At 39.2% G+C, this 61,771-nt stretch overlaps 2 long non-coding RNA genes and 1 other non-coding gene across 4 annotated transcripts; 1 reads left to right on the top strand and 2 right to left on the bottom strand.

The window, feature by feature from the left end:
* The first annotated feature begins 16,596 nt into the window (after positions 1 to 16,596).
* LOC117274424 (small nucleolar RNA R71) lies at positions 16,597 to 16,703 on the top strand. The gene has a single exon (XR_004504525.1). It is a non-coding gene; the product is annotated as a small nucleolar RNA R71 (small nucleolar RNA).
* Positions 16,704 to 41,497: 24,794 nt separating this feature from the next.
* LOC138896549 (uncharacterized) lies at positions 41,498 to 42,654 on the bottom strand. The gene is made up of 3 exons (XR_011409932.1): positions 42,521 to 42,654; positions 41,793 to 42,445; positions 41,498 to 41,674 (listed from the first exon to the last, which is right to left on the bottom strand). It is a non-coding gene; the product is annotated as an uncharacterized lncRNA (long non-coding RNA).
* Positions 42,655 to 52,798: 10,144 nt separating this feature from the next.
* On the bottom strand, positions 52,799 to 54,777 carry LOC108948653 (uncharacterized). Of its 2 annotated transcripts, XR_001973395.3 has the most exons (4): positions 54,633 to 54,777; positions 54,285 to 54,353; positions 53,032 to 53,128; positions 52,799 to 52,944 (listed from the first exon to the last, which is right to left on the bottom strand). It is a non-coding gene; the product is annotated as an uncharacterized lncRNA (long non-coding RNA). The 2 variants fall into 2 exon arrangements; XR_004512300.2 differs by lacking the exon at positions 54,285 to 54,353 and having other exon boundaries at positions 54,633 to 54,771.
* Positions 54,778 to 61,771: the final 6,994 nt, after the last annotated feature.

Below are 61,771 nucleotides of genomic sequence, written 5' to 3' on the forward strand. Positions count from 1 at the left end.
TGCTGTAGGCAGGCAGCCCCGATCCTCACTCATCCTCACAAATCAGGCCCTCGGCCTCACTCAGTCATAAACCTCTCAAGCCACTCGGGCATTTCAGTAAAACAGGGCATTCGGCCCAAAACAACATTTATATGCATCAAAATAGAGTCATAAAACTGAGTTATGTGGTAAACAAGTATAAACATGATTGAGTATAGATTTTCAATCGAAAACAGTGAGAGGATGGTAAGAAACAACCCCTAAGGGTCCAAATAGCATTGGCACAAGGCCCAAACATGGCATTCAGCCCAATTTACAGAAATTCTTTCTAAAACATATAAGTATCAAATGGTTTCAACAAAGTATGCAACTTTACAGTTGCTACCGGACGGACCAAGTCATAATTTCCCAATAGTGCATGCCCACATGCCCGTCACCTAGCATGTGCGTCACTTCAAAATAGTAGAATGATACAAAATTCGGGGTTTCATACCCTCAGGGCCAGATTTACAATCGTTACTTACCTCAAACCGCGAAATTCTTATTCTGCAATGTCCTTTCCTCGTGAATTGGTCTCCAAATGCCTCGAATCTGGTCATAAATAATTCGTTTCAGCCAATAAAATTCATTGGAATTAATTCCACAAGATAATAATGATTTTCCATAGAAATCCGAAAATTAGCTCAAAAATTGCCTGTGGGGCCCACGTCTCGGAACTCGACAAAAGTTACAAAATTCGGAAGCCCATTCAACCACGAGTCTAACCATACCAATTTTACCAAAATCCGACCCCAACTCGACCCTCAAATCTTCAATTTAAACCAAGAGGGTTTTCAAATTTTCCCAACTCGATTCACCAATTAAATGATAAAAACAACCATGGATTCGGGTAATTTAACCAATATTGAGTTAAGAACACTTACCCCGTTGTTTCCTCTTAAAATCACCCAAAAATTGCCTCACTTCCGAGCTCCAAATCGCCAAAAACTGAAAATGGGACGAAGTCCCATTTTCAGAACTTAAACTCACTGCCCAGACTTTTCTTCTTCGTGAACGCGGTCAATGCCTCGCGTTCGCGAAGCACAAAATAGCTCCCGTCCAAATTCCTCCTTTGCGAACGTGACATCACCCTCGCGTTCGCGAAGCACAAAAATGTCTCTGCCTCAATGCCTTCTATGCGAACGCGTTCAACCCATCGCGAACTCGATGCTTCGTTCCCTCTCACTACGCGAACATGACACCCCCCCCCCTACGCGAACGCGTAGACCAATTGCTTGAGGTCTTCGGCTGCTTCCTCTCTTCTTCGCGAACGCGTAACACCTCTCGGGTTCGCGATGCACACCAAGTCCACCCTTCGCGAATGCGTGCTTCTCTTCACGAACGCGAAGAGCAAATATGCCAGCCTCTCAGTTCCTCTTCGCGAACGCGAGGCTCCACTTGCGAATGCGATGAAGGAAACGAGATGGTGCATCAGAAAAATTCCAGCAGAGTTCCAAATCACAAATCCAACCCGTTAACCATCCAAAACTCACCCGAGCCCCTCGGGACCTCAACCAAATATACCAACAAGTCCTAAAACATCGTACGGACTTAGTAGAACCCTCAAATTACCTCAAACAACACTAAAATCATGAATTACACCCCAATTCAAGCCTAATGAACTTTGAAATTTTTAATTTCTACAAACAACTCCGGAGCCTATCAAATCACGTCCGATTGATCTCAAATTTTGCACACAAGTCATAAATGACATAACAGAGGTATTCCAATTTTCATAATCAGATTCCGACCCCGATATCAAAAAGTCAACCCCCCGGTCAAACTTCTCAAAAATAAAACGTTCGGCATTTCATGCTTAATTCCTCTACGGACTTCCAAATAATATTCCGGACATGCTTCTAAGCCCAAAATCACCATATGGGGCTGTTGGAATTATCAGAATTCGAATCCGAGATCGTTTACATATAGGTCCATATCCGGTCCACTTTTCTAACTCAAATTTTTAATTATGAGACTAAGTGTCTCATTTCACTCCGAGTTCCTCCCGGACCCGAACCAACTAACCCGATATAACATAATATAGCTGAATAACACAAAAGAAGTAGAAATGGGAAAATGGAGCTATAACTCCCGAAACGACCGGTCGGGTCGTTACAGTAACGCAACAAGGAACAACACCCCCTTTAAACACAAGTTCAATTAAAATAAAGTAATGACTTTTGATAACTTCAATTCCAATTAATTGTTTTAGGGACAACCTCGATAGTGAAAGTTCTTCCATAAAATGGCAAACTTTAGGCTAACAATAAAAGAGATGGCACGAATTAGTACTACATCTAAATGCATGAGAATAACCGGACAACAAAAGGATATCATGTGATGATAAATTTCAACTAAGAGTAGCTCCACAATAAAAGAAATCACATAATGATAAAAGTGATAACAACTCCAAATAAAGCATATAAGAGCAAACTCGGCAAGTAAAGAATGTGACATGTAACGACAAATTCAAATAAAGCATGTGATAGTTGACACAACGAATAAAAAATATAACATGTGCAAACAATTCCAAATAAGTACTTGAAAGATGCCTAAGAGTCTAAACCGGTTAATTTTCACATATAAGCCCCAGTACGTATTCGTCACCTCGCGTATATGTCTTTCACATGACACAAATAGCACAAACGACTCAATCCTAAGGGTTAGTTCCCCCATACGAAGTTAGGCACGATACTTACCTCAAAGAAGCTAAACCGATACTCTAAAATGACCTTCTCATGTGAAACAATCTCCGGACGGCTCAAATCTAGCCAAAATAACTTAATATCATAAATAAAAACCATAGGAAACAATTTCGGATAATAAAGTTTCGATCTTTAATGAAACATAAAAGGTCAACCCTGGGCCCGCACCTCGGAACTCGATAAAAATCACAAAATCCTAACATCCATTCCGATACAAGTCCAACCATACAAAAATTATCCCATTCCGACATCAAATCACCCTTCAAATCATCATTTTACATTTTTGAAAGTTTATACAAAAATTCTCATTTTCTCCCATTCAAATCACTAATTTAATGTTAAAAACAAATATGGAATCATGGAATATAATCAAATCTGGATAAAGAACACTTACCCCAATCCAACACGTGAATAACCTTTCAAAATTCGGTCAAATCCGAGGTGTACAACTCAACATATGATAAAATGGCCAAACCCTCGAATTATAAACAGTCTGCCAGAGATTCCGCTTTTGGGGACCAAGAAGCGCACCTGTGAGCCCGCATTTGCGAGCGATGACTCGCATCTGCAAAAATAGCTTACCATACAAGGATCTACATTTGCGGAAAATCAGTCGCACCTGCAACAGCGCAGAAGCGGCCTTCCTCGCACCTGCGACACAATACACGCAAATGTGACGATCGCCCCCGCGATCCTTCACTCGTAGAAGCGAAACTCCCGCCCAGGCCCCTACATCACAAAAGAGACACAAAGTTCGCGGAAGCAATCCCGCACCTGCACTCCAAAATGCACAGATGCGACACACCATAAGCAGACCTGCCCAAAAATATGAAAAACATCTGAAACTTGTCTAAAACACCGGGGACCCCGTCCAAACATACCAACAAGTTCCATAATATAAAGCGGACCTGCTCGAGGCCTAAAATTACATCAAATAACATCAAAACTACGAATCGCGCCTCAAATCGAACTTAATGAACTTATGAACTTTTAACCTCTACAAGTTGTGCCGAAACATATCAAATCAACCCGGAATAACGTCAAATTTTGCATGCAAGTTCCATATGATATAACGGAGCTATAACAACTCCCGAAATCAAAATCCGAACCCGATATCAACAAAGTCAACTCGCGGTCAAATCTATCAACCTTCCAAACATTCAACTTTTCTAAATTTTGCCAAAATGCATCAAATTAACCTCCGGACCTCCAAATACAAATCCGGACACACGCCTAAGTCCAATCACTATACGAAGCTATTGTAATCATCAAAATAATATTCCGGAGTCATCTACATAAAAGTCAAACTCCGGCCAACTCTAATCGTTTAAGCTTCCAAAATAAGAATCATCCTTCCGAATCCTGAATCATTTGGAAACTGAACCCGACCACACACGTAAGTCATAATACATTATACGAAGCTTCCCGATACCTTAAGCCACCGAACAAGACGCTAATTCTTGAAACGGCCGGTTGGGTCGTTACAAAAATATTTTTGTTGTACAATAACTTGGATATTAACTAGATCAATTACTTAAGCAATTTTATTATGCAAATTTATACGGGCTTATAAGGCGCCATTTCTTCACCCTCAATGGATACATGTAGGAAAATGTAGTTCTGAGTTTAATGTCGCCAGCTCGAATTATTTTCTGCATGATTCTTCATTTAATTAGAGTAACTGATGGTTGTATCTCAAATTGCCCTCCAAAATATAATTTTAGTCTGTGACCATTTACTTTAAACTTGTCTCCACCACTAATCTTCTGAATCTCAATAGCACCATATGAAAAAACATTTGTAACAATGTAAGGACCTGTCCATCTAGATTTTAATTTTTTAGGGAATAGCCTGAGTCGACTATTGTAAAGAAGTACTTTATCTCCAATTTTGAAACTCTTTTGTTAGATCAAATTGTCATGCCATATTTAAATTTTTTCTTTGAAAATTCTAGCATTTTCATAGGCTTCCAACCTCAACTCTTCTAATTCATTAACTTGAAAAAACCTTTTTTTACCAGCAGAGGTCAAATCAAAGTTTAGTGCTTCTAATGCCAAAAACGTTTTGTGTTCTAATTCAACTGGCAAATGACAAGCTTTTCCAAAGACTAGTCTATATGGGGATTTTCCAATCGGCGTTTTGAACGTCGTTTGGTAATCCCATAATGTATCATCTAATTTTAAAGACCAGAATTTCCTAGAAATTTCAACTTTCTTCTCAAGAATTTTTCTTAACTCGCGGTTAAACTTCAGCTTGCCCTTGAGATTGAGCATGATATGGTGTTCCTATTTTATGAGTCACACCATATTTTGATAGCAAAGTAGAGAATTGCCTATTCATGAAATGAGTTCCTTGGTCACTAATGATGATTCGGCGTACCAAATCTAGTAAAACTATTCTTTCTAAGAAACTTGTACATTGTACGAGCATTATTCTTTCTTGTGGAAATTGCTTCAACCTATCTTGACACATAATCCCCGGCCACAAGAATATATTCAAAAGAGTGAGAAGAAGGAAAAGGTCCCATGAAATCTATTCCCCAAACATCAAATATTTCACATACCTGTATCAATTGCAATGGAATTTCATCTCTCTTAGTGGTTTTACCTATTCTCTGACACCTATCACATTATACAACGTATATTCGGGCATCTTTGAAGAGTGTCGGCCAGAAGAATCCAGCTTCCAAAACCTTAAAAGTTATTCGATTTGTTGCATAAAAACCTCCAATTGCTCCATCATGGCAGTGATATAAAATTTTGGTCATCTCTTCTTCAGGTACACATCTTCTAATGATATTCTGCACAAAATTTAAACAAGTAAGGTTCATTCTATAGATAATACTTAGCATCAGATATATGTTTTTTCCTTTGTTGGTACGAGAGATCTTGGGATGTGCACTTTCCAACCAAGTAGTTTGCAATATCTGCAAACCAGGGTGGTTGAGTCACTACTGAGTTGATTGAAAAAATATGTCCATCAGAAAATTCTTCCTTTATCTCACTGAACTCAAAGGGAGAATTTTCTAATCTAGATAAATGGTCAGTTACCTGATTCTCTGTCCTTTTTTTTAATCTTTTATCACAAGATCAAAATCTTGCATAAGTAAACTCCATCTTAACAATCTAGTTCTAGCATCTTTCTTTGCCAAGAGGTATTTCAAAGCTGCACGATCAGTGAAAACAGTGACCTTGGTTCCTATCAAATATGAATAAAAATTATCAAATGCAAATACTATTGATACTAACTCTTTTTCTGTTGTGGCATAATTCAGTTGAGCCTCATTCATTGTTCTACTAGCATAGTAAATGGGACGAAAACTCTTATCCTTTCTCTGGCCTAAAATAACTCCTACTGCTATATCACTAGCATCACACATAACCTCAAAAGGTTGATTCCAGTCAGGGGATATAACTACAAGGGAAGTTGATAACTTTTCCTTAAGGGTCTCAAATGAATCTAGGCAATCACCTGAAAAATTAAACTTAGTATCTTTCATCATGAGATCTTTGAAAAGTCTTTTATGAACCGTTTGAAAAAACTTGCATGACCTAGAAAGCTTCTAATGCCTTTAACAGTTGTGGGAGGGGGTAATCCTGCTATAAGATTAATTTTAGCATTATCAACTTCTATGCCTTTAGCAGTGAATTTATGTCCTAAAATAATTACCTCAGTAACCATAAAATGACATTTTTTCCAATTAAGAATCAAGTTCATCTTTTCACATCTCTCAAGAACTAAAGTCAAGTGATACAGACAATCCTCAAATGTCTTTCTAAATGGTGTAAAATCATCCATAAAAATCTCGAGAAATTTCTTGGTCATGTCAGAGAAAATAGCTGACATGCAACAGTGAAATATAGCAGGGGCATTGCCCAAACCAAATGGCATTCTCCTATAAGCATATGTTCCATGAGGACATGTGAAGGTTGTATTATCATGATCTTCTAGTGCAAGTGGTATCTGGTTATACCCTGAATAGCCATCAAGAAAACAATAAAACCCATATCCTACAAGTCTTTCCAACATTTGATCAATAAATGGCAAAAGAAGATGATATTTTCTAGTAGCATCATTAAGATGTCTTTGGCACTCCCTAAATAAATTGCAAAGGAAGATGATCAATACAAACTCACCGTTCTGTGACAGTCCTAGTAATGAGTTCATTATTTTTATTTTTAATAATTTCCATACCTCTTTTCTTTGGCACTACTTAAACAGGACTTACCCAAGGACTGTCTGAAATAGGATAAATGATACCTGCCGCCAGAAGTTTTACATTCTCCTTTTTACCACTTCTTGTGTTACTGGATTCAATCTCCTTTGGGGTTGGACTATTGGCCCGTAGCAATCCTCCATGAGGAATATGTGAGTACAAACAGCTGGATTAATCCCTTTGATATCTGCTATAGTCCACCCTAAGGCTCCTTTGTGTCTTTTCAAGACTTCAATTAATCTTTCTTCTTGTTCTGCAGTCAAAGAAGATTAAATAATTACTAGACATTGTTTTTTCTCAAGATAACCATATTTTAAATGAGATGGGAGAATTTTGAGTTCGATATTTGGTTGAACTTCTTCTGGTTGCATCTCTTGATCCTCAGAATCTTTTTCCAATATTCCAGCTTCTCTTCTGATGGTGGGATCATCATCCTGTATGGTGCTTGATTTGGCCAAGCATCTTTCCATTGAGTTTGAAATTAATTGATCATCTCTAAATTCATTTATAAGATAACTAATCATGCAATTGAAAAGCATGAAGATGATGATTCATCTCCTAAAAATCTTATTATCTTTTGCATGTCAAAAATGACCCTTTCTTCATTAACTCTAAGAATTAGTTGTCCTTGACTGAAATATATAATTGCTCTACCTGCAGCAAGAAATGGTCTACCCTAATTAATTGGTTCATAAAGGCACTCTTTCATTTCAAGCACTATGAAATCTACAGGGAAAACAAATTTATCTATTTTTACAAGTACATTTTCAATTATTCCCTTAGGTTTCTTAGTACTTTGATCTGCAAACTAAAGAGAGAAACCTATATCTTTCAACTCACCAAGATTTAATTTTCTAGAAATAGAAAATGGCATAAAGTTTATTGAAGCTCCAGAATCGCAGAGTGCTTTTTCAAAATACATTCCGCCCAAAGTGCATGAAATTGTAATGGCATTGATTGTTATGACGATTTGTGCGTTGTTATCGCACCGTGTTTGTGTAATGGTAGGATGCGTGTCTATGCGTCGAAGTAGTGAATGACTTGGAAAAGAGGTTTACTCAATACATGATTCAGAGATCCAATATTTTATTTCTGGCGAAGCAAAGGCAATCGGACTATGAATGTTCAAGTTTGGATTGACGGAGTAACGAGACTTGGTATTTTGAGCATGGTGGAATTTTCGTCTGTGATGTGGTGTCGTCGCCCTGGATTGAATGTGTTATGTTCGCCGGTGTTATGTTCTTCATCAATTTGCCTTCGGGTAGGGTGGTGTGAAACAGTGCCGGGGAAGCGGCTGTTAGAGATCGCAGTGTGCGGTGGTTCAGGACTTAATCGGTGGTCCGGGTGTTGAGGGCTCAAGGAAGATGATCTTTGGGGAGGTTTAAAGTTGGTAGCGATCTATTGGTTCAAGTGCTACAGAGATAGATATTGAGTTAAGGCAACAACTGGGTAGCGAAGGATGAGGAAGGACATGTGAGAGGTGTCTTGCTGTAGTTAAATTTCTAGAAGGCCAAGTATGAGAAACAGAAGTCGGGTAGTCGCTTAAAGGAGAGGGTTTGACCAAAGTGGGAGAGTGGTAGGGTAGCATATGGGTTCTGTGATAGGATAGCTACACGTCTTGAGGAAAGTTTAGAGTGATTTGGGATTCATGATGGATAGTGACCAGGTCTATGGGCTTAATTTGGAATATTGACTACTATAAGGAGGAAGGTTGGATACGACGGAAAGGAGTTGCTTGATATGAAAAAGGATACAACATGACTTTGGATAGGGATATATTGTCGCATGTTTAGTTGATGTCAATGGGTAGTGAATGGGCTTGTACATATGGTGAATGAGCACGAACTCGGGAGGGTTTATTGGTTTCGTAGTAATTGTACTCGGTGCAGCACTGTTGGGAGATGTCGGCATGTAATTTCCATAGGTGGGTTATCTCCTGTGAGCAGGTTAGCGGTCGTGTGGTGTTGGCGAAGCCTCTATGAAGGATTTTACTGGCTATCCAGTAAGATGTCGAATATGTAAATGTGGCTAGTGATTCAGAGCGTTCATGAGATGGTTAACATAAGGATTTTGAGGAATTTGGCGGGTCGATTGCGTAAGGTCATGTCAGTAAGGAAGAAGGAATAATCTTGGTAGGTTCCAAGGTCATGTAATGGTAGCTTCAAGCTTAAGTGGGAGAGCCCCACCGCCTATAATTTGATTGCATGGTTATCTACTTATGAGGGTTTCGGTTAGCAGCATATTGATAGGTTACTAAGACTAAGGAAAGAAAACATCAGTGGCAATTTGAGCAAAGGATTTGAGGAATGTACTCTATAATTGGCCTTATCGATTCATGTTCAGGCTTTGGGAAGACTCAGGATTTATGCTTCATGTAGAGGTGAATTACAAGGAACGTGATTCAGCCGGGTGAATCTTTGAGAGGGTGTTCATATGCTAGTAGGGCATTAGAGTTTGATTATATTCGGGACCAAATCAGAGTGGGTGACTCTCATCAACGGTCCTAGCGGATTCAAAGGATAAAGTATGGTGCCTAAAGATTTTGAGTCTGTAGTGTGGCTAAGTATCGAGCTTTTGTAGTGGGTTATGAAAGGGGCTTAGAGTGTTCCATGTTATGTTTGGTCTGTTGTGTAGCATTGGAGGAATGAGGGAAGGTAACTTCGGATCTATGGAGGGATTTATCAGAATAAGTATACCAGTTGAAGATGCGAGTGCCGCACAAGGAGGGTATGAGATAGTTCATGGGTTTTAGGGACAGAGTGGTCTCGTGAAATAAGGTCACTCGGGATGAGTGCGGATTTGAGTTCGTTATATTTGAATGGAGCTACTGATATTCCTAAGGCAAGTACAGAGTAAATTAGAAGAAGTCGGATTCGGTTAGCAATGGTTGAATTGGCATGATGGTGGCAATGATCAGTTCCTTCAGAGTGTTAAGTATACATGTGATTTGTGGAAGTACGTGCGAGGTTTGACGACCATCGTAATTGATCTTATTTGGAGGCATGCGAGTATTATGGCATGTTATGTGTAGATGGAGCCCGGAAGAATTATGGTGGTTTAGACCACCACGCGAGGTTTGTATTTTCTGCGGTTATGGGAATTCAGTCACGTGGGGCAATGACTCTCCTGAAATGAGTTAAGTGAAAAGTTTCTATATGATGAAGTGTGTACCCTATTAGTGGTTCGGGAGTTATGATGAAATTCTTGTACTCTTGCGTATTGGCATGATTAGGTGCAGTGAGTAGCATGAGAATTGGAAGTTGAGGATCAAGGTTGCGATTCAGTGTTGACAAGAATGTCACGAGCTCAGATGATCAGGGAGGAATTAAGATGTTTAGAGTGAGCTGGTATTATCTTTAGCGTCATCTGAGATCGGTGTCCTGTGTAAGAGGCTTGGTGTACTGAATTGCTGCTTCTTGATTTGCTTTACAGCATTAGTGTGGCCGGTGGTATGGATGTGCAGACTTGTTACCTGGTGCGGAAGGCCGTGGGAGAGTATCCCACGGGAAGATTGAATAAGTGTGACATGTAGTCACTTGATTGATTAAAGATTGGAACCAAGTATGGCGATTTGGTACTATCGCTAATGTGAGAGTTTAGGCCTGAAAGGCGCTTTATTCAGTTCGTTATGAATTGTGAAAGTTTGTTCCAAATTTTACGGTTGTTCTTATGCATCATGGGAAAAAGGGTTGTTGTGGATCCTTGAAAGGTTATTAGCTAGTGCAGTACGATCAGAATCGACTTGAGGTCTGTGGATGGATCTAAATGTAAATGTGGGCTCTATATCAGGCCGGATGTGTTCATTTTAGCATAGCGCTGTTTTCGGAGGGGTTTTCGGGCCTTGGATGTTATTTCTGTTGCCGGCCTTTTCGTGTAGTCTCTATTGTGCCATATGGGTTGTGAGGCGTTTTGTGAGGCGGTTTGATTATTCGCACTCATATTGAGATCCCGTATAGTTTGTGGTGTTATATGAGCAGGATGGTTCTCGAGATGCAGGTCATTTTTTGCACCTTAGTTGTGCTTGAGTTTTATAGCGTATGACGCTACCCGTCTCCCCAGGATTTGTATTATGCACTTGGCGTGCTTATGGTTGATATTTGGGCATTTTGTGAGTATAAGCATTTCTTTTGATTATCATGTGTGGATCGGGTGGCACGCCGCCACAGGTATATGGTTGGATCGGGTGGCACACCGCCACAGGTATATGGTTGGATCGGGTGGCGCGCCGCCACGGATATGTTGTTTGGATTGGGTGGCATGCCGCCACAGGTATCATGATTGGATCGGGTTGCACGTGCAACAGTATCATATGTGGATCAGGTTACACGCCGCAACCGTGTGATGTTGAGCACAGTTCCCTATATCTATTCTTGTGTGTTTTGTCCCGCATTTTCTGAGAAAGATTCATGACACCTTTTCGGTTGTTTAATTAGTTACGTGGGTTGAGAAGTTCTTTCCATAGTTCGTTCTCCTTATGTACCACATTCGAGTTTGTGGATTGTTGGCACATAGTGGCATAATATGAGACCTTTGGTGATGTTTGTGGTGGCTTATTGCCGGAACAACTTGTACTGGGTGAGACGCGATTTTTGGGCCTGGGATCAGTGTGATCAGATTTATATGAAGCATATTAGAGAGCAAATATCGTTATTTGGTTCATAATAAGGTAATGATTCTAGTCAAGCGAAGAAACCCAATGATTTGTTGACTCGGCAGTGGGTTATGAATTTCTGCACATCTCTTCTGTCATGGTAGCATTTCAAGAGTTGGAACAGGACTTATACGTGTCATGAAGTGTATTGTAGGCATCAAATTCGTCAAATTTCGGCCATTATTATCGGAGGATGTTATTATGGTCATGTGAATTATGCGGTTCATGGTAAGAATTTAGTAAGGGTACACAATCGTGTTTGGTTCAGTGTGTAGTGATTGATACGGTGTTCGTATGATGGAAACAGGCCTGGTGGAGAATTCTGTATGTTGGAATTTGACTCTAAGACTTACTTGACTAAATAAAGAGGAAGCTTTTCAGGTTTGCTCGAGCAAATGTTCTCAACTGGGTTATAGTAGCACGGGTAGGAGCACGAGGTGTTAATCACTGATTTCAGACAACTCTAGAGCAGTTCTTAGCACGTTTGCGGATGAACGTATGTTTAAGTAGGAGAGAATGTAATGACCCGATCGGTCGTTTTGAGATCTAGCACGTCATTCAGCTGTTTGAGACCCCGAGCAGCTTCACTTTAGGTATTATGACTTGTGCGCATAGTCGGAATTGCATTTCGGGAAGTTCGGAGTTGATTTGGAAAGAAAATTCTAATTTCGGAAGCTTTAAGTTGGGAGAATTGACTAAGTTTTGATTTTTGAGGAAACGACCTCGGAATCGGGATTGGAAGGTTCCAACAGGTTCGTATGATGATTTTATACTTGGGCGTAGGCCGGGATGAGGTTTTGGATGACCCAGGAGCGTTTCGGCGCCTATTGTGGAAAGTTGGCATTTTGGAAGAATTTCATAAATTTGGGTTGAAGTGCATTTCAATGATATCGAAGTCCGTTTGGGATTCCGAGTCTGGGAATAGCTCCGTATGATGATTCCGGTCTTAGGAACGCGTCCGAAAGTGGATTTGGAGGTCCGTAGGTCATTTTGGGGTCATTTAGGCGAAAGTTGGAAATTTGGATAATTTTAAGAAGTTTGACCGGGAGTGGACTTTTGATGTCGGAGTCGGATTCCAATTCTGGAAGTTGGAATAGGTCTGTAATGTCGAATGTGACTTGTGTGCGAAATTTGAGGTCAATCGGACGTGATTTGATAGGTTTCGGCATCGATTGTAGAAGTTTGAAGTTTCAAACTTCATTAAGTTTGAATTGGAGGGTGATTCATGTTTTTAATGTTGTTTGATGTGAATTGGAGGCTCGACTAAGTTCGTAATGTGATTTGGGACGTGTTGGTATAATTGGTTGAGGTCCCGAGGGGCCTCGGGTGGATTCCGGAGGGTTAACGGATTGAATTTGGCCTTATGAAGGTGCTGAGGCTGCTGTCTTTTGGTGTAACCGTACCTGCGAGGTTAGGGCCACAGGTGCGGAGCCGTAGAAGCGGCCATGAGGGTCGCAGAAGCGGCTTAGGAGCCGGTGATGGAACTTCGGAGCGAGGTAAGTCTCTTTTCTAACCTTGTAAGAGGGATTAACCCCATAGGTGAATTAAGTTAATATGTGCTATTATTTGTGGGCGTTACGTACGTACGAGGTGACGAGAGTCCGTTTGTAGCAACTATTATGCTTAAGTCTGGGTAGTCTAGGACCCAAATTATGTTGTACTTGCGATGTTTGCAACCTTATTGTTAATTTAAATTGCTTAAATCATATTGAACTTGGTAAAGGAATTGTTTTTTAAAAAAAGGTTAAACTTTGTTTTCTTGACCGTTAAATGAAAATTGGCATTTCCTTGGATAATTGCTCCGTAATGAATTCATGATTTGCCTGTTTGCATGTGTTTTTCTTTTGTGGAGTGGGCCAAATGCCTCGACAGATTAAATATATATATTTATGGTTCATGTCGCTCGACCCTCGGCAGTACACAGTTTAAATATTATGTTGGCTCGGGCCGTACGACCTCGGCATGATTTGTGCATGATTGAATTGGTTGCTTTGAAATTTTCGATAATTAATATTGCTTCATTGTCCAGAGATACAAATTGATAAACGATGAAAAATAAATTTGGAAATTTCTTATGAACAAAAGAACTGTTTACATATTTTATGATATTGAACTTACAGTCGTTCTACGTAATCCATGCCTAATTATATCATTGATATTTTATTTATATCCTATAGTAAGTGTCAAAGTCGACCCCTCGTTACTACTTCTTCGAGGTTAGGCAGGATACTTACTGGGTACGCGTTGATTTACGTACTCATACTACACTTGCTGCATATTTTTGTGTAGGTGCGTATATGTCTAGAGGCCTTGTGGGCGAAGAGGCGCGGTTATTGCGAGGATTTAGGTGAGATGCATTCTATGTTACGAGTCCGCAGCCAGCAGAGTCTCCTTCAACAACAACAATAACAACAACAACAATCCAGTAAAATCCCACTAATAGGGTCTGGGGAGGGTAGTGTGCACGCAGACCTTATCTCTACCCCAAAGGAGTAGAGAGGTTGTTTCCGAAAGACCCTCGGCTTAAGAAAATAAAAAGACAAAAGGACAAAAGGAGACAATATTAGTACCACCACAGCAATCATAGGAAAAATAGGAAAATCATGAAATACAGAAGAAAGATGCAAAGCAAAAGCGATAGCTAGTAAATAGGACATGCACTGAAAAGAGAAGTAGTAAAACACAACATTGTCACTAGCTATCTTAGACAAAAACCCTACCTGGCTAGTCCTACAATGGTACGAAGTAAGTCAAGACTCAACTACATCCTAACCTACAACTCTAATACTCGACCTCCACATCTTCCTATCAAGCGTCATGTCCTCGGAAATCTGGACCTCGCCATATCCTATCTGATCACCTCTCCCTAATACTTCTTAGGCCGCCCTCTACCGCTTCTCATTCCCTCTACAACCAGCTGCTCACACCTCTGTACCGGAGCATCTGGCCTTCTCCTTTGAACATGTCTGAACCATCTAAGCCTCGCTTCCCGCATCTTGTCATCAATGGGAGCCACATGCACCTTCTCCCAAATAATATCATTCCTAATCTTATCTATCCTAGTGTGCCTGCATATCCGCCTCAACATCCTTATTTCTGCTACTTTCATCTTCTGGATATGTGAGTTCTTAACGGGCCAACACTCAGCCCCATACATCATGGCCGGTCTAACCACCGCTTTATAGAACTTACCTTTGAGTATTGGTGGCACTCTTTTGTCACACATGACTCCATATGTTAACCTCCACTTCATCCATCCTACCCCAATATGGTGTGTGACATCCTCGTCGATCTCCCCTCCTCCTGGATAATCGAACCAAGGTACTTAAAGCTACTTCTACTCGGGGTGACCTGTGATTCAAGCCTCACATCCACGCCCACTTCCCCCGGCTCAGTGTTGAATTTACACTTCGGGTATTCCGTCTTCGTCCTGCTCAGCTTGAAACCCTTAGACCCAAGAGACTGTCTCCAAACCTCCAGCCTCTCGTTAACACCGGCTCGCGACTCATCAATCAGAACTATGCCATCGGCGAATAGCATGCACCATGGCACCTCCCATTGAATATGGTATGTTAACCCGTCGATCACCAGGACGAATAAGAAGGGATTGAGCACAGAACCTTGGTGTAACCCCATTACAACCGAAAAATGCTCAGAGTCGCCTCCTACTGTCCTAACCCGGGTCTTAGCCCCATCATACATGTCCTTAATCGCCATAATGTAGGGAACCGACACACCTTTTGCCTCCAGGCATCTCCAGAGAACTTCTCTTGGAACCTTGTCATATGCTTTCTCTAGGTCAATAAAGACCATGTGCAGATCCTTCTTCCTCTCTCTATACAGTTCCACCAGCCTCCTAACAAGATGTATAGCTTCTGTAGTCGAACAACCCGGCATAAACCCGAACTGGTTATCGGATACAGACACTATCATCCTCACCCTCACTTCAACTACCCTCTCCCACACTTTCATAGTATGACTCAGTAATTTGATACCCCTATAATTGTTACAACTCTGGATATCACCTTTGTTCTTATACAATGGGACCACCGTACTCTACTCCACTCATCCGGCATCCTCTTCGCCTTAAAAATAATATTAAACAACCTAGTCAACCACTCCAAACCTGCTCTCCCCACACATTTCCAAAATTCCACCGGAATCTCGTCTGGCCCGATCGCTCTGCCCCTACTCATCTAACGCATAGCTCTCACGACCTCCTCAACCTCGATATGCCTACAGTACCCAAAGTCACGGTGACTCTCGGAATGCTCCAATTTGCCTAGCACAATATTCCGATCCCCTTCTTCATTCAGAAGTTTATGAAAGTAAGTCTGCCCTCTCCTCTTAATCTGGGCATCTTCCATTAATACTCTACCATCTTCGTCCTTGATGTATCTCACTTGGTCCAAATCCCGAGCCTTCCTCTCTCTCAACTTGGCCAGCCGGAATAACTTCATCTCCCCGCCTTTTTTACCCAGTTCCTCATACATACGACTATAAGCTGCAGTCTTAGCCTTTGTGACCGCCAGCTTAGCCTCTTTCCTAGCTGTCTTATACCTCTCCATGCAGTCTTGCCTCTCCTCCTCATCTATGCTCCCTACTAACTTCAGGTACGCCGCCTTCTTCACTTTCACTTTACCTTGAACCACTTCATTCCACCACCAGATTGATACTGAGTCTCCTTCAGAGTATTTATATTTCTCCTGTCCGAATTTGTATTCCGGACAAATATTGTATTTTATTTTACATTCTTAGTTGAGGCTCATGCACTTGTGACACAGGTTTTGGGGTGGTTATGGGTTGTCCTGTATTGAAATTGTTAAAAATATTATTATTTATTTTGTAAATTCCATATTATACTATTTAATTGAAGGAAATATGATTTCAGAAATATTAAAATGAGAACCAAATTAAGTATTTATCTTTGGGTTTCCTGACAACGGGATCCGGCGCCATCACGACCCTAAATGGATTTTGGATCGTGACAATGCATGTGTTCTAGAATATCATGGTGCGGGCATTTTCTTAACATTGCTTTTAATCTTTTCCAAACTTGATAAACTAACTCAGTATCAGTCAGTAAGAAATTAGATATGTCTTGCCTTAACTTTGTTGTTGTTGCAGGAGAAAAATATTTATTCAAAAACTTCTGAGCCATCTGGTCTCATGTGGTAATTGAACCTTGAGGCAAACTTCGCAACCACGTCTTGGCATCTCCTTTTAAAGAAAAAGGAAATAGCCTTAACTTGATTGCTTCAGGAGGAACTCCATTTATACTTAGCATTTTCAACAAGTTCTAGAAAATTAATTAAATAATTGTGTGGATATATCTTCACTTGAATCTCGTGTGAAGAAACAAGATTGTTGAATTGTTTGAATTAGGCCGATCCTGATTTCAAAGTTGTTGGCTGCTACTAGGGATTTTCTGATACTAGATTCACAGTTAAAGCGGTCAGACCCAGTATAATCCCTTAGGATTCCGTTTGATGGTCTTGGCACCACTGATCTTCTAAATGGACTGGTGGTGGTACTTTAGGTGGATTGGTATCTTCTACTCCCTAGTTTTTCATTCCTTCACAAGCTATGCTCTGAGAAGATGATGTTTGATCTTTCCCGCGTAATTGAAGAGATCTTTCAATTTCAGGATCATAACGCATCGACTCTTTTGTAGAAGAGCGGGTCATAAACTAAATGAAAATTTTAAAGTAAAGAAAATTAAAGCCCTTTTTTAAAGACAATTAAACTTAATTCCTAAAATAATAGTAGCACTAAAAGAAAATAGTAAAAGAAAAATAGTTGTAGTGATTAGGACACTTAGTGATAATAAATATATCAATAGTAAAGGAAAAGATAGCTGGTACTAATACTATGGTACAGCGATGAAAGTACTATGATGTGAAGTAGCTGACAATAGTATAAGAATTATAGATATACACGTTAATTATAGCTACACACGTTAATGATAAAAACAGTAGGTAATAGTTATAAGAATGAGAAAGGAAAAACAAACTTTTATATTACTAAGAAAAACGCTAGAATGGATATAATAGCAATAGTTATAGTATTATTTAGTAGGTGGTGATAATACTAACAAAAATAAAGATAACAATACATATAATAATAAATTCTTAAATTAATAATAAAATTTTTAATTTGAAGTAGATGTATGCCAATCCCCGACAACGACACCAAAATTTGACGAGCTCTTAGTGCATAGGAAATATTCGCTCGTTCATCGTCAAATTCTAGTATAATTTAAGATACCATCCCACGGAAATTGAAAAATCTATGCTACAAATTGTAATATTTTAGCTACTATTTAAGAGAACCAAATTGATGAAAAGAGAGTAGTATTTTAAATTTGTAAATTACTTAAACAAAAAAAACTTCTGAAAAATTTCTATTTAAAAAGTGTTGGAGATCAATGAATTCACTTGAAGATATTTTTATAATGAAATCTCAATTTCTACATATATTACACTAATGGATAATTTTTTATTGCTAATATAATTATACTTTGTTCACTAGAAAGTAAACAATTAATAATACTCCTTGAGATTATATTATTAACTGACTTATGACTAGTGACGATAACACCGAAATATATGTCTTGCATGAATTATTCCAAGAAGTAATAAAGACCTCTTGAAATTATCTTTACGAAGAAATCAATGATATTGCTTATAACAAATCCTTCGTGAGAACTAAAATTGAAGTAAGCAAAAAGAATTGGAATGTTAGATTGCTGAAAATTACCCTCTATCTACTATTCACACTAGTCAATATGTATCTATTTTGCTTCGCGAGAATTACAAAATCAATATAAGTAATTTTAAAAATAATTAGATAGATGTGATTTGGGAAAATTTTCCGAAAAGTTTTTATGTGAAAAATGGATTAAAATGTGAATTAGAGCTTTAAAACTCGATTGAGTTTTACTTTTGTAAATATTTTGAGCAAACGAACTCGGATCAGTGTTTTGACAGTTTCGTAGGTCCGTATCGTGATTTGGGACTTAGACGTATGCCCGAAATCAAATTTCGAGGTCCCTAACCCGAGATATAAAATTTTGATGAAAACTTAAAGGGTTTTAAAAGCTTAAGTCAAATAGTGACCGGATGTCGAATTATGTACAAACGACCCCGAAATAGAATTTTGATGATTCCAACAGCTCTGTATGGTGATTTTGGACTTAGGAGCGTGATCGAAATTTTATTTGGAAGTCCGTAGTGAAATTAGGCTTGAAATGGCTAAAACAGGAATTTAAGTTTGGAAGTTTGACCGGGGAGTTGAGTTTTTGATATCGGAATCAGGATCCAGTTCCAAAAATTTTCATAGCTCTGTTATGTCATTTAAGTCTGTTGCGGCGTGCGACCCGATCTTTCAATATTGACTTTTTAATAAGTCTGTTGCGGCGTGCAACCCGATCCTCCAATATTGACCTTTAATAAGTCTGTTGCGGCGTGCAACCCGATCCTCCAATATTGACTTTTAATAAGTCTGTTGCGGCGTGCAACCCGATCCTCCAATATTTTCATTTACCAATCAATTCTTATAGAAGAAATTCCCCAATAAACGCAATAATTAATATAAAAATCATAAGACAACAAGCATACAATAATTATGATTTAATTATGAAGCAACCAATGACAAATAACAATTATTATGGAAATCAGGGAGCAAATAGGCAGTTTATTATTTAATATGCTAAATGTCAAATAATAATTAAGGTACATAATTCAAATAACATGTAACAATTAATGCAGGAATTCAAGAATTAATATTTGACAAAGAATGAAAGAGAAATAATTATTATAATAATTAATTTATGATTAAAAATTATTTATGATTTTTCAAGTAAGCAGGCAAATAATTAATTTGACGACGTATAAACACTCGTCACCTCGGCTATACGTCGTTTACATGCAATTCACATAACAAACAATCTAAGGGTTCTATTCCCTCAAGTCAAGGTTAACCCCGACACTTACCTCGCTTTGCAAATTTCAATCAATTATTCAACCACAGCTTTTTCTTTTAAATTTGCCTCCGAAAGCTTCAAATCTATTCAAAAACAATTCAATATATTCAATACTAATCATAGGAATTAATTTCATATGAATTTCTAAATTTTTCGGATAAAAATCTGAAATTCATTAAAATATTCGGCAGTAGGACCCACGTCTCAAATCCCGGAAACACTCACGAAATTCGAACACCCGTTCTGATACAAGTTCAACCATACCAAATTTGTCCAATTCCGATATCAAATGGACCTTCAAATCTAAATTTTTCGTTTTTGAAAAGTTTTACAAAAATTTCAATTTCTTCCATCTAAATCCGAAATAAATGATGAATTTAGACATGGATTTGTGAAATATAATCACTTTTGGTTATAGAACACTTACCCAATCCAAAGTCGTGAAAATCCCCCTTGAAATCGCCCAAATCCGAGACTCAAAACTCAAAAATGAGTAAAAATGGCTAAGATCAGATTTTATGTATTCTGCCCAGCATTTTCGCATCTGCGGTGCTTGGGCTCGCACATGCGAGCTCGCATATGCGAGAAAAATCTCGCATCTGCGAATAGGGCCTGCCAGGCGAGGTTCCTTATCTGCGGACAAAATGTCCCACCTGCGACGTCCGCTTCTGCGCAAAAGGACCGCATCTGCGATGGAAGTCTCGCTTCTACGAGCTCTCACCTATGGTCAAAATTTCGCAGGTGCGATTATTCCAGAACCCAAATTTCAGATTTTTGCTTAAGTCCAATTCTTGTTCCGATTTCAATCTGTTTTACTCTCGGGGTACTCGGGACCCCGCTCGAATATACCAACAAGTCCCGTAACATAATACGAATTGGCTCGGGGTCTAAAATCACATCAAACAATACTGAAATTACAATTCACACCCCGATTCGAACTTTGAGTTTTAAACTTTTAATTTGCAAATCTCGTGCCAAAATATATTAAATGAATCCGGAATGACTTTAAATTTGGCACACAAGTCATAAATGATATAACGGAGCTGTTCAAATTTCCAGAATCGAATTCCGGCTCCGATATCAAAAAGTCAACCCCGTGGTCAAACTTGGAATATATAGCCTTTAAATTGCTAGTTCCGTCAAATGGTCATAACTTGAGCTAGGGACCTCCAAATTAAATTTCGGGCATACGCCCAAGTCCCAAATCACGATACGGAGCTACCAAAATTTTCAAAATACTGATCCGGATCCGTTTACTCAAAATGTTGACCAAAGTCAACTTAGTTGAGTTTTAAAGCTCTATTTCCCATTTTAATCCATTTTTCACATGAAAACGTTCTGGAAAATTTTACGGACTGCGCACGCAAGTCGAGGAATGATAAATGGTACTTTTCAATGTCTTAGAACACATAATTACTTATTAAATTTAAAGATGACATTTTGGGTCATCACAAATTTTGCCAAGTAGTATGTTTTTTCCTCAATTTTTCGGCTCCGATCGACTCAAATTTAGTCATAATTAATTCGATACAATCAAAAAAAATTATAGAAATCAATTTATAAGGAAATACTATATTTTTTAATAAAATTCGAAATCAGCTCAAAAATCGCCCGTAGGGCCCACGTCTCGGAATCCGGAGAAACTCACAAAATACGACAACTCATTCAATTACTAGTCCAACTATACCAGTTTCATTCAAATCCGACTCCGAAACGATACCGAAATCTCGAAAATTCGTTTCTTTGAGATTTCAAAATTTTCCCAAATTTCAATCTCAAAACACTAATTAAATGGTGAAAACAATGATATATTTGTGTATATAGACCAAATCTGAGTTAGAATCACTTACCCCAATGTCTTTCCTTGAAAATCTATCAAAAATCGCCTCTGCTCAAGCTCCAGTTTGTTAAAAATGGTGAATGGGACGGATGCCCTCTTTTATAAATCTGCCCAGGTAGCCTTCGGAACTGGGCCCCGATCGTGGCTTCGATCATGGCCCTCGAGCCTTGACCTCGATCGCGGGTTCAATTAAAGGCTCGAGCCTGGTCTTTCGATCATAGCCTCGATCCTGGCATCAAGCCTGGGCCTTTGATCATGGCATCGAGCCTGGGCCTTCAATCATGGCCTCGATCATGGCATCGATCCTGAGCCTCGTCTCTGGATTCGACCCTGGCCGTCGACCCTGGGCTCGATATCTGGGCTCGATCATAGCCCATAATATCTAGCAGAAGAGAAAAATTGCAACAACTTTTTAAGTATAATTTTTGATCCGTTAACCATCCAAAACTCACCCGAGGCCCTCGGGACCTCAACCAAATATACCAACAAGTCCTAAAATATCATACGAACCTATTTAAAACTTCAAATCACATAAAATGACGCTAAAATCACGAATCATGTTCCAATTCAAGCTTAATGAAACTTAGAATTTCCAACTTCTACATTCGATGTTGAAACCTACAAATCAAGTCTGATTGAGCTCAAATTTTGCACACAAGTCAAAAGTCAATATTGGAGAATCGGGTTGCACGCCGCAACAAACTTATTAAAAGTCAATATTCGAGGATCGGGTTGCACGCCGCAACAGACTTATTAAAAAGTTAATATTGGAGGATCGGGTTGCACGCCGCAACAAACTTATTAAAAAGTCAATATTGGAGGATCGGGTTGCACGCCGCAACAGACTTGATTGAATGTGAATATATTGTGAGAGCGGGTTGCACGCTGCAACATAAATAATGGAAATGATAATTGGTTATGACTGCTGAGTTGCATTCAATTATTATAAATGAATTACCTCATTTATTCCTATTATTGTTGTTGTTACTAATATTGCGTACAGGTTAATGTAAGTGAACCGCCTTAGCCTCGTCACTACTTCGTCGAGGTTAGGCTCAGCACTTACCAGTACATGGGGTCGGTTGTACTGATACTACACTCTGCACTTCTTGTGCAAATTTTTGAGTTTGTTCTATCGGCGTAACATAGTTTTGCTCGGATTTTGAGGTATAACTGCATGGCGTCTGCAGTTCTGAAGTCCCCGTCTATTGTACTTTAGCTGTGTGTTTATTTCCAGACAGCTTTATATTATTCAGACCTTTATTTGTATTTATTCTAGAAGCTCGTGCACTTGTGACACCAATTCTGGGATGGTATTTAGACATTGTTATTATTATGGATTATTTCAAAATTGCTTCCTTATTATTAATAAACTTAAAATTGTTTTAAAAATGGATAATATTATTCTAACGTTGGCTTGCCTAGCAAGTGAAATGTTAGGCGCCATCACGGTCCGAAGGTGGGAATTTCGGGTCGTGACAGTTGGTATCAGAGCACTAGGTTACATAGGTCTCACGAGTCACGAGCAAGCTTAGTAGAGTTTGAAGGATCGGTACAAAAACGTCTGTACTTATCTCTCAGAGGCGGAGAGTAAGGGTAGTTTGGCTTTCATTATAGCAAAGGAGAAGCCATTAACTTTGGATATCCAATCCTTGGCTAACCGACTTGTGAGATTGGACATTTTAGAGCCCAGTCGAGTTCTTGCATGCGTTGTAGCTCAGTCTTCACTAATTGAACAGATCAAGGCTCACCAGTATGATGACCCACACTTAACGGTTCTTCAAGAAATGGTACTACGGGGTGGTGCCAAGGAAGTTACTATTGGAGCGAATGGCGTTCTGCGACTCCAGGATCGTCTATGTGTTCCTAATGTGGATGGACTGAGGAAGAAAATCCTAGAGGAAGAACACAGTTCTCGGTATTCTATTCATCCAGGTGGTACGAAGATATATCATGACCTGAGACTGCATTATTGGTGGCGACAAATGAAAAAGGACATTGTTGAGCATGTAGCTAGGTGTCTAAATTGTCAGTAAGTTAAATATGAGCACCAGAGGCCAGGTGGCCTACTTCAGCAGATGACTATACCAGAGTGGAAATGGGAAAGCATCACTATAGACTTTGTAGATGGGTTGCCGCAGACCTTGCGGAAGTTTGATGCAGTTTGGGTCATTGTTGACAGGTTGACCAAGTCGGCACATTTTATTCCTGTTGTGACTACGTATACTTCAGAGAGGTTGGCCCAAATTTATATTCAGCAGATAGTTCGGTTGCATGGCATGCCAATTTCCATCATATCAGATAGAGGCCCTCAGTTTACTTCACATTTTTGGAGAGCAGTACAAAATGAATTGGGGACCCGTGTAGAGCTCAGCACAGCCTTTCATCCGCAGACCGACGGGCAGTTAGAGCGGACAATTCAGATTTTGGAGGATATGCTCAGGGCATGTGTGATTGACTTTGGAGGTCAGTGGGATCATTTCTTACCTTTGGCCGAGTTTGCTTATAATAACAGTTACCAAGCCAGCATCAAGATGGCTCCATTTGAGGCTTTATATGGTCGGCGATGTCGTTCGCCCATCGGGTGGTTTGAGCCCAGTGAGGCTAAATTATATGGTACCGATTTAGTGAAAGATGCCTTGAAAAAGGTAAAGTTGATTCAGGAGCGACTTCGTATAGCACAGTTTAGACAGAAGAGTTACGCGGATCAGAAAGCACGTGATTTATCATTTATGGTAGGTGAAACAATTCTCTTGAAAGTTTCACCGATGAAAGGAATCATGAGATTCGGGAAGAATGGCAAGTTGAGCCGAAGGTTTATAGGCCCATTTGAGGTGTTGAGACGAGTTGGGGAGGTTGCTTATGAGCTTGCATTGCCTCTCATTCTATCAAGAGTTCATCCGATTTTCCATATATCTATGCTCCAGAAGTATCATGCCGACCTATCACTTGTGTTAGACTTCAGCACAGTTCAGCTAGATAAGAATTTGGGTTATGAAGAGGAGCCAGTTGCCATTGGTGATAAACAGGTTCACCAGTTAAGGTCCAAGAGGATTTCTGCAGTAAAAGTCCAGTGGAGGGGCCAACCAGTTGAAGAAGCGACTTAGGAGGTCGTGGAAGACATGCGGAGCAGATATCCACACTTATTCAGCACTCCAGGTACAATTCTAAACCCCTTCGAGGGCGAACGTTGTTTAAGAGGTGGAGAATGTAATGACCTAACCGGTCATTTTAACTTTTAGAACCTCGTTCCCTAAAATAAAACTTTTTGTATGTGCTTTTAATGATTTATGACTTGTGGGGATGGTTGGTTCGGGATTTGGAAGTGTTTGGGTTGAAATCTAAATACTTGGTTCCTTAAGTTGGCCTTAAAGTGCTAAGTTAAACTTCGGTCAACATTTTGAGAAAATGACCCCGGAATAGAATTTGACGATTCCAACAGCTCTGTATGGTGATTTTGGACTTAGAAGCGTGTTCTAAATTTTATTTGGAAGTCTATAGTTAAATTAGGCTTGAAATGGCTAAAATAGGAATTTAAGTTTGGAAGTTTTTTGATATCGGAGTTGGAATCCAATTCTGAAAACTCCGTTATGTCATTTATGACTTGTGTGCAAAATTTGAGGTCAATCGGACTTGATTTGATAGGTTTCAACATCGAATGTAGAAGTTGAAAAATCTTATGTTTCATTAAGCTTGAATTGGAGGATGATTCGTGGTTTTAGCGTTGTTTGGTGTAATTTCAGGGTTCGACTAAGTTCGTATGATGTTTTGGGACTTGTTGATATAATTGGTTGAGGTCCTGAGGGGCTAGGGTGAGTTTCGGACAGCTAACGGATCATTTTTGGCTTTTGGAACATTGCTAATAGCTGCTGGAAATTTTTTGATTTCCCTATACGCGATCACGTGGATTGGGTTGCGATCGCGTAGACTTAATTGGGCAGTTGAGAATTTGTTCTATGCGATCACGTGGGCATGTCCGCGATCGCATAGGTTAGATTCAGTTGTGCTATGCGAACGCGTGGCTAAGGCCGCGTTCGCTAAGAGGAAACAAAGCAAAAGCTGACCACACGCTTAATGATTCGCGATCGCGTGAGGAGGCTCGCGATTGCTTAGGGTTGCGGAGTCAGTGCATCGCGATCGCGTGGTTCTTTATGCGATCGCGTAGGGTTATTTTTTGGGCAGTAAAATTTGAGCTACGCGATCGCGTGAGGAAGCAGAAATCGTGCTTAATAATAATAATTACACGATACTTTGATAATTTATTTCAGCTTGTGAAGCTAATTGATAAATTGAAAATCTTTGGAATTTAAAGAATTATTATCCCTTCTTGTTAAGGAATTATTGTTATTCCTGTGAATGAGACAAATTTATAAATTGGAAATTTATTGGAATTGAAGGAATTTTAATTATTTCTGCTGGTTAAGTAAATTATTATTATATTCTGTGAATCATGCTGATTTAGATATTCTAGTTTGATTTCAATTATTATTATTGACTCATAGTGAGTGTCAAAGTCGGTCATCTCGTCTCTACCACTTCGAGATTAGGCTTGATACTTACTGGGTACACGTTGTTTACGTACTCATACTACACTTGTTGCAGTTTTTGTGCAGGACCTTAGGTAAGTACTAGTGGCGGACCTATCATCTTACACCCGCATTATCCAGGGGCATAGTGGTGAGCTGACTTCCTGAGCCGTTCCGCAACTATGAGTGTCTCTTCTTATGTTTACATTTTGTCTATTTTATTTCAGACAGTATTTGGAGTTTTGTAAAATCTAATAGACGCTCATACACTTGTGACACGAGGTCTTGGCACACACATTGGTAGAATTCGGTGTCTTATTATTTCCTTGGATTTGAATTTTATCGCTATATATTTAATTTATTAGTTGGCTTACCTAGCTATAGTGTTGGGCGCCATCACGACCTATAGGTGAAATTGGGTTGTGAAAACCAGGCTCGATGCCATAATCAAGGACATGACCGAGGTCCAGGCTCGACCCTGTGATCGAAGCCACGATCGAGGCCTAGGCTCGAGGGCCATGATCGAAGCCACGATCGAGTCCTAGTTCCGAAGGCTGCCTTTGCAGATTTATAAAAGAGGGCATTCGTCCCATTCGCCATTTTTAACAAACTGGAGCTTGAGCAGAGGCGATGTTTAATAGATTTTCAAGGAAAGACATTGGGGTAAGTGATTCTAATTCGGATTTGGTCAATATACACGAATATATCATTATTTTCACCATTTAATTAGTGTTTTGAGATTGAAATTTGGAAAATTTTTGAAATTTCATAGAAACGAATTTTCGAGATTTCGGTATCGATTCGGAGTCGGATTTGAGTGAAACTGGTATGGTTGGACTCGTAATTGAATGGATTTTCGGATTTTTTGAGTTTCACCGGATTCCGAGACGTGGGCCCCGCGGGCAATTTTTGAGCTAATTTCGGATTTTATTGAAAAATGTAGTATTTCCTTATGAAATTGATTCCTATAATTTTTGTTGACTGTATCGAATTAATTATGACTAGATTCGAGTCGATCGGAGTCGGAAAATCGAGGAAAAACCGTACTACTTGGTGAAATTGGAGGAAGTCGAGGTAAGTGACTTGTCTAACCTTATGTGGGGAAAATCTCCACTAGGATTGTATTAAAGTGATAAATTATAATGTATTGAAAGTCGTGTACACGAGGTGACGAGTATGTACACGGAATAAATATGAAAGATTATATTTTTAAATTGTGTAGATCAGTGTTGCGCATTAATTAAACTATTTTGTTCTAATATATTCTTCATCATTGATTTAATGTTTATATTTTAAAGTTGCTTGACTTTTTCCTGCTAATTGTTTTACATGTTTAGTTAAAACTTGGTTTCTTTTATTTTATGCATTATTTGAAGTTGTTTTTCTTTAAATTAAATATTATTAATATGAAGTACTTGACATTTTTAAATTTAGTATTGAAGCAACGTATTAAAGATTTTGAAATATTATTTTGCTGAATTATTTATTCCTGAATATTTTTGTAAAATTTTCGTACTCATTGTGATGGAGCCGTGAGCTATTTATTATGGAAAAATATTATTGATGATTTATGTTGGCATGAGCCGTGAGTTCTTTATTGTGAAAAAATATTTTTGTTGAAGTATTTTGGCAAGTTCAATTATTTGAGCACTTGAGGTGCAAATTGTGATATATTGTGATGTTGATACGCATACGGTGGTATAAGGTCTGGGTATTGAAACGCATGCGGTGAGATAAGGGTGGCTTGATATGCGTGGCTAGTAGGACTACTAGAAGTCATGCGGTGTGATAAGGACGGCTAAAATGCGAGATGCTATTTCGGAAAAAAAAATGTTTTCTTTAAAATAAATTGTGAAGGCTCCGCGGTGAGATAAGGAAATAAGATATTATGAATTTATTTATGATTTGGTACTACGAGGCGGTACCTCGGGAGTGCCCTTGTTGATATCGATTTATGGTCGTAGTTGCCTTTGATTATTTATTGTGATTTTCTTAAAGTTGAAAGGAATTCTGTTTTGATTCCACGAGATATTATTTGCCATTATTTTGTATAATTAAATGGTGACATGCTACTTGATTCATTTCCATTGTCATTTTATTTTATTATATTGTTAAACATTTTACCATGAAATTATTATTTTCCAGTAGTGCCTGACCTGACCTCGTCACTACTCTACCGAGGTTATGCTTGACACTTAGTGGGTACCGCTGTGGTGCTCATACAATGCTTCTGCACATCTTTTTGTGCAGATCCAGGTACTCCTTACCAGTCCCGATATCAGTGAGTTACCTGTACATGGAGACTTCGAAGTATATCTGTCAGCGTCTGCAGACTCCGGAGTCCCCTTGTATCATTATTATGTTGCTTCTTTATTTTCTTTAGACCTTGATATATATAGAGACATTGAGGATTCCCACAACATCATACGAACTTAGACAAATCATCAAATCACTCAAAACAATATAAAAACACCAAATTACACTCGGATTCAAGCCTAAGGACTTCTAAACATTTGAATTCCACAAACGATGCCGAAACCCGTAAAACCACGTCCGAATGACCTCAAATTTTACACACAAGTCAAAAATAACACCACGAACCTATTCCAACTCCGGCATTCCATTCTGACCCCGATATCAAAATTTTCACTACCGACCAAAATCGCCAAAATTCTAACTTTTGTCAATTCAATCCTAATTCTACCACGGGCCTCCAAATCTCATTCCGAACGCGCTCCCAAGTCCAACTTCACCTAACGGAGCTAACGGAATCATCAAAATTCAAATTCGAGGTCATTTACACATAAGTCAACGTCCGGTTGACCTTTCCAACTTAAGCTTCTACTTTAGAGACTAAGTGTCCCAATTCACTCTGAAACCACTCTGGACCCGACCCAACTAACCCGATATATCATAATATAGATGAAAAGCACAAACAAAAGCAGAAATGGGGAAAACGGGGCTATAACTCTCAAAACAACCGGCCGGGTCGTTACATCCTCCCCCTCTTAAACAACCATTTGTCCTCGAACGGGGTCTAGAAACATACCTGGAGTCTCAAATAGGTGTGGATATCTGCTCCGTGTCTCCCGCTCGGTCTCTCAGTTGGCCTCCTCCACAAGCTGACCTCTCCACTGCACTTTCACTGAAGCTATATCCTTTGACCTCAACTTTTGAATCTGCCGATCCAAAATAGACACTGGCTCGACATCATAAGTTATATCACCCTCCAACTGAACCGTGCTGAAGTCCAAAGCATAGGACGGATAGCCAACATACTTCCAGAGCATGGAAACATGAAATACTGGATGCACACTCGACAAGATGGGTGGCAAGGCAAGCTTATAAGCCACATCCCCTATCCTTTGAAGCACCTCAAAAGGCCTAATAAACCGGGGGCTCAACTTGCCCCTCTTACCAAACCTCATAACACCCTTCATGGGTGATACCTTTAGCAAAGCCTTCTCCCCAACCATAAAAGACACATCACAGACCTTCATGTCCGCGTAGCTCTTCTGCCTAGACTGTGTCGTGCGAAGCCGCTCCTGAATCAATTTCACCTTATCTAATGCATCCTGAACCAAGTCTGTACCCAAGAGCCTAGCCTCACCCGGCTCAAACCATCCTACTGGAGATCTACACCTCTTCTCATATAAAGATGCGTACGGAGCCATCTGAATGCTCGACTGATAACTGTTGTTATATGCAAACTCTGCGAGCGGCAGAAATTGATCCCATGAACCCCCAAAGTCAATGACACAAGCGCGCAAAATGTTCTCCAATATCTGAATAATGCGCTCGGACTTCCCGTTCATCTGAGGGTGAAAAGTTGTGCTCAACTCAACCTGAGTACCCAACTCTCACTACACGGCCCTGCAAAACTGCGATGTAAACTGAATGCCCCTATCTGAAATGATGGAAACTGGGACACCATGCAGGCGAACAGTCTCTCGGATGTAAATTTCCGCCAACCGCTCTGAAGAGTAATTAGTACCAACTGGAATGAAGTGCGCAGACATGATCAGCCAATCCACAATCACCCAAATAGCATCGAACTTCCTCGAAGTCCGTGGGAGCCCAACTACGAAATCCATGGTGATTCGCTCCCACTTCCACTATGGGATCTCTAACCTCTTAAGCAAGCCACCCGGTCTCTGATGTTCATACTTAACCTGCTAATAGTTGAGACACCGAGCCACAAACCCAACTATATCATTCTTCATCCTCCTCCACCAATAGTGCTGCCTCAAATCCTAGTACATCTTCGCGGCACCCGGATGGATGGAATACCGCGAGCTATGGGCCTCCTCAAGAATCAACTCCCTGAGCCCACTACATTAGGCATACATATCCGTCCCTGCATCCTCAACATGCCGTCATCACCAATGGTCACATCACTGGCATCACCTCGATGAACCCTGTCCTGAAGAACGAGCATGTGGGGGTCATCATACTAATGCTCCCTGACACGGTCATAAAGAGAAAACCTGGATACCACACAAGCCAATACCCGACTCGGCTCCGAAATATTCAATATGACAAGCTGGCCTACTAGGGCCTGAACATCCAATGCCAAGGGTCTCTCTGCTGCTGGGAGATACGCTAAACTCCCCAAACTCTCCGCCCGGCGACTCAAGGCATCGGCCACCACATTGGCCTTCCCTGAATGGTTCAAAATAGTGATATCATAGTCCTTGAGAAGCTCTAACCATTTCTGCTGATGCAAATTAAGATCCTTCTGCTTAAACAGATGCTGCAAACTCCGTTGATCAGAATAGATCTCACAATGAACCCCATACAAATAATAACACCAAATCTTCAAGGCGTGAACAATGGCTGCTAACTCAAGATCGTGGACAGGATAGTTCTTCTCATGGGTCTTCAACTGGCACGAGGCATAGGCAATCACCCTACCCTCCTGCATCATAACACATCCAATACCTACCCTCGAGGCATCATAATACACGGTGTAAGAACCTGAAGCTGATGGCAGAGCTAACACTGGAGCTGTGGTCAAAGCAGTCTTGAGCTTCTGAAAGCTCTCCTCACAATCATCCGACCACCTGAATGGAGCACCTTTTTGGGTCAATTTTGTCAAGGGCGATGCAATAGATGAAAATCCCTCCACAAAGTGACGGTAATAGCCCGCCAAACCAAGGAAGCTCCTAATCTCCGTGGCTGAGGAAGGTCTAGTCCAACTCTGCACCGCATCTATCTTCTTTGGATCCACCTGAATACCCTTACTGGACACCACGTGCCCCAAGAATGCTACTGAACCGAGCCAAAACTCACACTTGAAGAACTTTGCATTAAGTTTCTCCTCCCTCAATCTCTATAATACAATCCTCAAATGCTGAGCATGCTCCTTCTGGCTACGAGGGTACACCAGGATGTCATCAATGAATACAATAACGAATGAGTCCAAATAGGGCTGGAATACACCGTTCATAAAATGCATGAATGTTGTTGGGGAATTGGTCAGCCCAAAAGACATCACTAAGAACTCATAATGGCCATATCGGGTCCCGAAAGTTGTCTTAAGAATATCCGAATCCCGAATCTTCAGCTGATGATACCTGGACCTCAAATCAATCTTGGAGAACACCCTCGCTCCCTGAAGCTGGTCAAATAAATCATCAATACGAGGCAAAGGATACTTGTTCTTTACTGTGACCTTGTTCAACTGCCTGTAATAAATGCACATCCTTATGGAACCATCCTTCTTCTTTACAAATAGAACTGATGCACCCCAAGGTGACACGCTAGGCCGAATAAACCCCTTATCAAGGAGTTCTTGAAGTTGTTCCTTCAACTCCTTTAATGCCGCTGGTGCCATACGATACCGTGGAATAGAAATGGGCTGAGTGCCCGGTACCAAATCAATACCGAGGTCAATATCCCTATCAGGCGGCATGCCCGGCAGGTCTACAGGAAACACATCCGAAAAATCATGTACCACCGGAACAGAATTAATGGCAGAAGTCTTTGCACTAACATCTCTCACAAACGCCAAATAAGATAGGCAACCCTTCTTAACCATACGATGAGACTTCAAATATGAAATTACCCTACTAGGTACATAATCTATAGAACCGCTCCACTCAGCCCTCGAAAATTTCGGCATCGCCAACATCACAGTCTTAGCGTGACAATCTAGAACAGCATGACATGGAGATAACCAATCCATACCCAATATCATATTAAAGTCAACCATACTGAGTAGCAAAAGGTCAACTCGTGTCTCCAGACCCCCAATAGACACCACACATGACCGATACACGTGGTCCACAATAATAGTATCGCCTATCGAGTAGATACAAGAACAGATGAAACTAAAGACTCACGGGGCATATCCAGAAAATGAGCGAAATACGAGGAAACATATGAATAAGTGGAACCAGGGTCAAATAATACAGAGGAATCTCTGTGACAAACTGAGATAATACCTATAATCACAGCATCTGAAGCACTAATATCTGGTATGGAAGGGAGGGCATAGAAACGGGCCTGACCACCGCCTAATCGGCCTCCCCCTCTAGGGCGACCCCTGGCTGACTGACCTTTACCCCGAGCTAACTAGGCGGGTGGTGAAGTAACTGGTGCTGAAGTCGAAGGCTGACTCATCTGCTGAGATAGACCTGCATGATGAAGAGGACACTGCCTCCATATATGCCCAAACTCCCCACACTTAAAACAACTCCCTGGTGCTGGTAGTGGGGACTAAAGGGAGCACCTAGCACCGGAATAACTGGTAGAAGAACCTGGCATGGAGGAGCCATAAACTGACGGAGCGCGGGACGAACTCTTGGCTGGGAGGGAACTAAATGATGAGTGGCCCTGATGAGAACTGTGAGAACTATGACGCTGTGATGCACCACGGTGAACTGGGCGGGATGGCTGAGCATGCCTGAATGGACGGCCTCTGCCGTGCTGGAACTGACCCCCATAAGGAGCACCACTAAATCCTCCCTATCCTCGAGTCCTATTAGCCTCCCTCTCAACCCTCTCCTGACCGCGAACCATCTCAATCTGCCGAGCAATGTCGACAACCTCATCAAAAGTAGCACCATGCACTCTCTCTCTGGTCATAAGCAATCGCAACTGATAAGTGAGGTCATCTATAAACCTCCTGATCCTCTCCCTGTCTGTGGGAACCAACCAGATAGAATGACAGGCCAACTCCGAGAATCGCACCTCATACTGTATCACAGACATATCACCCTGGCGAAGTTGCTTAAACTGTATGTATAGCCCCTCTCTGCGGGACTAAGGCATGAACTTCTCCAAAAAGACCATAGAGAACTGCTGCCAAGTAAGGGGTGTTGCGCCTACAGGCCTACGCCTCTCGTAAGTCTCCCACCATCTGAGTGAAGCCCCAGAAAACTAAAAAGTAGTGAATGATACCCCACAAGTCTCCAGAATACTAGCCGTACGGAGTATCTTCTGACACCTATCCAAGAAGTCATGGGCATCCTCTCACTCTGTGCCACTGAAGGGTGGAGGTTGGAGTCTCCCAAACCTCTCTAACCTACGCTGATCATCCTCAGGCATAGCCGGAACCACATAGTCCTGAGCAGCTACAACCGACTGGGCTGGTGGTGCCCCTGGTGTCTGGAGTCCCTGAACAACCTGCTCGGGTATGCGATCGACGGGAGTCTGAATGCCTCTCCTATCTTGAGAAGTGGTTGCGGCCATCAAGATAGAGACCACCTGAGCAAGGCCAGTACACGCTGCCAGAATCAGAGCTGGGCCTCCTGAAGGCCTGGAATCACAATAGGCACATGTGGTGCCTGAGCTGGTGCATCAACAACTGGAATCTGATCCTGATCTGGGGCAACAGGTGGGTCTGCAGGTACTGCCCCAACTGTTGTGCAGGCTGCACCTTTGCCCCTACCGCGGCCTCTACTAAGAACCTCGGCCTCTCGCGGCCTTGGCTAGTGGTATTGGTGGTTGTCCATCCTGACCGGTAGTACGAGTCCTTACCATCTGTGAGAGAATGAAACAACAGGAGTTTAGTTACCAGAATTAATATATTCGCACGACAAGAATTCAAGAATGTGAGATCTCCTAAAGGTTCTGCAGCCTCGCGAAGATAAGTACAGATGTCTCCGTATCGATCCGCAAGACTCTACTAAACCCGCTCAAGACTCGTGAGACCTATGTAACCTAGGCACTGATACCAACTTGTCACGACCCAAAACTTAACCCATCGTGATGGCGCTTATCGTGGTACTAGGCAAGCCGACACATTTCCAAAACACATCGATATTTCATTTAAAAGATAAGTCAAAGCTTTACTTTACTAGAATCTTCATTAAAGAGTTCAAACCAAAATAAAAATAAAATGCGAAAAAGATAGCCCGATATCGGGGTGTCACTAAGTCATGAGCAACTACTACAAACTGTCTGATAACATCAAGACTAGCATAGTCCGGGAAAAACCAATACAACTAAGGGGAACATAAGGAAGGAGAAAAATAGGGATGCGATCGCCAGGCAACTACCTTGCTATCTCCGATGATCCGCTATTGAATATATCAACAACCGCTACCGTGGCCAAAAATGCCTGGATCTGCACACAAGATGCAGGGAGTAACGTGAGTACACCAACTCAGTAAGTAACAGCAGTAAATAAAGTCTGAGAAGTAGTGACGAGCTAGATGTAAGTATAGTTCATATCAAAATATTTCTGTAAAGTACAACATGTTTTAAAAATCAATGTTTAAGTCAAATCGGCTTATTTAAATCCAGTTCAGGTAAAACCAATAAAAATATCTTTGAACAGTTCTCAAACAAGGACTCAAAGTCGCTATGAGCACACCGAATGAAATCATATACCGCCCCTTGGGCAAAACATCACTCAGTCTTCCCAATCACTCCAATCTCACAATCGCTCATGCCTCCCAATCAATCGACACTCGGCACTCGGCACTCGCACTCATTAGGTACCTGCGCTCACTGGGGGTGTGTACAGACTCCGAAGGGGCTCCTACAGCCCAAGCGCTATAATCTGCACAGACAACTCATGTGCTGCACAGACAGCTCACGTGCTATAATATCATATCAGAATCCGCACGGACAACTCACGTGCTAAGGTACAATACCTCACAAACAGGCCCTCCGCCTCACTCAGTCATAAACCTCTCCAGTCTCTCGGGCTTTCAGAAATCAAAGAAATCAGCCCAAACAACATTAACATGATGCAACAAATAGAATAATACAGACTAAACTATGATGTAAGAATGCATGAACATGACTGAGTACGGGATATCAACTAAAGTAGTGAGAGGATAGCAATAAACGACCTCTAAGTGTCCAAACAATACTAGCATAAGGCCTAAACATGGTATCTAGCATGATTTACAGTAAATCTTTACAAAGCACATAAAGAGTATGTAGCAACAACAGGTTGTTCAGCTTTACAGTTGCTACGGGACGGACCAAGTCACAAGTCCCTATTGGTGCACGCCCACACGCCCATCACCTAGCATGTGTGTTACCTCCAAATAGTCACATGACACAAAAATACGGAGTTTCATACCTTCGGGACTAGATTTACAACCGTTACTTACCTCAATCCGAGCAAATCTCTACTCCGCAATGCCCTTGCCTCTTGAATCGACCTCCGAACGTCCCGAATCTAGCCACAAGTAGTACAATACCATTTATATATGCTAAAGGAATCAATTCCACAAGAAAACTACTAAATTAGACTCAAAATCCGAAATCGACTCAAATCCGACCCCCGTGCCCACGTCTCAAAATCTGACAAAAGTCACAAAACCCGAAAGTCCATTCACTCACGAGTCTAACCATACGAAATTCATCAAGATCCAACATCATTTGGTCCCTCAAATTACACTCTCCAAAATTCCAAGCCCTAACCCCCAATTTTTACTTCAAAACCCCACTAATTAGGTGAGAAATCAACGAAAAAATACCATAACTAAGGATAATTAGGCTCAAGGAACTTACCTCAGCGAGAACCCTCAAATTCCTTCCAAAAATCACTCCAAAAGTTCCAAAGTCTGTGTTAAAAATGGTGAAAATGAGCAAAAATCACGAAGTCCTCAATTTATAACATTCTGCCCAGTGAAACCGCACCTGCGGTCCCTTTTTCCGCTTCTGCGATGCCGCACCTGCGGAATTTCCATCGCAGGGGCGGAACTCACTTAAGATCCCAGGTCCCACATCTGCGGCCAAATCTCGCACCTGCGTAAGCGCACCTGCGTATCTCCCTCCGCTTCTGCGAAGCCAGCCAAATTCCTCCCTTCCGCATCTATGGCCAAATCTCGCACTTGCGGGCTCGCAGATGCGACAACCTTCTCGCACCTACGGTTCCAGTCCACCTTAGCCTTGCCCGCACCTGCGACTTCCCCAAGCGCTTCTGTGCCCTCGCACCTGCGACTCCCTCTCCGCAGGTGCGGCAAAACACCAGCAGCAGCAGTTCAGCTGCATTTCCAAATTCCAAACCTCTCGTTAACCACACAGAACCATCTCGAGGCTCTCGGGACCTCGACCAAACATACCAACATATCCCACAATATCATACGAACTTAGACAAATTATCAAATCACTCAAAACAACATCAAAACACCAAATTACACTCGAATTTAAGCCTAAGGACTTCTAAACTTCTGAATTCCACCAACGATGCCGAAACCCGCTAAACCACGTCCGAATGACCTAAAATTTTACACACAAGTCAAAAATAACACCACGAACCTATTTTAACTTTCGAAATTCCATTCTGACCCCGATATCAAAATTTTTACTACCGACCAAAATCGCCAAAATTCTAACTTTCGCCAATTCAAGCCTAATTCTTTCATTGGCCTCCAAATCTAATTCTGAATGCGCTCCCAAGTCCAAAATTACCTAACGGAGCTAACGGAACCATCAAAATTCAAATCCGAGGTCATTTACACATAAGTCAACGTCCGATTGACTTTTCCAACTTAAGCTTCTACTTTAGAGACTAAGTGTCTCAATTCACTCTGAAACCACTCCGGACCTGACCCAACTAACCCGATATATCATAATATAGCTGAAAAGCACAAAAAAAGCAGAAATGGGAAAAACGGGGCTATAACTCTCGAAATGACCGGTCGGGTCATTACATGCTCATCCTTCTTTGCCATGTTGAGAAATCGCGATCTCCGTTAAATTTTGCTACCTCGTACTTTACTCTGGATATTTTTATTTTCACCGAGTATAGTACTACCGACAGTGAATAGTATTTCTGTGAACGAGCAGAACTTGTGCTCTGATACTAGTTATTGGGAATAAACCCCCATAAAAATAATATTCACGGTACTAAATGCGGAATAATAATGTAGCACAGAAATACGGTAATTAACAAGAATAAAAGAGTGACAACGACACCAAAAATTTTACGTGAAAAATCCTTTTGAATAAGGGAAAAAACCACGGTCCCGAGACGAGCAACTAATATCACTATAGCAAAGAATTTTACACTTTGTAGGTGCGAGTAAAATACTCCAAAGACCACTACAACACTCAAAAGAAATAACCCTCTTTTGATATTCCCACCTCACTAACAATATCACTCATTCTCTATTTTCCTCTACACAATCTATTTCTCACAATGCCTGAGAAATACTCTTTGCAACTATTGTGTTGCTTTTCTTTCTGTGTGATAAAATGAAGAAGTCGAAACTCTCCTTTTATAGGAGAAATAGCCTACCTCTTCAACCAATCAGAATGAAGGATTGGTTGAAAATTTGTAATGTAAATTTTTTCTTTCTTCCGCCGAAGAAGTTTGACATTTTCCTTCTGCAACCTACCTTATTTGACAATAATAAAGAAAAGATGGTTGTCAATCAATTTCTTCCTTAATTTATGGGATGGACCCCACAATAGATACTTAATAGAAGGTTTTCTTTTTTGCCGTAGTAATTTTTATATTATAAATTAAATACTTACACCAATACACTATGAAAATTCGATACAAATATTAATGATATTATGATTTTTTTCCAAACATATTTAAACTCCTTATATAATGAAAATCTTATACAAAAGAACGTTTGTCTAGCAAAGTAAATTTAAGATAACTTGAAGCAAAACAATCAATAAGCAAATTGAAATAAAAATGAGAATTTATCATAATATATGCAATGTAAGTGCTTTATTTTAATCTATATTATATTAAAAGCATGAACCCCTGAAATTAAAAGTTAAATTACATATTTGACTTTCTAGATAATATAAATATCTTATTCCTAAAATTGAAAGAAAAAAGGAAAAAAACTGAAAATTTGCTGCATTGAGTCACAATGGTCAGAAAAGTTTTTAGACACGTTGGTTTGGCACAACACATATTATTTATAATAATATATTAACTATAGAATATTTAAATAAAAAGAAGGCAACTGATGTGTCTTTCCCTTCCTAAAGTTGTGTCTTTTTAAGATAACTAACCAACTCTTCTTTCAATTCAAAATCCACCCCATCAAACATTGAACACAAGTTCATTCTCATTGAAGAAATATACTAGAGACAAAAAACAAATAATGGTCTAGAAGATTGAATATTAAAGAAATTATCTACAAGGCGCATAGACACAGCTCTAATTAGTCAAACACTCCTTTGGTAAATTTTTATCAAAGTAAGTATTATTTTACGAAAGTAGGTGCCACATGATAGTGTCAAGGATTCTATTGCGTCACGCTATTATTTGGAGAGATTTGAGCAGTTTGATAACGAAAAAATGGGTTCTATTTTCTCTTATTCAACTTATGATTTATATGTTATTTCTTATCCTTAGTTATTTATAAATATAATTCTATAAATGTTAGGGCACTTAATATATAGTGTGTCTTGCATGCATGTTATAATTAAGAATAAAAAATAACTCCTTTTAACAAATGAGATTGATTTGTTGGTATGTAATTTAGTAGCATGCATGAAATTATGTGAATGATTATAGTTTCAAGGTTGTAATATGTGAATTAGAATTACTAACTTGAATAAATTTTTGAAATCATAAGAATAAATGAGGTTTACACATAAATATCATTTAAATGTTGCTGTCCATTTATCATGAATTTGATATCTTTTTGAGAGAAAATCCAAATAACCTTTTAGTTTATTTTTAACAATAATAATAGAATAAATTTTGAAAATTGTATTTCTATTGTGTTTCTCTAAATAATTATGTTCTTTTATTAGTAAAATATTTTTTTTTAAACATATTTAGTTGTTAAGAATGGAACTTTTCAAAGGGTTACTTATTTTATTTTAAGAAAATTATTTGTGAGAGAAAAGACATAACTTTTTCGTTATTTTATATGTTTTTATTATATAATAACTATTATGTATAGCTATTCAATGTGATTTTCACGGTTAGTGTTATGAACTATAAATCAATATTGATCAAGCGACCATACGACCATCTACACCGGTCATTTACAGAAGTTTGTACTTAATTTTTTCATGTATAATCATCCCCTAAAAATAATATTTTAACAATGTTAATATTATTCTATAAAATTATATGAAATAATTTGACATATACGTGCAACGCACGTGCCGAAAAATAAGTATACAAGATATATGAAATGGATATTTAGTGTCTCCAGTTTAATTTATATATTATAGTTTGACTCAGTACAAATTTAAGAAATAAAATGAGATTTTTCAAATTTGTGATGTTAAAGTTCAAATGGTAAAACTTTTGTGGGGCATAAGATTTGTATAACTATATAAGCTTCTTATTAAGGATAAAATAAATAAAATAAAATATTTAAAATTAAATTAATTATTAAAAAAAATATTTCATTCTTTTTGAAAGATACTACAAATAAATAAAGTTTGTCACGTAAATTGAATAAACTAGTATACGTACCCACGCGATGCGCGGATTGTTTCAAAGAAAAAAAATAATATAGTAGAAATATATCTTTATTGTAGACTAAATTTAGCGATCACATTCAAAAGAATTAAATCAAAAAATAAATATATGAAATTCATATGATTGTATCTATGCTAGGGACCGCCAATATTTATATACAGAAACATGATTAGCACTTAGCAGAGAAGGTTGGGTAACTCTAATAAGGCAAAAGCTAAAGTAGATTTTCCAAAATTCACTTTCAGTTCATATACACATGGTCCATAATTGCAGCTCAATATCGCACACTTCAGTTGACTTCGCGATAAGTGATAGTTTTCTTTTACATAGCGTTAATGTTAGTTATTCAAAGGTATATGTTTCTCTCAATTAACTGCAGAAACCTATATTACAGAAGAGAAAGTTGAGTATTCATGAAGGATGCATACTCAAGTTAAAGGCAGCATATAAAGGACCGACATGGTCTATGTTTTAGGCAAACCATTAACTACAAAAACCTACATGTAGATCTGTTGTAATTGTTCGGAACCGCTCCTGGCCAGCAGTATCCCAAATTTGCAGTTTGATTCGTTTTTCATCAAGTTCTATGGTCCTTATCTTGAAATCAATACTGTGATAGAATTTTTTTGCATTGGAATAAATTGGCAAAAAAAGAGAAAACATCTAAATATCTATACTCATATGCTTTTTATAGAGGCCATTAATATTATTAATCCTGCTGGAGACCATGTTACTGAACATTTTCATGATTTACATTTAAGTTTAAGAGGTTCTCTATTGCTATTCAATGAGAATCCCATCTTATTGTGAAGTTTCACTTGTAATCAGTTACATCTATATATTTTTCTTTAGGATTTAAATACAAGCAGTTTAAGAAAAATACCAAGATATGAAAATAAAAACTGTAGAATGTCAAGAAAGAAAGGAGAGGATAACTACCCAATAGTGGTGATAAAACTGGTGGTGAAGGAGCCATCTGAGAAGCGTAAAAGGAGGCAACTCTTACCCACGCCTGAAAAATTAAAATATAAGTTGTACATGATAAAATTCAGTAAAACCAAATACGTAATAATCAAAGCGTGTTCATCATATTAACAAACCAGTTGATCGACCAAGATTGAAAATAGCAGTTGATTTATTCTCAGTTTCTACTCATCAGCCAACCTTCAAATATAAAATTGTAAGAATGCTGATACATAAAAAATTGAATAGAAGACCATGTGCTTTTAAATATTGAGCTCGGTGGCAAAGTGATTCCTTAATTTTTTAAGGAGATTTTTCTAACATTCTCGTCGACTAAGTCATTTGCTCAGTAAAATAAGAAAAGAACTGTAGGGGGAGGGGACCACAGAGGAAGCTCATCTTGACATGCTCACAATTTGTCGAAGCCTTCATCCACAACCAAAAAGTTTAAAAATTCTCCAGTGCAAATGATGGATCAAAGAAAGAAAAAAAAATACTATGATTATCTTAAATATGTCAATTTGTGATAGACTTTATCTTTTAGTTTGGGATCAAGTCCTAATTATTTTAAGAGTTTTGACTTGTCGTGGGTTCCACATTCTACAACATAAATGCCTTTCTCTATTTTGTTAAGTACTTGACTTAAGGAATAAGACTTTATGAATTAAAACTACTGGTCAAATTTACTTTTAAACAACAATTCAAGTTGGCTTAGATACAAGAACATATGAGATTATGAGGTTCTATTCAATGCTTACTTGTTCTGATACAAGTGGATTGTAAAGTTTCTGCTCTAAAGCCTTGAAATTTCATTCTATACCAAATTCTAATGATATCTCTTGCATCAATTGAGCTTCATCTCATTTGTATCTACTGAGTTTAAGTTTTGAACAAACTTTCAAGAAAAAAAATTTGTTATGTTTTTTGGAGCTAGAGGGAAAAAGTAAAGTTGCAGTTGTATGTTCAAGATGAGTGAGTACCTTTTCTCTGACAGTAAAAAGATGAGTGAGTACCTCTTTACTGACATAATATTCAAGGGAATTCTCATATATCTCAGTAAATACACTTCTTAGTTGGCGTAATTCTGGCACGTCGGCAAGTCTTGTTGTTGCAAAAATTAAAGATGATATAGCTTTTCTGCACTTATCAGGACATTTCCTATGAACAAAAATTACCCAGAACGAATTAACAGGTGATAAATCATCTTGTATTGAGAAGGAAACAAAGGTAGTCGAAATCAGTTATGAAAATTTTTTGCGCAACCTCTGTATAAAGAAACAATCATTGTAACTAACAGGAATATATCAAAATAAGCCATCATCAGAATAAAAAAGTTGGCCAAACATTCAATTACCAGTATATTTTATGGGAAGCTCTAGAAGCAAGTTGTAATTTTCTACTTGTGTGAATATAAGCACATCTCATGTGCTCTGTGCAGAGTTAATGATAATACACGCAAAATATGATGGTTAATGCAATGCAACATGAAATCTAAATGATGTCCTCCACACAAGTTGCTTTAAGTGAAGCATTTGAAAAAATGTAAATGCATTGGCTAAATGCTGAAGATTAAAAGCTACCTTGATTCCCTCAGATAATGCTCATTCCTTAAAGACATCTGGCTCTACACAAACTACTGCTACTAAAGAGGAAGTAAAGATATCTCCTGCAATGTTGCAGTAGTGAGCAAAGGAGACACCATTTAGTGAATTCGTAAGAGAAAAGTTCTTTATCTGCTTACCATAGACAAAGCACTGTGCAACAAATTTGCATTTGGCATAAACATTCTCAATTTTCTCAGAAGTTATGTATTCACCCTATGCCAACTTGAGGATATTCTTCTTCTTATTCATTATGAACATTCAAAGATCACACTACCACTCCTAGTATATATTTTCTAATAAAATTCATCCTAAATAATATTGCATACCTAGTAGCAATCAATGAATGTGAAATGATGGTTGGTAATCCATATTCTTGCAACTCCATAATTTAACTGAAGTTATTGACTGCAAATATAGATATATAATTTAACAAATAAAAGTATTTTCCTATGACTAAAACAAAAATTAAGCTATAACAGGATATATCAAAGTAAATTAAATTTAGAAGAATGTTTACCTCATCCAACTTTATGTTTGTTTGTAGTATGACCAACTATATACTAAGTATGTACACTGAACTTGATGTTGGTGCTGCTCATTTGATACTTACTTATTAAAAACTTCTATCTTCTAAATTTCGGAAAACTTCTTTATACACTATATTTGTAGCTTCATTTGTTATTTTCCCATCTTCATCATAACATAAGATCTTCAACCCTTTTCTACTTGTTACTTTTAAAAGTGCAACATATAGTTGTCCATGAGTAAACACAGACTTCTTTAAAAATAATCCCACATTACATAACTTAAAGACCTGGAGCAAAAGTCAACAACTTGAGGAAGGTTTGAATTGATCCAAAGCTTCGACGCATGCCAAGTGTTCCTCACTGGATTGTCACGACCCGAAATTTTCCACTGACGGGACCGTGATGGCACCTAACATTTCACTTGCTAGGCAAGCCAACATTAGAAAATTATTTACCAATTCCTTATTTTCATTCATTAATCAACTACAATAAAATATAACAAGTACGGAATATCATAAAATTGTATTAATTACTACCACCCGGATCTGGAGTCACAATTCACGAACATTCTAGAATTTACAACAAGTAATAGTCTAAAAGAAATACAACTGTCTGAATGAAAGAAAACAGTAAGACATAAAGGATAGACGGGGACTTCAAGGTCTGTAAACGCCGACAAATCTACCTTGAGTCTCCGGACAGCGGACCAGTAGCAAATCTCGATCAACCTGAGCTGGTATCAAAACCTGCACAGAAAGTATAGAGTGTAGCATCAGTACAACCGACCCCATGTACTGGTAAGTATCGAACCTAACCTCGGCGAAGTAGTGACGAGGCTAGGACAAGACACCCACATATAACCTGAACAGTATAATCATGCTAGAGGCAACAACAATAAGTAAAGCAATAAATGCAGAAATAAAGGGAGGGGAACATACAGTGGGGGAATACAACATAAAGAGTGAGTATAATAAAAGGACATAATTAAACCGAAAATCCTTAAACGAATTGAGCAATTAAGAAAGCAAGGAAAACTGCACGGCATCACCCTTCGTGCTTTTACTCTCAACCTCACCAAATAACAAATAAGACTGCACGACATCACCATTCGTGCTTTTACTCTCTTCCTCACAATATAAATCAATTATGCACGGCATCACCCTTCGTACTTTACACTCTTCCTCACAATATAATTAAATTATGTACGACATCACCCTTCGTGCTTTACACTCTTCCTCGCAATATAATTAAATTATGCACACAATCACCCTTCGTGCTTTACACTCTTTCTCACAATATAACTAAATTATGCACGACATCACCCTTCGTGCTTTACACTCTTCCTCATAATTTACAGAATCAGTAACAACGGATAGAGAGAAGTTTCACAAGAAATTAATATTTCATAAATGATTACTTTCACAATTTAATATCTCAACCTCGAATCAATATTCACAATTTTATCGTCCTTGGTGGAACCGGATACAAGTCTTCCAACATTTCAACAACAACAATAAGCATGGATAACAAGATTTAAGACTACAAATTTGTAAGAAATGGATTTTCACTCGCACACTATGACTTAAACACAACGTATAGATGCTCGTCACCTCAACTATACATCGTATTTAACAACAAAACACGAAGCAAATACTCACACAATACCTATTCCCTCAAGCCAAAGTTAGACACAACACTTACCTCGCTCCGAAGGTCACTTAATTGTCAATCACAGCCTTTCCTTTGGAATTCACCTCTAAACCACTCGTATCTATTCATAAATGACTCATTAATATCAAATATTGCTAAAGGAATCGATTATATTTCATAAATTAAATTTCCAAATTTTTCCTTCAAAAAGTCGAAAAAATCGACCCCGGGCCCGCTTGGTCAAAACTCGAGGTTCGGGCCAAAATCCTCTTACCCATTCACCCCCGAGCCCGAATATGTAATTAGTTTTGGAATCCGACCCCAAATTGAAGTCTAAATCCCCAAATTTCCGAAATCCCTAGTTTCTACCCTAACCCCTAATTCTACCATGAAACTCTAGATTTTAGGTTGAATTCTAGTAAAATGAAGTAAAAGATTGAAAGAAACGAGTTAAGGAACACTTACCTATGATTTGGGGAAGAAAATATCTTTGAAAAATCGCCCTAGGACTCCTATCCTTTGAAAACAAGAAGAAAAATGGCTGGAATCTGAATTAAATGCTCACTGCCCAGCGACCTTCGCACTTGCGGTGCTTTGGTCGCACCTGCGCATCCGCATGTGCAGACGGGATGTGCGCTTCTGCGGAAAAGGACTAGGCCAACTGGGGCCGCACCTGCGGACAGGGTTCCACTTCTGCGATCCCGCTCCTGCGGAGAAAAGTTCGCATCTGCGGAAAAATGAAGTCCAGGCCTGGGTCGCATCTGCGGGGCTTTCGCTCTCACCTGCGAGCTCGCAGGTGCGGGCATACCAGATTTGGTACACCAGCAGCCTTGTTGAGGTTTGAACTCAACTCGTGCATCGCCCGAATGGCACCCGAGCTCTCGGGGCTCCAAACCAAACATGCACGCAAGTCTAAAAACATCATATGGACCTGCTCGCGTGATCAAATCGCCAAAATAACACCTAAAACTCTAAATTTAGCACCAAATCAAATGAAATTCTCAAGAACACTTTAAAATTTCTATTTTCTCAACTGGACGTTCGAATCACGTCAAATCAACTCTGTTTCTCACCAAATTTCATAGACATGTCTTAAATATCATAATGAACCTGTACCGAGCTCCGAAACCAAAATACGAACCCGATACTAACAATACCAAATATCAATCAATTCTAAAAAAATAAATAATTTTCAAACTTTTAATTTTCATCAAAAATTCATAACTTGAGCTAGGTACCTCCGAATTCGATTCCGGGCATACGCCTAGGTCCCATAATTCGATACGGACCCACCGGGATCGTCAAAATACGGATCTGGGCCCGTTTACCAAAAATGTTGACCAAAGTCAACTAAAATTAACTTTTAAGGTAAAAATTCTTATTTTTATTAGTTTTCAACATAAAAGTTTTTCGAAAACCTGCCCGGACTGTGCACGTAAATCGAGGAGGATAAAATTGAGATTTTTAAGGCTTAAGAGCGCAGATTCGAGTTCTAAAATATAAGACGTGTTCTAGCTTGTACAAGTAAATGAGGATCGTCATCCTGCCGATCTCTGATGCGCTCAAACAAAGAAGACTGAGCAACTGTACAAGCTAGAACATGTCTGGGCTCAGAAACATCCAACCTTACGAACTGGTTGGCCAAGGCCTGAACATCCAATACAAGCGGTCTCTCACCCATTGGAATATATGCAAGGCTACCCATACTAGCTGATTTTCTACTCAAAGCATCGGCCACTACATTGGCCTTCCCGGGATGATACAATATAATGATATCATAGTATTTCAATAGCTCCAACCACCTTCTCTTCCTCAGATTGAGTTCCTTCTGCTTGAACAAATACTGCAAGCTTCGATAATCAGTGAATACCTCACATGGCACGCCGTAAATATAGTGCCTCCAAATCTTCAGCGCGTAAACAATGGCTGCCAGTTCTAGATCATGAACAGGGTAATTCTTCTCGTGAACCTTCAGCTGCCGTGAAGCATATGTAATAACCTTGCCACCTTGCATCAATACCGCTTCCAGACCAATACGAGATGCGTCACAGTATACTGTATAAGATCCTCAACCTGTGGGTAACACCAATACCGGTACCGTAGTCAAAGCAGTCTTGAGCTTCTGAATGCTCGCTTCACACTCGTCTGACCACCTGAACGGGGAACCCTTCTGGGTCAATCTGGTTAACGGGGCTGCTATGGATGAAAACCACTCCACAAATCGACGGTAATAGCCCGCCAAACCCAGAAAACTACGGATCTCTGTAGCTGATGTGGGTCTAGGCCAGTCCTGAACTGCCTCAATCTTCTTAGGATCCACCTGAATACTCTCTGCTGATACAACGTGACCTAAGAAAGCAACTGAACTCAACCAAAACTCACATTTTGAGAACTTAGCATATAACTGGCTGTCTTTCAGAGTCTGAAGAACGATCCGAAGGTGCTGCTCATTTTCCTCTAGACTGTGGAAGTAGATCAAGATATCATCAATAAACACAACCACAAAGGAATCCAAGTAGGGTTTGAACACCTGGTTCATCAAATCCATGAATGTTGCTGGGGCATTTGTCAGCCCAAATGACATCACTAGAAACTCATAATGCCCATATCGAGTCCGAAAAGCTATCTTAGGAACATCGGATGCCCTAATCCTCAACTGATGGTAGCCAGATCTCAAATCAATCTTTGAAAACACCTTGGCACCCTGAAGCTGATCAAATAAATCATCAATCCTCGGCAATGGATATTTGTTCTTGATGGTGACTTTGTTCAACAGTCGATAATCTATACACATCCTCATCGATCCATCTTTCTTCTTCACAAACAACACAGGTGCACCCCAGGGCAAGACACTAGGTCTAATGAAGCCCTTATCAAGTAAATCTTGCAACTGCTCCTTCAATTCTTTCAACTCTGGCGGGGCCATGCGATATGGCGGAATGGAAATAGGCTGATTGCCCGGAGCCAAATCAATGCAGAAATCAATATCCCTGTCGGGTGGCATCCCCGGCAGGTCTACAGGAAATACCTCTGGAAACTCACGAACAACTGGCACTGAATCTATGGAAGGAACCTCCGCACCAGAATCGCGAACATAAGCCAAATAAGCTAGACACCCATTCTCGACCATATGTCGAGCCTTCACATAAGAGATTACACTGCTGGCAGAATGGCCAAGATTTCCTCTCCACTCTAATCGAGGCAACCCCTGCAAGTCTAGGGTCACTGTCTTGGCGTGACAATCTAATATAGCATGATAAGGTGACAGCCAATCCATACCTAGTATGACATCAAAATCAACCATGTCGAGAAGTAGAAGATCTACACGAGTCTCAAGACTCCCAATGGTGACCACACATGAATGATAAACACGATCTACAATAATAACATCTCTCACTGGTATGGACACATACACAGGAGCACTCAAAGAATCACGGGGCACAAACAAATAGGAAGCAAAATAGGATGAAACATAGGAGTAGGTAGATCCCGTATCAAATAGAACTGAAGCATCTCTACTGCAAACTGAAACAATACTTGTGATAACAGCATCGGATGACTCAGCCTCAGGCCTGGCTGGGAAAGCATAACACCGGGGCTGGGCCCCACCACCCTGAACCACGTCCCTGGGACGGCCTCTAACTGGCTGGTCCCCACCTCTAATGGCCTGACCTCTACCTCTAACAGTCTAGCCTCTACCTCTGACTACCTGACCCCTACCTCTGGCTAGCTGAGCAGGTGGTGCAACAACTGGTGCCGGAACCATGGCACGAGAACTCTGATGTTGTGAGCTGCCTATTGCCCGAGGGCAAAATCTAGCAATGTGCCTCGGATCACCACAAGTATAACATAACTTCGGCTGATGTGACTGCTGACCCTGAAATTGACCCTGTCGACCTGAATAACTACCCTGATAACTCTGGAGTGGAGGTGCACTAATAGGAGCTGGTGGTGCACTGTAGGCTAGCTGGTCGGAATAATGCATCTGAGGGCCACGACCACCTGAGGCACCGTGGGATGCCTGGAGCGCTGAATGAAATGGCCTGGGAGGATGGCCTCTACCAAAAGTACTCCTGCCTCTAGATGAGGCACCGCTGAACTCACCGGAATGACGAGGTCTCTTGTCAGACCCCTGACCTCCCTAAGTAAGAACCAGTTCGACTCGTCTGGCGACATTAGCAGCTGCCTGAAAAGAAATCTCACTCCCAGTCTCCTTAGCCATCTGCAATCTGATAGGCTGAGCAAGTCCATCAATAAACCTCCTCACCCTCTCTCTCTCTCTCTCTCTCTCTCTCTCTCTCTCTCTCTCTCTCTCTCTCTCTCTCTCTCTCTCTCTCTCTCTCTCTCGGTGGGAAGCAAAAGAATAGCATGACGGGCCAAATCCACAAAATGGGTCTCATACTGAGTAACGGTCATACTGCCCTGCTGGAGACGCTCAAACTGACGGCAATGCTCCTCTCTCAATGTGATAGGCAGAAACTTCTCTATGAAGAGCTGAGAGAACTGGTCCCAAGTAAGAGCAAGCGACCCAGCTGGTCTGGTCAACAAGTAATCTCTCCACTATTTCTTGGCGAAACCCCTCATCTAAAATACAGCAAAATTGACCCCATTGGTCTCCACTATACCCATGTTCCGTAAAACCTCGTGACAGCTCTCAAGATACTCCTGGGGATCCTATGAAGGAGCACCGCTGAAGTGGACAGGAAAGAGCTTGATAAACCTGTCCAATCTCCATAAAGCCTCAAAAGACATAGCTGGCCCATCTCCGACCTGTGCCGCAATAACCGGCTGAACTAATCTGACTAGCTGAGCTGCTGGAGCTGATACTGGGGAGCTATCTGCTCCGGAGCGGGAGTGGTAGGAGTTTGGGCTCCTCCTCCAACCTGAGAGACTGTTGGTGCCATGGGAAATGCGCCAGTCTGGGCCACACTCTCCATAAGGCCCACCAAACGGACCAAAGCGTCCTGAAGTACTGGGGTAGCAATGATCCCTTCCGGAACCTGAGCTGGTCCGGCAGGAATAGTCTGGGATGGAACCTCCTTGTCAAGCTCTATCTGAGGCTCCACTGCTGGGGCTGCTGCTCGGGCCCTAGGCTGAGCCCTGCCCTTGCCTCGGCCTCTGGCACGGCCTCAGCCTCGACCTCTGCCCCGCGTAGGAGCTGTCACTGGAGGTTCTGGTTGCTGCTCAGCTGAGGAAGCGGTACGTGTTCTCACCATCTGCGAGAGATAAGAGTAGAAGAGTTCAATCAGCACTGAGAAAGCAAAATCGCACGACAAAGAAAAATAGAAGTGAAACTTGTTCCTAAACTTCATAGCCTCTGGAAGATAAGCACAGACGTCTCTGTATTGATCCTCCAGACTCTACTAAGCTTGCTCGTGAATCGTTAGACCTAAGCAACCTAGGGCTCTCATACCAACTATCACGACCCGAAATTTTCCACCGACTAGACCGTGATGGCGCCTAACATTTCACTTGCTAGGCAAGACAACATTAGAGAATCATTTACCACTTTCTTATTTCCATTGAGTAATTAACATTAATTAACTACAATGAAATATAACAAGTGTGGAATATCATAAAACTATATTAATTACTACTATCCGGATCTGCAGTCACAATTCACAAACATTCTAGAATTTACAACAAGTAATAGAAAATACAACTGTCTGAATGAAAGAAAATAGTAAGACATAAAGGATAGACGGGGACTTCAAGGTCTGTGAACGCCGACAGATCTACCTTGAGTCTCCGGACAACAGACCAATAGCAAATATCGATCAACCTGAGCCGGTATCAAAATCTGCGCAGAAAGTGCAGAGTGCAGCATCAGTACAACCGACCCCATGTACTGGTAAGTGTTGAACCTAACCTCGGCGAAGTAGTGACGAGGCTAGGACAAGACACCCACATAAAACCTGAACAGTATAATCATGCTAGAGGCAACAATAATAAGTAAAGCAATAAATGCAGAATTAAAGGGAGAGGAACATACAGTGGGGGAATACAACATAAATAGTGAGTATAATGAAAGGACATAATTAAACCGGAAATCCTTAAATGAATTAAGCAATTGAGATAGCAAGGAAAACTGCACGGCATCACCCTTCGTGCTTTTACTCTCAACCTCACCAAATAACAAATAAGACTGCACGACATCACCCTTCGTGCTTTACACTCTTCCTCACAATATAATTAAATTATGCACGGCATCACCCTTCGTGCTTTACACTCTTCCTCGCAATATAATTTAATTATGCACGGCATCACCCTTCGTGCTTTACACTCTTTCTCACAATATAATTAAATTATGCACGGCATCACCCTTCGTGCTTTACACTCTTCCTCACAATTCACAGAATCAGTAACAACGGATAGAGAGAAGTTTCACAAGAAATCAATATTTCATAAATGATTACTTTCACAATTTAACATCTCAACCTCGAATTAATATTCACAATTTTATCGTCCTCGGTGGAACCGGATACAAGTCTTCCAACATTTCAACAACAACAATAAGCATGGATAACAAGATTTAAGACTACAAATTTGCAAGAAATGGATTTTCACTCGCATGCTATGACTCGACCACAACGTATAGATGCTCGTCACCTCAACTATACATCGTATTTAACAACAAAACACGTAGCAAATACTCACACAATACCTATTCCCTCAAGCCAAAGTTAGACACAATACTTACCTCGCTCCAAAGGCCACTTAATTCTCAATCACATCTTTTCCTTTGGAATTCACCTCTAAACTACTCGTATCTATTCAAAAATGACTCATTAATATCAAATATTGCTAAAGGAATTGATTATATTTCATAAATTAAATTTCCAAATTTTTCCTCCAAAAAGTCGATAATATTGACCCCGGGCCAGCTTGGTCAAAACCCGAGGTTCGGACCAAAATCCTCTTACCTATTCACCCCCGAGCCCGAATATGTAATTAGTTTTGGAATCCGACCCCGAATTGAGGTTTAAATTCCCAAATTTTTGAAATCCCTAGTTTCTACCCTTATCCCTAATTCTACCATGAAACTCTAGATTTTAGGTTAAATTCAAGTAAAATGAAGTAAAAGATTGAAAGAAACGAGTTAAGGAACACTTACCTATGATTTGGGGAAGAAAATGTCTTTAAATAATCGCCCTAGGACTCCTATCCTTTGAAAACGAGAAGAAAAATGACTGGAGTTCGAATTAAATGCTCACTGCCCAGCGACCTTCGCACCTGCGGTGCTTTGGTCGCTCCTGCGCATCCGCATGTGCGGACGGAATGTGCGCTTCTGCGGAAAAGGACTGGGCCAACTGGGGCCACACCTGCAGATAGGGTTCCGCTTCGGCGGTCCCGTTCCTGCGGAGAAAAGTCCGTATCTGCAGAAAAACGAAGTCCAGGCCTGGGTCGCATCTGCGAGGCTTTTGCTCTCACCTGCGACCAAAGGCTCGCAGGTGCGGGCACACCAGATTTGGTGCACTAGCAGCCTTGTTGAGGTTTGAACTCAACTCGCACATCGCCCGAATGGTACCCGAGCCCTCGGGGCTCCAAACCAAATATGCACGCAAGTCTAAAAATATCATACAGACCTGCTCGCGCGATCAAATCGCCAAAATAATACCTAGAATTCTAAATTTAGCACCAAATCAAATGAAATTCTCAAGAACACTTTAAAATTTCTATTTTCTCAACTGGACGTTTGAATACGTCAAATCAACTCTGTTTCTCACCAAATTTCACAGACATGTCTTAAATATCATGATGAACTTGTACCAGGCTCCGGAACTAAAATACGGACCCGATACTAACAATGTCAAATATCAATCAATTCTTAAAAACAAATAATTTCCAAACTTTTAATTTTCATCAAAAATTCATAACTTGAGCTAGGGACCTCCGAATTCAATTTCGGGCATACGCTCAGGTCCCATAATTCGATACGGACCCACCGGGACAGTCAAAATATGGATCCGGGCCCGTTTATCAAAAATATTAACCGAAGTCAACTAAAATCAACTTTTAAGGAAAAAATTCTTATTTTCATTAGTTTTCAACATAAAAGTTTTTCGGAAACCTGCCCGGACTGCGTAGGCAAATCGAGGAGGGTAAAAGTGAGATTTTTAAGGTTTAAGAGCACAGATTCGAGTTCTACAACATAAGATGACCTTTTGAATCATCACACGGATATTGATCTGTAATTTTTAAGAGTTTACTAATCATATAGAGACATTGTATTGTAAAGTAAGTAGACAATTCACTAACCTGGATATCGATGTGCTCTAATCAATTGCATGGCGACGACCACATGCTTATCATTGGATCCATTCAAATGTGGCTTGATCTGTTCGACAAAGTCTCCCCAAAGAGTTGCAAAAATGTTATTGCTCCTACAATTATTATAAGGTTATGCATAAGAATCAAAATAAAGAATTGTTGAAATATTTAGTTAGTTTAATAAATTATGGCGAGCTTACTCATAATCTTGTATCTCAATGTTTATGAACATACGGATGCTATCATCTTGTTTGATAGATTGTACGTCTTCATAGCTCACAATTTCGCCAATAACATCTACAATAACATTGACCAATGAAATATGTGCAAAATTAGTAATCATTATGGACAATATGAATGAAGATTGTAAAAGAATTATTAAATTTCATGATCTACCTAAGATATAGCAATTGGTAAACCACACATATAAGACAGAAAAAAGATTACAAAATATTAACTGAAACTGAAAAATGTATTCTTATAAGACAGAAATCAGATTGTCATTTTCGACAGAGGACACCTCAATTTTACAATTACTTTCATTAGTTACACAAAAGTAAGTAGTTAGCTTTCAGGTATGTATAACAACTTAAGTGAAACTTAGGTTTACCTGTCTATTTAATGTGTTTATTAATTAATATTTTCTCTTACTAATTATAGTTGTTGTTCATTTACGATTGAGTCTATATGAAAGGCAACATGACAACCATTTTATTTCTACTAAGCCTATACAAAATAGAACGATTAACTCATGCACATTTGGCAGTAAGACATAGTTGCCAAACTTCTCTCTGTGAACTCTCTCCGGTCTCCACAACATCAGCCTACTTTGAAAAGTGAAAATTTGGTTGATTTATCAAGTAGTCCTATTTATAGACTGCAACAATAGGGAAAGTTTTTTTAGCTACTACTTCACTGCCATTTTTAGTTATATTGATTTACTTTTCACTTAGCACTCATAAGATAGATAACAAATAACTAAAAGTAAAATAAAATTGGAAAAATGAGAGAAATTTAATTATCGAATAGCTCAGTATAGTCAAATTCTTGGAGATTTGACAGCTGCTCATAAGTTTTAAATTTGACAACGGTCTTATGCATGAACATCAACTTAAACTTGTGGTCTTTGATCTTCAGTTTCATATTATTTGGACAAAATTCTTCATAATGTACAAACCCATTTCCTTAATTTGTTGTTTGAACCTTTGGATAAAAGACCCGCCAATACTTGCGTGAATGCGGTAGCCCTAAAAAAATAGTCAATTAGTTAAAATGACTGAGTTATTTTGTATATGACTGTAATATACTTACGCATATATAAACAATGCAAAATAGAAAGTAATCGTAAAGTTTAAAACAATACCTTTTTAACCATCACAATAATCTCAATAAAAAAAAAAAGGGTATCAGGTCTGCCGCGATCCGGATTTTCCCAAAGCCTGATAACACGAACCTTTAATTTCCAATTCATTGACTTGTTGTTAATTTCGCTAACGAAATTTATTTTAGCCGCCATTAAGTCCTGAAAATAGACAAAGGTATTTATAAATATAAGTAGAAACTCCAACAAAATGTCTTTAGAAACACATATGAAGCAAGAGATCATGTGGAATAATTGACTTTTTGCTGATGATTCTCCAAAAAATCATCAGCAAGAATCTGTGGTATAACCCTAAGATTGGTAAACAACAGTTGCCATAGGAGTTACGCCGTCAACAAATTTCACAAAAATAATCTGTTCCAGAAATACAATCTCAACTGGAATAAAGATTGTTCATGAAATATAAATCATACCAATCACCTCTTGTAGTCCAGAATTATTGTTTGATATGCACACGAGGGAGAAAGAATAAAGTATATATTGTAAAAGTAGAAAACTAAATTGAGAAAACTGTGAAATCGTGTTACTGAGAATATAGGATAGAAGAATTCGTGAGTGAGGAGTTGAAATCATGGGATTGAAGCCGAATTTGTAGGATTGCTATTTGTAGGGCAAATAGGCGAAGGAGAGGCGTGTGATTGAAGCGCCGAATTCCCAATTCCTCTTTCTTATAAAAAAAATACAGTTTTTAAAAAAATAATAGAAACTACTGGTTCTTTAATAAAATAATATACCTATTTAATTGTTTTTAAATTCAAAATTTTAAAAAAGAAAGTAATTTTACCTAAACTAACTAATGGCGTGGGATTGAAGCGCCGAATTGCCAATAAAACAGTAGAAACTACTGAATCTTTAAAAATAATATACATATTTCATTGTTTTCAAATTCAAAATTTTGAAAGAGAAACTATTTTTACCTATATTAACTGATTTGTCCTAAATTGCTACATGGCATTTTATGTATATGACACTTGGCAAAATCTCAGGGCTGACTTTCAGGGTTGACTTTGTTCCCTCTTGTAGTCTAGAATTGTTGTTTGATATACACACGAGGGAGAAAGAATAGAAGTATATATTGTAAAAGTAGAAAACTGAATTGAGAAAACTGTGAAATTGTGTTAGTGAGAATGTAGGATAGAAGAATTCGTGAGTGAGGAGTTGAAATCATGGAATTGAAGCCGAATTTGTAGGATTGCTATTTGTAGGGCAAATAGGCGAAGGAAGGGCGTGTGACTGAAGCGCCGAATTGCCAATTCCTCTTTCTTATAAAAAATACAGTTTTTAAAAAATAATAGAAACTACTGGTTCTTTAATAAAATAATATACCTATTTAATTATTTTTAAATTCAAAATTTTAAAAAAGAAAGTAATTTCACCTAAACTAGCTAATGGTGTGGGATTGAAGCGCCGAATTCCCAATAAAACAGTAGAAATTACTGAATCTTTAAAAAATAATATACCTATTTTATTGTTTTCAAATTCAAAATTTTGAAAGAGAAACTAATTTTACCTATATTAACTGATTTGTCCTAAATTGCTACATGGCATTTTATGTACATTACACTTACAAATTCTCAGGGCGACTTTTAGGGCTGACTTTCTTCCTTTTAAGTAAATATAGATAGATAGATTGCTCAAAATGATGTTTCAAAAGTTTTGGCTACTTTTCTAAATACTCCCATAAAGAAACCACATTTCTATTTCCACCCCCACTATGTCTAAACTCTACGCTTCCACCAAGAAAACTTTGTGAACCAATTTAGCGAAGGACCAAATTTTCAGTAAGGTGGTGTTAGAAGACCTAAGTCCCATTTCTGCATTGCTTAATATATACAAGTTAAAAAACTTTTCATGTATTGTATAATCTTGCTCAATAATTTATTCCCCAGGTCTTCAAATTCGTGGCGATGAAAACAACCAAAAAAAATCAACCAAAGAGTCGGGTCAAAGATTGAAAAATTGTGAAATGCTATGCTTGAGATGTAAAACTAATGGCACTGTGGCCATATCAATAGCTCGCTCTTCCAATGGCAACACTAATTGCATCATATTGCTTTTTATTGAGTTTGATTTATAGTTCTGTTTCCTCTGTTGTGTGTGTATCCTTGTTTTTAACCTTGGTGATTAAGTTTTGACTGTGGATATTGGATAATATCTTGTTACTTGGAAGTAAAATATGGAAATATATAAATTTGACCTATGCTGGACTTAGACAGACTTAAATGGAGTGACATTAACTTTACCTAATTGATTCCAAACTTGTTTGAAGATGAGGCCTAGTTGTACTTGAACAATTGATGAATTATTTGGATTGGTCTAAAAGGCTACCAATTTGTGTGCTATATTATTGATTCTTGTAGCTTATAGCTGAGAAGTGAGGACCTTCCCTTCACTCCTACAATCAATGTTTTATGTTTGAAAATTCTCAGCAATCAATGCTTTATGTTTGAAAATTCTCAGCAATCAATGCTTTATTTGAACTTGTATTCTTGTATTTTTCTTGCATCTATCCCAAAACACTTGCTGGTTGAAGTGAAAATGTATGTATGACTCTTGCAAAGTTAGGCTAAAATTGTACCACAAGATTTGCATAAAGTTTGTTTTCATTTTTAACCTGCTTTGTGCTTAATCAGACGCTTCTTCGAGCCCTAACATAGTGCAATGTGAATCAAAAAACATGTTTTAGCAGATATAGATGTGAATTAGCGAGAATACAACTACATTATATGCTACAATATATGTGTCTTACAGTACAGGGTAGGAACCAATTTGCTATCTGGAAAGTCTTGTTGTGAGAGACCAGAAACTGAAGATGTGGAGCATATTTTAATTAGAAGCAAAATCAGCCAAGGGGTTATTTTTATGCAAGGTGGAATCAGACAGCAGCTAATTTGCTGGTGGATTTAAAGGCTCGAAAACTCCACTGCAGAAGATGATCTATCAATGTGTTCCTATTTTGATTTGCTTGAAACTATAAATGAGATGTAATAACTATTGCGGAAGTCGAATATATAGAGAGTGATTAAATCACAACTACTACATCTAAAGGTAGCTAATAAATAGTAAATGAGACAATAATAAAATGAACACCAAAAATTAACGAGGTTTGGCAAAATTTAATTTTTGCCTAGTCCTCGGACACAATCAACTCAAATTTATTTCACTCCAAAAATACAAGTGAAATACTACAAGAGAGAAAGAAGATTCAAATGCCTTAGGAGATAAGAAGGCAAATGAGAGATATTTACAAATGAACAAAACCCTTGCTATTTATAGAAGAGAAATGGCCTTAATAATATCATGCATGGCATCATATTAAGTGTGAACATGCAATGTAAATGCATGAAAAATGCATCTACCAATTTCTTCCTAAAAGGAGACTTCAAATGTTCACACTAATTCACATTAATCTTGTCAAAATTTAATAAATCTCCACCTTGGCAAGATTCCACTTTTGCAATTTTATCTTACTGATAAATTTCGATTGTGTCTTAAACTCCAATCTTCAAAGTTCAACAATGTTGATCAAGTTCAAACAATGTTGAAACTTGATCGCAGTCACTACTTTTGTTAGCATATCGGCAGGGTTGTCTGTAGTCCGAATTTTCTGCACCATGACTCCACATTCTTCTATAATATCTCGTACAAAGTGATATTGAACATCAATGTGCTTCGTCCTTGCATGATAAACTTGGTTCTTTGCTAATTGGATAGCACTCTGACTATCACAAAATAGTGTGATATTTTCTTGACCAATACCAAGATCTCTAAGCAACCCTTGAAGCCAAATTGCCTCCTTTACAGCCTCCGTAATTGCCATATACTCTGCCTCAGTAGTAGACAAAGCAACCGTTGACTGCAAAGTAGACTTTCAACTAACTGGTGCATTTGCAATAGTGAAAACATAACCAGTAGTTGATTTACGCTTGTCCAAATCACCCGCATAATCCGAGTCACAATATCCAACCAGATACTAACTATCTTCCTGCTCAAAAATCAATCCAACATCTACAGTATTACAAATATACCGTAGAATTCATTTCACAGCTTGCCAATGCTCCTTTCCTGGATCATGCATATACCTGCTTACAACTCCGATAGCATGTGAAATATCAGGTCTTGTGCAAACTATTGCATATATCAAGCTACCAACGGCATTCGCATATGGCACTCTTGACATATACTCTTGTTCAACTTCATTCTTCGGCGGCATAGCAGCACTAAGCTTAAAGTGAGGAGCAAGAGGAGTGCTAACCAACTTCGTGTTCTTATTCATGCCAAATCGATCTATTACTTTCTTCAAGTATTCTTTCTGAGATAGATAGAGTTTCTTTGAATGTCTATCTCTTTTTATCTCCATGCCAAGAATTTTCTTCGCCTCACCTAAATCCTTCATCTCAAACTCCTTTCTTAATTGAATCTTCAACTTCTCAATTTTCTCTTGACTTTTGGAAGCTATCAACATATCATCAACGTATAGGAGAAGATATATGAAGGATCCATCTTCAACTTGCGCAAATACACACAATGATCATATTTGCTTCTTTTGTACTTCTACCGTAACATAAACTTATCAAATCGTTTGTACCATTGTCTAGAAGATTGTTTCAATCCGTATAACGATTTTTCAAGTTTGCACACCATATTTTCCTTTTCAGCAACTTTGAATCCTTCTGGCTGAGTCATATAGATTTCCTCTTCCAAGTCTCCATGTAAAAATGTAATTTTTACATCTAACTGAACTAGTTCCAAATTCAACTGTGCTACCAAAGCCAACAAAACTCTAATGGAGGAGTGTTTAAAGACTGGAGAAAATACCTTATTGTAATCAATTCCCTCCTTTTGAGAGTACCCTTTGGCCACCAATCTTGCTTTGCAGCGAACATCTTCTTGGTTAGGAAATTCTTCTTTCTTTGCAAATACCCATTTGCACCCAATTGCTTTCTTGCCCTTCGGGAGATTGGCCAATTTCCATGTGCAATTCTGATGAAGGGACTGCATTTCTTCATTCATGGCAATCCTCCACTTATCTTCTTCTGAACTTTGGACTGCGTCTTTATAAGTGGTAGGAACACCATCAGCTACAATTGAGGCTGCACAAGCCACCATCTCTATGAGGCGAACATGTTTCTTTATTGTTCTTTTTGGCTTGCTGGTTGCTATTGATTCAAGTTGTTGTTGGGGTTCTTGAGTTGGAATCTCCCCTTCCACTGACTCTTCTTCCAGGGGAAAATCTTCTATTGTTTCCTCGTTTTCTCCTTGTGTTGGAAAAATTAATTTTCCCTCAAACTCCACCTGCTTTGAAGCACCATCAGTTTGTTTGACATCTTCAAATGTCACCTTATCTATTATGGCAGATTCATTAAAGGTAACATCTCTGCTGAATATAACTTTTCTTGTCTCTGGACACCATAATCGGTATCCTTTGACTCCAGAAGTAATCCCCATAAATATAGCTTTCTTTGCCCTTGGAACCAATTCTGACTCTTTCACATGATAATATGCAATTGAGCCAAACACATGTAAAAAATTATAATCTTCAGCAGGTTTTCCATACCAATTTTCAAATGGTGTCTTGCCTCCAATAGCGGCAGATGGTAGACGATTAATGAGGTGGCATGCATATGTTATTGCCTCAGCCCAAAATTCTTTGCCCAAGCCAGCATTGGACAACATACACCGAAACTTCTCCAGCAAAGTCCGGTTCATGCGTTCTGCCACTCCATTCTGTTGTGGTGTATTTCTGACGGTGAAATGTCTCAAAAATTCCATCATCTTCACAAATCTTATTGTAAAGATCATTTTTGTATTCTCTACCATTATCTGTGCGAAGACACTTTATCTTTCTGCCTGTTTGAGTCTCTATTATCGCCTTCTATTTGAGAAAAATTCCCAGCACCTCATCTTTGGTTTTCATAGTATACACCCACACTCTCCAGGAAAAGTCATCAATAAAGGTTACAAAATAGTGTTTCCCATCTAATGAAGGTGTTTTGGAAGCACCCCAAACATCAGAGTGAACATAATCCAAAATACTTTTAGTATTACGGATTGCTGTTCCAAATTTAACCCTTGTTTGTTTTCCCTTGACACAATGCTCACAAAACTCCAAATTGCAAGTCTTTACTCCTTTTAACAATCCTTGATCCGATAAAATCTTTAAGGATTTTCCTCCAGCATGTCCCAAGCGCATGTGCCATAGCTTGGTTGCTTCTGCTTCCTTGTCATCACTGGATGTCACTGTTGCTGTCCCAATAACTATACTACCGCGATAGTGGTACATGTTATTATTTCGCCGGATTTCCTTCATTACCACTAGTGCACCAGAGCATATTCTCATTACCCCATTTTCTGCAATGACTTTGAGCCCCTTTGACTCTAGGGCTCCTACAGAAATGAGATTTTTCTTCAATTCCGGTACGTATCGAACATCTGTTAATGTTCTGATCAATCCATCATGGTTCCTTAATCGGATTGAACCAATACCATATGCGGTAAGAGGATTGTTATTTGCTGTGTGAATAACTCCACATTCTCCTTCTTGAAAATCAACGAACCAGTCCTTGTTGGGACACATATGATAGCTATAAGCTGAATCCATCAGCCATATGTCAGATGGTTTGAATGGCTCAGCTGTAACTAGCGAGAAATCAGAGTCGTCACAATCAGCTACATTTGAATCCATGACAGCCTTTCCATTGTTAGGTTTGGCCTTGTTTTTCAACTTTGGATAGTCTTTCTTCCAATGCCCCTTTTCTCGGCAAAAGGCACATTCATCTTTGCTGGGTCTGGATCTTGACTTGGATCTTCCTTTGTTCGTTCTCATATGATTTTGAGAACGACCTCTCACAAACAGTGCTTCTCCTTCTCCACTTTTTTGTTTTTCTCTCTTTCTTTGTTCATAGCTGTACAAGGCAGAACAAACTTCGTTGAGAGACACTTCATCATTCCCATGAAGTATAGTAGTTTCTAGGTGCTCGTACTCATCGGGAAGTGAACTTAATAACATTAAGGCCATATCTCTATCACTAAAAGTCACGTCCATATTCTGCAAATCTGTCGCCAACTTATTAAAGCTGGTGATATGATCATTCATTGTAGTACCAGGAACATATGTGAAGCGTAACAGTCTTTTTTTTATGTAAAGTTTATTTTGACTATTTTTCTTCAAGAATTTATCCTCCAACGCATTCCACAATTTACTTGCAGAAGTTTTTTTTGTGTATGGATACTTCTGTTCTCTTGCGAGGTAAGATCGAATGGTACCACAAGCAACACGGTTGATAATCTTCCAATCTCCTTCTCCGATATTGTCTGGTTTATTTTCTTCTATGGCAATATCTAGCCCTTGTTGAAAAAGAATATCAAGAACCTCAACTTACCACATCCCGAAATATCCTGACCCATCAAAAACTTCAACTGTAAATTTCGCATTTGACATAATTCTTGTCATAAGCGAAGATGCCAACGACGTATTACTGACACCCGATGTGGACTCTTCATTTTTATTATCTCCCATTTTTCTATAGATACTATTTATTTGCTAACAGTACAGAACA

Source organism: Nicotiana tomentosiformis, chromosome 1 (genome assembly GCF_000390325.3).
Source record: "Nicotiana tomentosiformis chromosome 1, ASM39032v3, whole genome shotgun sequence".
In the NCBI taxonomy this organism is placed as follows: Eukaryota; Viridiplantae; Streptophyta; class Magnoliopsida; order Solanales; family Solanaceae; genus Nicotiana; species Nicotiana tomentosiformis.